At 42.8% G+C, this 72,089-nt stretch overlaps 1 protein-coding gene across 2 annotated transcripts; it reads left to right on the top strand.

Annotated features, from left to right (window-relative positions):
• Positions 1–25,498: 25,498 nt before the first annotated feature.
• ACSL3 (acyl-CoA synthetase long chain family member 3) lies at positions 25,499–50,663 on the top strand (the record flags this gene model as incomplete). Of its 2 annotated transcripts, none has more annotated exons than XM_084248381.1 (14): positions 25,499–25,876; positions 33,113–33,290; positions 33,990–34,099; positions 34,887–35,025; positions 37,058–37,240; positions 37,794–37,963; positions 38,520–38,591; positions 39,781–39,920; positions 41,329–41,501; positions 42,944–43,018; positions 44,082–44,273; positions 44,890–45,004; positions 46,414–46,571; positions 50,506–50,663. In XM_084248381.1, the coding sequence occupies 14 exons, from the start codon at positions 25,499–25,501 to the stop codon at positions 50,661–50,663; spliced, it is 2,241 nt and encodes a 746-aa protein (XP_084104507.1). The 2 variants fall into 2 exon arrangements, with proteins under 2 accessions (XP_084104507.1, XP_084104508.1); XM_084248382.1 differs by having other exon boundaries at positions 37,058–37,208; positions 37,840–37,963.
• Positions 50,664–72,089: the final 21,426 nt, after the last annotated feature.

A 72,089-nucleotide genomic window follows, 5' to 3' on the forward strand; every position in this document is an offset into this window, starting at 1 on the left:
TAGCATTCTTTGAGTTAACCTTGTTTGGCTTTATTATTTTTTTTTTAAAGATTTATTTATTTATACAAGCACTGAGTACAGTCAGAAATGTGGGAGGGTGAGAGAATTCACCAGAGAGAGTGCGTGAGAGCAGAACAGGTAGACTGACGAAGTACACTGCTGAGGGGAAGCAGCAGGCGTTGCAGGAGAGATTTGTGCGCCATGTGGGATGGGGATTGAACCGCTGCTGCAGAGGCTGCGGGCAGCCCAGCGCTCAACCACTGCACCACCAGGGAGGCCCTGTTTGGCTTTATTCTTTATATTTTTTCTTAGTAGATAACTTTGTATATATACTTACAATATTTCAATTTTAATTGCAAAAATAAGTGTGGGGGTAATTCACATGTGTTGGGAAATATTTGTTAATCTGCTTTTGATTTAGCTAGTTCTGTATTTTAGGGCTTAAGACTTTTCCTCTAATATGTGCCTTTTTCCATTGTAGTTTGGGGCATAGGGACATGGACTTCTAGTTAAGATTACATGAATTTGAACCCTGGCTCCATTTGTTCGCTTTGTGACCTTAGCCAGCTTATTTACCGTCTCTGTGCTTCAGTTTCTTATGTACATAGAGATAATTATAGATGACTGTAGACTGTTAACAAGGATTTATGTGCAGTAAAAGCTTGGCACATAGTTAGTGCTCAGTAGTATTAACTGTTTTAATTTTGCTTACAGAGTATGCGGTGTTTTCTTTCCAGGTCTCTCCACTCACTTTTTATTGCCCTCATCTTCTTTGCATGTACAAGTAAACTTCAGGGAATATGTATTATATAATACCTTGTTAATTGAAATTGGGAAGCGGTATTATTGTAAGTAGTAGAAAATGGCAAATTAAGGAGTGTTAACGAGATTTTGTTGTATTTTAGCCTGAACAATTAAAGGTTTATCTTGTGGTTTTAATTTTGGGGAATGTACATGAATGAAACATGTTGAAAGTAGGTTGACAAGGTGTATTTCTTGTAAAGTAAAACTTGTGACTTTTGCAATAAAGCCGTGATGATGATTCAGGTAGCATTTCTAAGAGTGTTATCCTGTATCATAAACTTTTATGTGCTGAGTAGAGAAGGTACTTGCTATCCGTGTGTGTAAAACTCGCTAGGTAAATTTGCGCAGGTTGCTTCATCTTTCTAGCCCTTCCATTTCAATTTTGGTGACATAGAGATTTTACTTCTTACCTCAAAGGGTTGTGGGGGTGGGGGAGACAACAGATTGTAGTTTAAGGCACACAGGTAACCCCCTCTTAGTTGCTTTTCTTCTTTATCTGCCTTCTCTTTTTCCCTCCTTTTTTTTTTCCTTTCCAATTCTCCCTTCTCCCTCTTCTCTTTGTTCTTTAATTGGCATACAAGAGTCTGCACATACTCAGTGTTGACAATCTGATGAATTTGGGCATGCACCCACCTGTGCCCCCGTCTCAGTCTAGGGGCGGATGCATTCAGCAGCTCCTAAAGCTGCATGGTGCTGCTTTGCTTTCTGTTTGGTTTCTCTGTCCCAGAAGTAGTGTTTGGTGATCTGTGACAAGGCGTCCTGAATCTAGCATGTGAGTGATCCCTGCATATCAATAAAAGTTTACATAAAGAGTAATTCCTCAAGGACAAGAGTGTGAAGATGCATGAGATGCGATGATTTCTAAGAGCAACAGAGAGCCCTTGTGTGATCTAGGGCAGCCCGCGGAGGCTCTGATGCACAGAGTGGGACTGAGGTTGGCTTTGAAGAAAGAGTTGAATTTGAGGAAGGTGCTCACAGGGGAGTGTCCAGGGCTGCTGGGCCGTGACTGTCCACAAAGCTGTGCCAGGTCATGTGTGGACGGGTGCCACTGTCCACGCGGCTTGGCCTTTCTGGAGCTGTTTCCTGGTCTGAAATCCTTCCACATTCAACAGTGTCGTGATCTGCTTTTCTGTCAGTGTTTTTTCCCCTCCCTGCCCCTTCCTTTTAGTCAGCTCAGGAGTTTTTGGTATCTGTGCCTTATTTCTGGAGTTTCTTGGGTATTTTCTGTGATAACTTTGTGTATTCATTATGTTGACTAGTTGAAAATCATTGGATTTTGTTTTAGGTACACAGTTGTATTGAGCGTACTTACCCTTTTGGATATTATTTTAGTTGTTAATGGATTTTTCGGCTTTTTGTTGTACAACACTGATGTTTATGCGTTGTAAAACATTCAGATAATTTTGGCTGAAATGATCAAAAATTCCTTTGTATTTTTACTCATTTTACCTTTATTGGGATTGCAGTGATCCTCTTTCTGGACCTTGGCATTGACTTTTTTACTGTAACACTAAAACAAGTTAGGAAAACGTCAGTGTGGAGACTGAGTTGACCTGCTGTTTGGGGGAGAGTGGTGTAGTTGAATTCTCAAAGGTGAAACAGGAGTTGATTTTAGTCCCTTAGAAAACCCAAATTCAACCAGAAAGAATTAAACAGATTTAGTATTAGTTGTAATTCTACTGCATGCACCATTATACATGCAAGCTTTTTTTTTTTTTTTTTTAACATCTTCACAATGAGGATTTCCCTCAGTCATTTTCCATTTGTCACTTTCCAGTTGCTAGTGGGTTAGTCTAAGGATTCTGTTCTCACTTACACTGAAACTAGGGGATGGCTGTTCAGGCAGCACAGCACTGTTCTTAGAAATGCAAAGTGTGTTGTCACTTCCTGAAGGGTGAAAATAATTGCCCTTCTATCCACTGTTAACTTGGTAAGGGCTGTGGGGAGATAGTGGCTGACTAAGGGAGAGGGGGGACCTCAGAGAGGGAGGCTACGTATAAGGAAAGAGATTGGGGTGATAGAGGGGATGATGAAGAAGGCTTGAGCTTTGTGAACACACTGTTGTTTGAATCCCTAAATCTGGTTGTACCTGTTTCTAGCTTTGTGACCATGGCAGATTATTTAACCTCTGAGTGTCAGTTTCTTTGATGTCTGAATGATGCCCATTTTGCAGGGCTTATGTGCTCCAGGATTGGCCTGTGACTAGTCTCTGGGGTGCTGGAAGAAAAGGTTGGGAATTTTACTTCCTTTTTAAATGTGTATGTTTTCTCTGTGAATGGTAGTGTGGTGTGCTAGACCAAGGGTGCACACGCAGTGGTAGAGCAACACACGCTTGGCACCAGCAGCTTTTACCAAATGAAACTTGTGATCCTTGAGGTTCAGAGACTACAGACCTTGTGGGTAAAAAACTGCCCTTATTCTTGGAGGCTTATTAGTTCGGGAGAGAACTCTATAGAGGTGAACTGGGGTTGGGATGGGCTTGAAGAACTTGGTTTGTTATGTCTGGTAAATAAATTGAAGCGTATTGAATTTAGAGAGTGAATCTACAACAAGTTTATGTACAAGTTCAAACATGGTCGTAGTAAAACTGGCAAGTGTAATGATTTGAGTTAATTTGCAAAAGTCCTGCTACATGTTCTTACACCATATCTTGTGTTTGGAGATCGCACACCAGGCACTTAGATGGGACATAATCCAGAAACGTGAATCAGTGATAGGGAATTGCTCTTGAGGCATGGACAGTTAGCCACAGATAACTGAGACTGACTGTAGGTGTGTATACGGTAACACAGGTTCATTTATATTGTGATGCCATAGGATAGGTGTGCTAACTATAGGTGATTAATTAGTTTTGTGTTTGTTATTAATCTCGCACTGGTTAATGAAATAATTGTGTTTTCTATATATGTAGGTATATTTTAAGATATGTGTGTGTTTCTATTCAAGTGAGAGTGGCTGTGCTCAGTGTATTCCTCTGCTAGAAAGGAAGCTCTGTGAGCACAGGGGTGTTTGTGTGTCATTCACTGCGGCACACCCAGTACCCAACATATAAGAAACACTTGTGTTAGTTGAAAGAATTTTTGCATCCCTGCCACCTAGCCCAGTAATGAACATGAGATGTTCAGTAAATGTTTGTTAAATTGAGGTGAAAGATTCGAGATTAACACCAGAAAAATTTTGGAAGGCCAATAACCTGACATCTGAATGACCATATATGCTTATTAGTGGGAGCATGGGAATTCTGGAAAGAGTAGACTTAATGTTGATTAAAAATGCATTTGAATAGCTAGCTGGTTAAATAATATATGCAGATATAATATAAAAATTATGTGATAAAGAAGGTGAGAAAGAAGGATGGATTTGTCTCGGGCCAGGCCAGCTGCTTGCTGTGCTCTCTTCTAACCACCATGGCCTGCTCTGTACCCTTGTCCCTCCTGAGCCTCATGTCTGCTTCTTGGTCACTGCTTCTGGTTCCCTTTCTAGTTGGCTTTATAGCAGCTGCCCTTAATCCTTTTTAATTTTACAACTGAATATACTGTCTTTGAGAGATTCCATAGTTTTGACTGTCTAACAGATAACAGTCCATGATGACTCCAAAGATCTCCATCTCCATTCTGGAGCCCCAGTCCTGTGTTTCTAACACTCTCTCTTCCGGTCACTCCCCTAATCCTGTTTTCCAGCCCTGTGCGTCTGCACTCTGTTAGGTGACTGATCCTCTCCTGCGCTCTGTCACGAGCTCCGCGTTCTTCACGCCAGCAATGTTGACTTTAATTTTTCAGAGATTAACCCTCAAATACCCCTGTATCTTACTGGTCTTACCTTAGAGGATTCATTATGTTCTCCCTCTTTTGTGTGTAGTGCCCAGAACACTGGGCTGCTTCATCTTCCAGTTGGGTGGTGGTTTTAACCACACCTGAGTCCTTTCGGGTTTGTTTCCATGTTGACCTGAGGAATCTGCAAAAACAAATCTGTCAAATGCCCAGCTTAAAAACCTGTTCATCCTATCTGTACCAAGCTTCTAGATTCTAGGCGCATTTTTAATTCCCCTCACATTTCCTGTGTCCCAGCTACTCAGCAACTGTGATTCCTGTCTCTGTGCTCCTTTCCGCCTCTGCTAGACAGGAGTGGAGGGGGGAGGGATCCGCACTGGAGGGATTGATTTAGCTCTCTCAGTGGGAACAAGGAGACTTCACAGAGAGACTGCTCTTGAATCTTGAAGGACTGTTTCACTTTGGTAGTCCTGACTGTGATTGGGCCAACATGTTTTTTGGCCCAATGCAGGCTTCACTTGCCATAGGCTCCTAGATCCCTTGGGCGCTGCTGGGTCCCTTGAGCGCCCACTTTTGCCGTAGTCTACTGGAGTGGAGGTGGGAGCAAGTGGCATCACATGGTTCAAACAGAACCAGTGTTTATCTCTCCAGCGCAAGCGTAGGCTAGGCGGTGGGGGCTGTGCAGGCTGTGATTGTTAGCTCTGAAGATTGTTTTATAGTCAGGAAAAAAGACCTAGAAATAAATCTTTTTGGGAGATGGGAGCTGAGAGAGAGAGGGATGACTTGGTTGGTAGTTTGCTTCAGGCATCTGTTCCTCATCTTCTTAGGACTTGTTTCCAGCCACTGGCTCAGTTCTGGTTTTTTTTGATACTGTTTATTGAATAATCTTTTTTTTTACCCACCGATATGAAGTGCATCCATCATCAAATATAAAAGTTCCATGACTAATCTTAGTTTTAAATTTCTGAATGAGAGCAATTAATTTTTACATCTAATAGGGCAAGTATGCACCTAGTATTCCCCCCCATTTTTATTAACTTCTGCATAAACTTAGGGATCAGTGTATCAAGTAATCATACAAAAATAAGCAAGTAATAAAAAGTCCTAGTAGAATTTCAATCATGATTACATTAACATTAATAATTAATAATTTCAATGATGATTACATTAACATTATAGGTTAATTTTGGTGGAATTTTATTTATCTTTAAATAAAAGACAGGAACCAGTCTCTCTTCCCATATTTGCAGGTCTTTTTGTGTCTATCAGTAGCATATACACATGTGTTTAAATGAGGTGTTGTACACATAAAATATTTTAAAGTTGCTTTTACTATTGTGACTAAGATCTTTTCCTGTTTCACACTTTTCTAACTGGTTACCACTAGTGTATAGGAAAACTCAGTTTTTGTCATTTACTTAATAAGGAGATACCTTACAGAATTCTCCTTATGGCTGAATATTTTTCAGGCAATTCGTTTGCATTTTTGTTTGTTTGTTTGGTCAGCCAGTTATCTGCAAACGGTGATGGTTTTTCCCTCCTTTTCATACACCTCTTTTTTTTCCATCATTTTTTTCCATCAATGAATTGCCTAGAAAGCATTGCTGTCCCAAAGAAATGTAGTGGGGGCCACAAATATGAGCTAGAGATGTAATTTTAAACTTATTGTAGGTATATTAAATAAAGTAAAAAGAAGGATTTACTTAATATATCCAAAATGTTATTTAAAAATAATCAGTATGAAAATTTAATAGGATGTTTTACATTTTTTTCTGTTTTAAAAAAAAGAAGCAGGCCCCAAATGGAGTCAGTGGTGCCAAGCTCATGTCTCCAAACTAAGATTTTGTGTCTAACTTAGTTACAGTCTCAGCCTCTCCTCAGACTGGCATCCTGGTGGCAGGTAGCAGTGGGCAGAGCAGTGGGTTCTGATGGAATCCTGCTGATGAGACTGCTCGCCTTCCCTCGTTTTCTCCTTGCTTGACACCATCTTTTCTTGTGCCACCATATTTCTGACTCTAATAACCTTCCATTTTGTACAACTCCTTGCAGCACCCTTTCTCAGTAACTAGACGTCCATTTAGGCCTTGTTTAATAAATTAGATCTTTAAATTTACTTGATTCAATTTTGTTTTTAACAACATCAAATTTTGCAGTTTTGTGTAATTTACAGTTTGCATCTCAGTTTGGACAAGGCACGTCTCAGAGGCCTTCTGTAGCTGCAGGTTGCTAGAGTGTGTAACAGTGTCCAGGGATTATGTCGAGGGCAGGCCCCTTTGACCAGCTCCTGACTTTAATGAAATTACCTTCGAGTGTGACCTTTGCTGTTGGTTTTGATAAATAACTTTTATTAAGTTAAATAAGTTTGCACCGAGACATTCTTTGAAGACTTAACTGACCACACACTGTACTCGGTGTACTTTACTTTAGTTGGTGTGCAAAATACTGCCATCTGCTCAAAACTGGCTACCAAGTGTTTAGTGATGAAGACAGAACTGTCTAACTCAGAGTTTGGGAGAAAAGCAGAACCAGGGGGGCGGGGGCATCCAGAGTAATGATGGGGTGCTGTGACCCTCACTGTTTTGAGAAACCTAACCAGGCGGTGATTGATAAGTGAACACTGCTGGGGGGGTGGGGCAGAACTGATGGGACACTGAGGTAACCAGCTCCAAATAGGGGAGGACCTGCTGGATCACCTTGAACGAAAACACAAAGCAAGAGAAAAACCTTTTGATGTAGAAAGTTTGAAAACTGAGATTTACCGACATGTTCACACTTGCCCTTCTTGCTTGTGAATATGGAGTGACAGTGATGTCCTGTGGTATTCTCCAACTTGTTATCAACTGGATCTGAAATATATTATAGACATTCTGTATGAGAATGATGTTACTACTATTGGGTTGGTATAAAATTCTTCTCTGAAAACTCAGTGATGTGGACGTGGCTGATGTGGCTTACTTTGAGAAAAATGTTAAAAACGAGTCTTTGTTCCACTCAAAAAAAAAAATGGTTCCACTCAAAAAATTGACTATGTTAAACTTCAATCAACTATATTGATGGAAAACTACCTACGTTTTCCATGCAGGATTCACAGGTTGGTATGCTGTCATGGTGGCTGTGACAGTAGCAGTTATTGCTGGAATCGTTGTGCGGGGTATGTCAGAAAGGACAGATGCCAAAGTATGAGAAGGGTGAGATGCAGAAGGAACTCAGCGCTTAGAGACTGTAATTTGAAGACTGACTTCAAGAAAGGAATTAGCACATGAATTCACACATTTATGAGTAGTGGAAAAAGATTTTTAAGGACTGCTTTTTTATTCATTAACATTGTATATTTCTAATATACAGTTAACCTACATTTAAGTATGAACAGCTTAAAATTATCAATCTTAAAATTTTACCACCAGTGTCATATATATGCAGATCTGCTGTAAGACCCAGAACTTGGATTATTTTTGTTGAAACTGTGCCTAACATTGGAGAGCTGCATTCAGTATGCTTCCACAGTGGAGTTTGAATGACTGTCCTCAACCTTTTGCAATTGAAAGCTGCCTTTCTATTTACTTTGCACCTTATATCTACACTTTTTAAAATGAATTATGAACTTAAACATTGTAATTACTGAAACCAAAGTTTAAAGTTTTGATTCTGAGTGAGAAGTTCCTTTTAAAGTTAATAATTGAGGGCCTCCCCGGTGGCGCAGCGGTTGAGTGCTGGGTTGCGAGGCTGCCCGCGGCCTCTGCGGCGCCGGTTCGATCCCCGGCTGCTCCCCGGCTACCAGAGAGGAGGGTCCCACATGGCGCGCAGACCTCTCCTGCCGCCCGCTGCTCCCCTCAGCAGTGTACTCCGGTCCTTCTGCTTGCTCTGCTCCCAGCTCTGGCTCTGGCGAATTCTCTCACCCTCCCGCTCTTCTGACTGTACCCAGTGCATATATAAACAAAAAAACAAACAAATAAATAAATAAAACATGCCTCTATTAAAAAAAAAGTTAATAATTGAGGTTATTTTTCTTTAACTCTTGAGAAATAACATTTACTGACATTGACATGTTCACACTTCTCGCTTGTGAATGTCGAGTGACAGCAGTGTCCTGTGGTATTCTTCATAACAGTAGCATCCTTGCTCTTTGTTTTCACTCTTGGCACTTAGTTCATAAGTCCTGTAGAATTTCTTAAGAGATGGGAGTGTCTTTTGTTATTCCAAAATGAGCGCCTATGGATCACTTTGGAGCTTATGCTAAAGAAGTGACTTAGGATGGGTTCCTTTGGTAACCTTAGAGTGGCACTGGTCCCCATAAAGACCAGTGCTTAACTGGTTATAACTTTCAGTCCCACCAGCTGACCCTCCAGTAAAGGGGAGGGGGCGGGGTGGGCAGTGCAGATTGAAGTCTGTAAAAACTCATGGACAGCTGAAATTGAATAAGCTTCTGGGTGGGTAGAAGCACACTCCCAGGTGCTGGGAAGGCAGTACACCTGGAGAGGGCGTGGAAGCTGTGTCCCCACACCCCTCACCTTATTACCCTGTGCATCTTTTCCACTGGCTATTCCTGAGTGTCTCCTTTATGATAAACCTGAGAATAAAAATAGGTTTCCAAGTTCTGTGACCTGTTCTAGCAAATTATTGGACCTGAGGAGGGGTCTTGTAGGAGCCCCTTATTTATAGCTGGCTGGAGACTTGCACTTAGTGTTTGAGGTGGGAAACAGTCTTGTGGGACCCTAGCCCTTAAGCTGTGGCATCTGCGCACACTCTGGGTGGTGCTGGTGTTGGAACTGATTGCTGGTGTTGGGAAGTGCCCAAAGTCCTGACAGTGAACCATCTTGTGGAGTGAGCTCTGCTTTATTATGGTGTCACTTTCTTTTTTTTTAAACATTATTGGGTTAGATGTACTGATGTTTTAGGATTTTTTCCTCATATTAGCTGGAGAGGTTATTCTATGTGTTATATCAGGTTTTGGAATCAACATTTTACTACCTCTTGCAAAATAGATTATGAAATTTAGACCAGTTATAGCTTTATTTAAAAAAAATTGTAGAGTTTGTATCAAAGGAATATAACTGACCCTTGAATAACTTGGGCTTGAACTTCTCAGGCCCACTTATACATGTATTTTTCCCTAACAAATATTATCAATTCATGAATCATTCTTGTTGTAAATAGATAACCTTTTTTCCCCACATATTTTCACTTTTGATGTCTAGTGTTAGTAATATACATGCAACACCTACTGTATTTTGTATCATGAGGCAGTATTGGTGTGGGTACTGACAGACACATCTTGTCAACAGAAGACATGAATTTATTATTGGTACAGTACAGAGTAGTAAATGTTTTCTTTTCCTTATGATTTTAACAATTTTGTTTCTCTAAATTGTTTTATGGTAAGAGTACAGTATAATCATACATATAGCATACAAAATATGTATTGATCAACTGTATATGTTATTGGTAAGGCTTCTTATCAACAGCAAGATATTACACTTAAGCTTTGGGGAGGGAAAAGTTACTCTCAGATTTTTGGCTGGATGGAGGATTGCATCCTAACCGTATTGTTCAAGGGTAGGCTGTATATACACGATAGAGGACTTTTTAAGGGAATTTCTTGGCAGACTGTATTTGTAGAATATACATTTTCCTAAGTTCTTGCATGTCTGAAAATTCTTTGTTCTGTCTATAATTGATCAGAAATTTAGCTGAGAGTAGAATTCTAGATTAAATCATTTTCAAAACGTGGAAGGCAGTGTTCATAGCCTTCTATCTTCCAGCACTGGTGAGATTTCAGATGCCAATATATGATTCTAATTTCTTTGCTGGAAGGGTGATTACACATCTTGGTGTTTCTGGAACAGCCCCCAACTTAAATCTTATAACAATAGCACCTGCTTTTACTCTGAAAAGTATCCTTGTGTGCTGCTCAGTCACAGACTTGCTGTATTTGTAGGTGACTTGGGTTTTGGTTTGGAAGCTTTTAAGATATTCTTTACACCTGGTGTTGAGTATTCAGAGACTGTGGCTAGATGTTAGTTGTTTTCTCCCCCAATCATCTGCTCAATATTTATAGACCCTTTCAATTTGTAGTGTCCCATCAGCTTTGTGATATTGAAGTAAGTTTCAGTAATTTCTGCCTCTTCATTCTTTTTGTTCTCTCTTATTGGAATTTCTTTTAGTGGAACTTGTATGTTTGGGATTAATTTGATGCCTCTGCAAAGACACTTTCCCCAAATATGGTAACAGAAGGTTTCAGGAATTAGGGCCTGGTACTTCTGGGGCCTACTCAACCTACTAAAAGTACTTAAGAGTTTTCTGAAATTCCACTTTGCTTTTGGAAACACTTTATTGTCTGCAGTTCCCTTTCTTCTTGTCTACCTGGCCAAAAATGCCATGGATCAACACAATTCATAGTCACCTGTCCCTGACCTTCACTTTCCCCCTGACTTAGTACAGTCATGCCCATCTCCAGGTCAGAATGAGTGTCTCTGCCACCAGAACAGCAACTTTCCGAGTTCTGTGGTTTCATTTCCAGAATGAGAAGCCTTGGGTCTGGACCTGAATAGGCATTTGAGAATTAATGGAAGATGTTCAACATTTATTGAGGACCAATTAAATGCTAGAACCTGTCATATTGGACCATTTAATTACCAGAGCAAAACAGAGTAAAGTCTGTCAGCACATGTGCCAAAATGTCTCCAGGGTCAGTTTCTCAGGAGGAATTTGCCAGGTCAGAGGGATTTACGTTTCCCGCTTTGGCTAGACGCTGCCAAATTGCTCTCCAGAGTGGCTGCGCTTCCCCAGCAGTGCCAAGAGCTGTCTTTTTCTTATATTCTTGCTAAATAATACTTGACATTTTTATGGGGATTGGTACTATGAGTGAATTTTTTTTCATTTAAAAAATTGGTGGAAATGATGTTTTAATTTCCTTGGCATTGGTGAGTTTGACCATTTTTTAATAATAGTTAATGGATATTTGGATTTTTTTTTCTATGAACATATGTAGCCTTTATTTTTTATTTCTTGTCTTATTTGTAGAAATTCTGATTGTGGATATGACGTGTTTATATGGTGCTGTTCTCATTTACATATGAGGAAACTGGCCAAAGAAATACTAAATTAATAAGATTTTCTTTCTCCTTAGTAGATAGAAGAATGGATAGATGAATGAACTTGTATAGGGTCATTTGATAAAAAGAAACAAAGCAGGCATTTTGGATCTAGATATATTTGGTTTTAAGAGCTATGTTTTAGTTTATCTGACTGCCTTACAGATAATGAGGGAATTCATAATGAGGCAGTGGTATGCTGAATTTTTATTCAAAATATTTAACTGTTCTACTTAATAGCTTTGTGAGCTTGGGCTGATGTTAATATATACATTTTTTTAAATGATCAAAATGACAGCTAACCACTCTGCTTTACAAATGAGAAAATCACTGCGATGATGTATACATGTTGTATACACAGTGAAACTGTGTATAAATCTTAGTAATTCTTGACCATCATCATAGTGAGTAGAATAACTCAAAATCTTTTTTTTTTTTTTTTTAAGATTTATTTATTTACTTATACAAGCACTGGGTACAGTCAGAAGCGCGGGAGGGCGAGAGAATTCACCAGATCCAGAGCAGGGAGCAGAGCAGGCAGAAGGACCGAAGTACACTGCTGAGGGGAGCAGCGGGCGGCAGGAGAGGTCTGCGCGTCATGTGGGACCCTCCTCCGGTGGCCGCGGAGCAGCCAGGGATCGAACCGGTGCTGCAGAGGCTGGGGGCAGCTTCACAACCCAGCGCTCAACCACTGCACCACCGGGGAGGCCCTCTATTTTTTTTTTTTTTAAAAGAGCAGTTTCAGTTCAGGTTTATAGCAAAGTGGACCAGAAGGTACTGAAGATTTCCCACATACCCCTCCTCACACCTCCTCTACATTTGCACAGCCTGCCCTGCTATTTGCACCCCTCACCAGAGTAATACATTCTTACAATTATTGAGCTTACCTTGCTTGATGCATAGTTAAGAGTCCTTAGTTTACGTTAGGGTTCAGTCTTGGTATTGTATATTCCATGGGTTTTGACAAAAATGTAATGATGTTTATTTACCATTACCGTGTCATACAGAGCAGTTACACAGACCTAGAAATCCTCTGGACTCTGCTTATTGAGTCCCACCTTTCTCTGTCACTCTTTGTCTCAGTAGTTTTGCCTTTTCCAACATGTCGTTGGTTGAGATCATAGAGTAAGCAGCCTTTTCGGATTGACTTCTTCACTTACTGATATGCACCTTGTATTTTATTAAATCTGACACCCCTGAGTGTGAAGGAACATTCTGGTATGTAAAAAAGTCCCTTTGGCTACTTTTTTGGGTGGGCCTTGGGCTTCACACATTTATACACTTTAGGGCACACCACTTGGCAGTTTCATTTTCTGGAGCACTTGACTCTTGTTCTTTCAGCTCTGTGGACCGAGAGGCAAGAGGTCAGGATGAATATATGAAACAGATTTTGCCTAAAGCAGGAAAGCTGGTGCGTGTGTGTGCACACGACACCTGGGTAAATTTGAAGCTGAGGGATCTCCTTTACTTGACCAGAAACTTAACCCAGTGCTTGGTGCTTCCCCTCTTCATTGGATTAGTCTGTCCAGCACCAACACGTTATCAGACTGCGCGCATTGTCTCTAGGTTGTATGCTGAAACACATTTTTGTTAAGACAGTACGTTCATGTAACTCAAAATGTAAAGGAAATAAAGACTTTTTCCCTTCTCCCTGTGGTACTGTTAATTTGTCTGCAATGGAGACAATCTGATCTAATTAGAAAATATTAGAATAATTATAATGGACCTTAGAAATCTTTGTTTTTCTAAAGTTGGGAACTTTTTCCCTACCCTTACCGTGCCCCCCCCCCAAAAAAAAATAAAAGGTGGAGGGTAAGTACCTTCCTTAGAGGCAGAGATGGGCTCTTAGACCACTGAAATCTTCATTGTTTGTAGGCTGTCAGTACTGAATTGAGAACCCCAGGCGTCAGTAGAATATAGTTTTAAAATTGATCTAGTTGAACTCCGTCAGCATTAATGGTGGGCAAATTCAGAGACCTGGACAAGGTCTCATAGTTACTGGTGGCAGAGCATTAGTGTACGTTTGTATGCAGGTGTGCTTAACTGTTCTGTAGCAAGCTGGAAAAGGTATACGTTTTCTTGCCTGATTTTTCTATTTCCTATTTGATGTTTGCCAAGACCCAGCATTTTTTTTTTTTTTTAAAGAACATCTGGCTCAGACTTTTTCCAGAAAAGGGGAATAAAAGTAGATTTACAAAACAGTATTAATCAGAGTCAGAGAAGTCAAGGAACTATGTTTGTGTTTCAAGAAGAATGAGATCCCATTCGTACTTCATTGTAGCAAAAGAACTGAAAAGGTCTGAAAATTACCATGGGTAACTGAATATTATTATGTAAAGTTAGTTGGCTTTGTCAGTTGCTTTTCAAATTTTAATTTAAATTAAAATGGCAAAGACTCTCGCTGAATTTTCCTCCCTTTCTTTTCTCCCTTCCTTCCAATTTAGGCCTTTTAGTCCAAAATTTCATTTTCTGAGGTTAGAATAAATACAAGCTTAATAGTCTTCTTGAAAAGAAAAGGACCAAATTACTATATCCTCATTGTGCTCCCAGTTGTGAATTGAAAATTCATCTAATGCAGATGGTAATATGACTGAGTCTTCTAATAACATCTTTAATTGACTTTGTGGCCCAGTGTTTTTTAACTTTTTTATTTGTTGTATTAAGGAAGTACTTACATGGACTAATGGTCTTGATTTCCAGCTGTACGGTCTAAGTTCATTCTGAGCTGAGATCTTCAAAGTTGTTAAAGAGTGTGTTAATATTTGGGGTTTTGGAAAGGAAGTATCACCATATTATGCAGTGCTGAAACAGCGTAATAGATTAGCTTGTGTACTGATATTTGTGAGAATTTAAAAAAACTTTCCTACATTTGGTTGTAGGTTTTGGGGGAGTTAAGGGCAGCGGTTGCCACAGTCAGTGAATATTTTTAAACTGTTCTCCTGAACCAGACATGTATTTTTCATATTTTTGCTATGGGTTTAAGCCTTGGGAAGCGGAGAAGCCAACATGTAATGTAAGCAGCCGGTAATCCTTGAGTTTAGGGAGTGTGAGAGAATTGAATGGTTTGGTTGGGCTTTTGGACACCATCTGTTTGAAATTGGATTTTTATGACAATTAAAGGAGATAATATAAAGCCCCCTCTACAGTGCTGGCTTGCTTGGTTCTCAGCATTATTTCTCGTTTATTGAAAGCTTGCTGAAAAATCTCCAGGCACGTCATATTAGCAGGTGCAGACTTCCTGAATCCACTGCTGCGCAGTCCATTTATTTATACTGCATTAGAGGCGAAATGCCAAAGTGTGTTCTGTTTTTTGACCGCGGATAGCAGCTGTTGTATAGTATTGATACTTGTTTGGGTGTTGTAGGCTTCAAGGAAAATTCGGAGGAGAAAAGAACTGGTGCAGATTTACTCAAGCCCCTCTTTCCTGGGGGTATTTCCCTCTGCTCCCAGTGCATTCGAGGGTTTCCAAGTGCCGGGATGGGTGTGGAGCACGGTGCTCTTGCTATGAGAGCATATTTAGGCGTTGATCTCTGCTCCCTAGGGCCCCCTTAAAGGTCGTACACCCTGAGCCTGACCCCATTTCTGCTGTGCTGTCTCCTGAACCTAAGAGGTTGTTGAAGTTTCTCTCTCCGCATAGGTATAATCAGACACAAGCAAGTAGAGCCATTTAATAAGTAGATTGGTATTAACATGACCCCGTGGCAATGTGCTGCCCAGTTCCATCTCCTCCAGCCCCACAAGTTGAGGCATGACCTGTCACTAAAACACATGTTGTGTCTGAAAACTTTTCAGGTGAGGATTTGCACTTCCCCCCCCTTCATTTAATGAAGAATGGGGAGTTAATATAGGTTGTATGACTATCTTACCAAAAATGCTACTTAGTAACAATGCAAAAAAAGATACTATCTGCACATTAGAATTCTGTCTCCCCCTGAAGTGGCTCATTTGAGGGTGATTTTGGAAGCTGCGTTCAGACTGTGACTTTATGTACAGTCTTTTCATAACCTCGACTTCTGCCTTCAGTTTTCTGACCGCACCAAATCCTGTTTGCATTTCTTCCTCCTTTCTCTCCCTCTCAGTATGCTTTCATTCCTTAAATATTTCAGCAGTGGGTTTCCTGTGACTTTACTGCTATCCTGCCATGATTTTTAGTGGTTTCAGTACCTTTCTAATAGTGTGGCCTTTCAGTTCCTAGACTTCCTGCCCTTAAATTATTGCATATTTCTGCCTGCCTATCTATCCTTTTCTCCATTTCTTTCACCTAGACTTCCCTTGAAAACTAACTTCGTGCCCTCCATGATCTCAGTGTCAAGCATTCTGCCCAGCCTATCATCTCCAGTGGTTGCAGCTTACTACTCCCTTTTGGTACCTCAACCCCAGCAATTCTCTAACTCAACTCAGGATCTCATTTCATTGATTTTTGTCTCCTTTCACAAGCCCCTTCTCTCTTTATGGCCTCCCTTCCTTGGTCAACTTTAAAATTCCCTATTCGGTAATCATAATCACTCCCTTGGAAATAGCCTTAGTTCCCTTTTCCTTCCTCCTCCCCCTGTTTTGTATTGATGCTTGCCTGAAAAAAGCCCATCCTTGGTTAATCCAGCTCCCTGCCCAGTTGATGTCTGTGTTCCACCCTGAACTTGTTTGCAAAGCACGCACCAGCGTGATTGTCTCACTTTGTGTCTACACCCCTAACTTTACGTGGGTCTTTTGATCCTACTCTGTGGCCCTCCTCTGTTCATTTTGCTGTTCTCCAAGATGTTTATTTCATGCTTTCTTCTTAATTTTGTAATGCTCATTTTGTGCTTCCCTCTCACCCCTTGACTCTGCTTCCTGTTACTTTGAGAAAATAGAAGCCTCCAGAAGAGTGTTCTGTCCATCCAGGTCCATCTGTGTCCTGTTCCTAACTAAGGCCAACCCCTTCTGCTTGGGTACTGCCGCTCACCCTTTTGCCTAAAGGGCATGACTTGTCTGCCCTTTGCTTTTTACCGGGTCTTAGCTCTCAGTATGCAGACAGACTCTCCTATCACTTCCTTTAAAAGCAGGATCTGCAGTGTCCTGGCCTATTCCCATTTCTCTATTACTCTGTTAGAGCTCCCCTCCTATTTCTTCTTTTTTTTTTTTTTTAACTTTGCACTTGGGCTTTGATCCTTACTTGGGTTTTGTTCAAGGTCCATTGTGACCTTCACATTGTCAAATCCATTACTTAAAGAATGTAGATTATATTAAGAGCATTGGAGTCTTAGGAGCTTTTTGTCCTTTGCTCCATTTTTCTAATTGAAGAAGCAGTCACTGCTCCCCCTTCTATGACCTAGAAAAATGTAGTTTGGGGGTGGGTGTCATCTGGGTGTAGGCTTATCAGTGAACATGTTTTGTCTAAGAATCTCATCTTTACTCTGAGTAGAAGTGAGGTCTTCTGCTTTTTTGTCTGTCCTCTTAAGTCCCTGAACCCATCATGTCTGTTTCCTAACCCTAGAATAAATATTCCTGGTTCGCTCCATTGTTCTTTAGAATTGACAACCATGTAAATTCTCTTTATGTTTATTATTAAATTTTGGTCTTTTCTCCTAATCTGTCTGTTTCTCCTAATCTGTCAGCCTTAGAAGAACCTGAATGGGGTGAAGGAAATTTAAGTATATTCACATTGTTGTGTAACCATCACTGTTGTCCGCCTTGAGAATTTTCCTGTCATTGTAGCTCTATAGTCACCTCCATTTCTCGTTAAGCCCCTGGCAACGACCATTCTACGTTCGTTGCAATGAATCTACCTAGTTTTAGGCATCCTGCACATGTGGAATTGTACCGAATTTGCCTAATTTCACCTAATGTAAAATGTTTTCAAGGTTGGTGCGTGTTGTAGGGTATACATTGTTCTTTGTAAGGACATTAGTTAATAATAATTCTATTGTGTGGCTCTACCACATTTTGTTTATTGATTCATCTGGTGGTAGGCATTTGGATTGTTTCCATCTTTTTGCTGTTAGGAATAATCTTGCTATAAACTTTGTTGTACAAATATGTCAGTCCCTGCTTTCAGTTCTTTGGAAACATACCCAGAAGTAGAATTGTTGGGTGATTGGTAATTGGATCATGTAACTAATCAGTGTAATTTTTTGAGGAGCCAGCACACATTCCATAGCAGCTGCATCACTCAACATTCCCACCAGTGGTGCACACACACCTCTGGTTGCTGTGTCTGCATCTCTGCTTTGCTGCTTGTTTATGTTTATTGCCAGTAGCCATCTTAGTGGGTGTGACCTCTCCTCTCATGCTTACTTGCTGGCCTTCTCCTCCCTCAGTGTTCTGAGTGCTGACTTCCCCAGGGTTGGCTGGTGCACCTCTTCTCCCTGGGCTACCCCAGCCAGTCTTTTGAGTGTAAATGGCACCAACGTGATGGAAACTCTGAACATTTCCTCTCACGCCACTGAACTATTCTTTCCCCAAACCTCTCCTGCAGTGCTGTCTGTCCCTTTCTCGGTAAATGATGAATCAGATTTTTTCTCCAATGTCTGGAACCAAAACCTTTTTAAAAAATGACGTGCAGGGGCATAGGGGGAGATTTCTCCATCCCTCTGGGTTCTTGTGCCAGAGGAGTGAACACATTAATATTAGATATAGTATTAGTAGAAAAAGACCAAATTTAGTTCCATATGAGAATTTTCATGGTTGTACATTCCAGAGTGAAATTGGATGGGCCAGGGCTTATATCCTGAGCTAAAGAACAGGATAGAGATGAGGGACATCACGGAGCGAGGAGAGACTCACATGACGAGGAGGGGATGACTTCATGTGACAAGACCCTGCCTGTGATGCTTGCCCCGCTACAAGATTCCTTTCTCCAATAAGCTTATTTCTGGAGCCTGCCCTGCATCTGGGCAGTCTTCATATTCTTAACGCAATAGTGACACTTCCTCGAGATCCCTGGGCCTCAGTTGAGCTAGCTCCCTATGTCCACGCCATGTATTGGAAAAAGCCTATCTGGACATTTTGGGCGGCCCATCCTACACTCTCTTGACTCTTTCTCTCTCACTGTACATGTGGCTGTACCTTCAAACTAGAGTCAGATTCGGGTTATTTCTCACTGCCTCCATCTAGACTCTGGTCAAAGCCACTCTTACATTCTGCCCCTGCAAAGGCTCCCAATGGTCTCTTTGCTCCTGAGCAGTCAGAATCCTCCTCACCTGTCAGTTCTCATGGTGATCTGCCCGTGGTGGTGGTCTGCCCGGCCCGCAGGGTCCGGCTCTGCCCTCATTCTGTCCACACAGCCATCTCATCTCCTTCCACTGTCCCGGCTCCTCCCTGGGAGCAGCCTGGATGCTCATGCTCTTCTAGACATCCACACAGCTCCCTTTCGTGCCCTCCGGTGTCTGAGATGCCTTTTCTTAGGAGGGCCGCCCTCCTTCCTCAGCACTGATGCCTCTTAACATGTGGTTTGGTGTTTGTTTTTCCTCCCCCCAGTACCTCTCTGTACTTGGTTATCTGTTCGTGGTCTGTTTACCTCTGACGTTTCGTTCACGATTGTGCCTCCCTTTAGACCAGTGCTTGGTATGAAGTCTGTTGAGTAAATGTTTGGGAAATGAGTGAATGTTTGAATTTGTTGACCTCACACAAAGAGCAGCAAGTCACTTCGCCAATGAGTTTATTTGGAAATAACAAAAAGGCATTTTGGGAAGTGCAGACTCCCCCAAACAAAAGCCAGCATCCTCTTCTCTAGCCTTTGGAGGGGTGCTGCTGAACGCCCTCCGCCCTCCTGCCAAGCAGAGCAGCTGGGAGGTACCAGGTGTGTGGGGACCTGTCCTGTGCTCATTGCCCGTGGGCATCTCTCTCCTCCCTTGGGACTGCATTGCAGTGGCTTCTGTATGTGAATTTTCACAAATCTTTGTTCACGTCTGCATAATATGCACTGGCTTTTCTGGAGACTAGAGTTCTAAATTCGGGATCACCAAGGATTTGTGTTTCAGTACTGCCGATTACTGCATTAACCCTGGGATTGCATTATATGTTTGTGGGACTGGTGATGAAAACTGGCATGGTGTCATTTTTTTCTTGACTCCAAGTTGAGGGGGAATGTTACTGTGTTTATTAGCCATCCGTATTTTCTCTTTTGGCTTTTCTGCACATAATCTTTGCCTAGTTTTCCTTTGTGTTGCTTGATTTATAAAAATTTTATAGGTGTTCTTTGTATATTTTGTATGCAGAAATGTTAAATCCTAAAAATCCATGTAGAAAAATGAAACTAAGAATTGATAAAGTTTTGAAAAATATAAAGAGGGTCTTGAAGATACTTAAAGCAGTAGTTCTTGAACATTAGTGTGCATAGAAATCACATAGTAGCTGTTTAAAGATAAGTCTGTCATTAAAAGGTTCCATTTATAGATATGGGGGAGGTGAGGGGAAGGAGGAGGCGGCTGTTTTAAGTATTTGCTGAGCTAACTCTGATGTGGTTGGGTCCTTGGATCACAGTTGCTATAAATCTGCTGTATTTGTAGCGTTGTGTGTGAGCAAAGCAATAAGCACAACCAGGAACAGAATAGTGTCTAGAAACAGAAGTGTCCAGCTGTGACTAAGTTATTTTATTTAAGTTTATTGAAGATTGTATTTTAGTTAATTGCAAAAAGGTGGCTTGTTTAATGAATGATTCATTTCAAGTCTAGGGGAAAGTTAGCTCTTGCCCTAAACAATGTAAAAAAATAAGCTTTAATCTCAATTAAAGATCTACATCTAGAAATTATGCAAATACTAAAATATAGGAGACCATTGGCCTAACCCTGGCTGGGTGACATCTTCTTAATCTGGATCTGAATCCTGGGTACTGTGAAGGAAAAGATAAACAGATATAGTTGTCCATGTTTACACTCTGAAAGTGATGCTCATTCTAAGATGTGGCAACATAATAAAGTACCTGAGACTGGCTTCCTAGCACTCTTGATTTCCCATAACCACTTCAGTAAATAGTGTGCAATTGGCCAAAAGCTTGTGTTTGTGTTTGTGTTTGTGTCCCCTTGTTTTTCTAAGACCTTTTCGAAAAGGTAAATGTCCTAATAGCACTTGGCTGGCCCATGCAAGCTGCACCGATGGTACCAAGCTCTCACCCCATGATTCCCCTCACCACCCCTGGCTTTCGTAACACCGCTCTCTCCAAATTCTCCCACTTTATTTCTTTTCATGGAACTTTCCTCCTCTCTGTCTTGATCTTGCAGTTTTCCTGCATGTTCTCTTTGGACAGCCTGCTCTTTTATCGCATTATGGCTCCATAGCGTGTGCTCTTGCTCCTACTTCTGACCTTCTTAAGTTCCATGGTTTATAGGTTTGGTGACTCACAGGCATCTTAATCCCATTATCTTCAAGAACACTCACCTCCTTCCCCCCCCCCACCACCACCCCACACACCAACTACTTCACCTCATGTGTTTCTCGGTGGAAGGCACCAAAACCATTTCCCCTCCTTTTACTGCCACTGCTCTGATTCGTACTTTATTCTGTTCAGAATTCAGATACAGAAACACCACCCTCATTATATTATGGAGCTAGAATTCAGCTGTTGGGAAGGACTGGAAGAACAGCTGCTACAGTTGCCACCTTCTGGGACACCAGGAGCCGGAAATCCATGCCACTGGTTCCGTGTCACACTGCTCTACCCTACTGGTCTGGGAGTGAGGATTACTGCTGACATCTTTGATCTAATTTCCTTGTCTCCGGTTTCTGCTGCCTTCAGGTTATCCTTTGCATATAGTTATTTTCTAAAGCTGTGTACACAGGAATGCAAACCAGATTCCTTCACCAGTATTAAAGGCCACAACTCTTGGACTTGAACAAAACCCTGCTTCTCATCTCTTCACCTCTCTTCCCCCACTGTGCTCTCCCCCACTCTGCTTTTCTGGGTGACTGCTTTCTTGACCACCTGCTGCTTTGGTTCTTATTCAAACTATGTAGAAACTCTCCCCTCTCCTCCCTTTTCCCAGGCTTTAAGATAATAAATTGCTTTTTGGTTTCAGAAGAGTTCAAGAAAATGTAAGAGCCAGCTTCTGCATTTCTGTTCTTAAAGTACTATTTATACTCAGTGATTGATACTTAAAGCTTTATATTGTTAGCACTTCCATTTTGAGTTAACTTTTGTGTAGAAGAAAAGGATCCATTTTCATAATATCACATGTAGATATCCAACAGTTAAGTCCATTCTTTACCTGTTGAATTCTTCTGCCATTTTGTAAATCACTTGTCCAGAATACAAGGGCTGATTTCTGGACTCTCAGTTCTGTCATGTTGATTTGTAAGTTGGTCCTCTTGTTAATGAAGGTGCCCTAGCCAGACCACCTCAAGATTCTCAGGACACCTGTCCTCAGGCCGCCTTGCTCAGGCAGGTAGTATTTTTTGAGCTAAGAGAATGAAATCTTTTGAGGTGAGGAGAAGCTTGTCCTTGCCTGAATCCCTCACCTTTCCCTAATCTTAAGAAGAAATTGTCCTGTCCTCAGCTTCTGGCCCTTTTCTTCTTAGAAGAAACAGTCCCTGCTTCCCCTTTTATGACCTAGAATATAGTTTGGAGGCAGGGGTGTATCCAGTTGTAGGCTTATCGGTGAACATGTCCTTTCAGTTCCACTCTCAGAACAAAGATAAGGCGCCCTTTTCTGCCAAGTAAGGTCCCATCATCCCCCGATCCCTAGCACTCAGGTCACTATACACAGGGTAACATTCCAGGTCTGCTCCATTGTTTTAAGAATTGACAACCATGTGAATTCTCCATACGCATGCTGTCAAATTTTGGCCTTTTTACCTACTAATCTGTCTTAAGAAAATTTATTTGCCCAGTTTTAGAAGAATCCAGATAGGGTGGGGGAGTCTCACCCTGAACCCTGATACTAGTGCCACACTGTATTATGATCTCTTTGCAGTAAGTTTTACAATCAAGATGTATGAGCCCTTCAGATTTATTATTCTTTTTCAAGATTGTCTTGCCTGTTCTGGCTCCTCTTAGTTTTCATGTGAATTTTGGAATTGGCTTAAAATTTTCCTTATAAAGCAGCAGAGGCTTTGATAAGGTTTTCTTGAATCTGTTCTTCAATTTTGGGAATGTTGTCATTTTAACAATACTGTCTTCATAAACACAATGGTTTTTTATTCATTTAGGTTTAATATCTTTAAACAGTGTGGTTTTCATAATAGTACAAGTTTTGCACTTGTTATGTCCTAGATATAATTGTTTTCTTAACTTTATTTTCTTATTATCCATTGCTAGTATGTAGAAATACAGTTGAGTTTTGTATGTTCACTTACCTCCTATAAACTTTGCTGAACTTTGTTATTTCTATTAGGTTTTTAGTGGTTTCCTTAGGAGTATTTTCTTCATATAAAGTTAGGTATCACTTGTGGGGTACAGAGGGAGTTTTTAAAGTCACAGTATCTTAAATACAAGCATGTAAAATTTTAGAGAGTATTTGATGAAGTAACACCAGTCTCCTGTGTTATCAAGCTGCCACTGTTCTTTGCAGCTCTGGTGTCCTGGAAGTGGTGGGACCGTTTGTTTTCATTGTGCAGATTTTCTGCACGGGAACTAACTAGTGCTTTACCATACACTGTCAGAAAGTGGCTTGCGTGGGGATCAGTTAGGAGCTTCTGCCTCTTACCAGCTGTCTGACAAATATGGAGGTGTTCCTTATCTTGCAGATTCCAAAGTTGGGCTTGTAGCTTTTTAAGCACGGTCTCCTTTAGTTCTTTGAACATATTCGTAATAGCTGCTTTGCTATCTGTGACACGTGGACTCTCAAGGGCAGTTTCTGTTGTCTGCTTCCTCCCTGTGTTTGGGCCGTACTTTCCTGTCTGTTTTCACGCTTCATGATTTTTTTGTTGTAAGCTTGACATTTCGGACAATATATTTACAGCAGTTCTGAATACTGATTATCGCTTCCCCTTTCCAGGTTTCTTGTATTGTTTGCTTATTTGTTTTAGTGAGGTTTATCTTTCTCTTGTGCCCAGCTTCTGAGTTGCTTCTCAGAGGGCACAGCCCTAGGATACCCACTGTCACCACTGTCAGGGTGCCCTCTTCTGGAAATTGGTAGTGTTTTAGGATGGCCTCTCTGACCTCCAAGTTAAACTTCTGCCTCTATTGATTGGTATCACGCTCACACTTCCTACTGGCAACTGGCTGATTGCTTTGTTTTAGACGAAGCCCTGGACCATAAATCATCCCTTGGTTTGATCCAATTAAAACCAGTTAAATTAGATGGTCTTTGTAGAGATTGTGTTTGAGGCCAGACTTTGAACAGCTCCATCCATCCTCCTCCTTAAGCACCTCGTTGGTCTGCTCTTTCACCTGATGCTGCCCTGGAACTACCAGTCTCATCTTAATTGCCACCACTAAAGTGTCTGGTGTTTTGGACAGTACCATTAGACTTGATCTTCCTTGCTTCCTTTTCCACATGAAGTCAGTTGGACCTCTTAGGGGTGCTAGGGGGCTCTCTGTTTTTATAGCCCGCTTCTCCAGCCTGTGTGGAACCAGTGCCAGTTGCTCCAGAGCCTGTAGTAGGACTGCAACTTGTTCTTTGCTCTGTGAGTGGGGTGCTGGGCTGTTGCTGTAGCCGCTCGTCTTCCCTTTCTGTTCACCTCATGAGTGAGCCCAGTTGGTGCCCAATGTGTTCTCTTTACATGTCTGCGGCAGACCAGCATGTAAGTGGGGGCTGGCTGAAAGGGGGTTCCTCAGAACTCTTGACCATGCTTGTCTGGAATAGAAATTACACAATATGGAGCCGGAGGTAGGAGGTGAGAAATGGAGGTAGGAACTAGAAATCCTAGTCCTGGATTTGGACCTGAGTAATTAGTTGTTTGCTTTAGATGTTGAGTAATAATATCTATAAAAATGATATCTTACTTCCTTACCATGTAAAAGTGGTTTCGTCTGCCTGGCATGGGTAGGCACATGGTGCACTCTCTCTTCCCTGTGAGCCCCTGCTCAGATGCCACTGGCCGGAGAGGACCTTGTGGCCTGCCCATACCTCAGAGCGCCTCTCCAGCCTTGCCGGTCACTTTTCCGCAGTGGGGTTCATTGTCCCTCAGAGGACTCACTACTGCCTGGCATTCATACATGTGTGTCTGTCTCCCCCTTCCAGTGAATGTGTAGGCTACACGAGAAAGGGGACTTGACGCCTTTGTTCACTTGTGTTCCCTGTGCACAGCAGAGTGCCTAGTGCAGTAGGCTCTGCCCATTGAGTAGTATCTAACACATACAGTAGATTCTCAACAAAGAGGAGAATGCAAAGCATAAAATGACCAAACTTTGCTGCTTCTTACTTCATAGTTTAGCCTATCTACATTGAAAAATATCTAGAATTATTGTGGGAAGTAAACGTATCTTTGCATTCCAACCCCAGCTGCTCGTTGCTGCCTTTCGTGTGAAAGCCCCACTGGGAGTGAGTGTGCAGTGTGCTGGAGGGCGGCTGCAGGGCCGGGCGATGTCTGCCAGGTGCTGAAGAACGGGAGATGGTACTTCGTGGACTCCATACTTTTGTAGGTCTTTCCTGATTTGCTCCCTCTTTGCCACTAGAAGTCTTTGAGGATACTTGGGTCGGTTGTTGAGCCACCTGTTTACAGGTTTCCACAGGTGTGGAAAGTTTTCTGTGTTAATTTCATTATTAGTAGATCCGGTACAAATCTCTTACATATATCAGGAATGGGCAGGAAGGACATTGTTGGGGCAGTATACTAGCTAGTGGTTTGGAGGGGGAAAACTGCCTGTTTAATATAAAGAATTAAAAATATATATTTAAAAATGATTTTGCGCTAACATCTGTCTTTTCCTTCCTTCTAGATCCTTACGGAATCTGTTCCTTCTACTTTTGAGCACTTATGAGTAACCACGTATCTTCAAAACCATCCACCATGAAGCTAAAACAGACCATCAACCCCATTCTTTTATATTTCATACATTTTATAATATCTCTTTATACTATTTTAACATACATTCCATATTATTTTTTGTTTGAGTCAAGACAAGAAAAATCAAATCAAATTAAAGCAAAGCCTGTAAATTCAAACCCTGAGTCAGCATACAGATCTGTCAACTGTTTGGATGGCTTGGCCTCATCATTATACCCTGGATGTGATACCCTGGATAAAGTTTTTATGTATGCAAAGAACAAATTTAAGGACAAAAGACTTTTGGGGACCCGTGAAGTTTTAAATGAAGAAGATGAAGTACAACCAAATGGGAAAATTTTTAAAAAGGTGAGGTGACTTCCATTGCTTTTGCGTTCCCTCTGAATAAAATGTGCTTTCAGAAGTGGTGGCAAGGGACCAGCATGGCCTGCTTCTGCTGGACGCTGATGTTGCAGAAGCAGCAGCTGGGAAGGTGGCCAGGCTGTCCTCTGGTCTCTCATGTTCCCAGCACTGACGGGTTACTTTTCACAAGAGAATGCCCCGCTTGGGCAGGGCATCTGTGGCTTAATGCCTGCCAGGACTTGGAATAAAATGTCTAGGGCTGTTTTGTGTCTGAAACCAAGTTCCCTGATAGTACTAGAAACACTGTATGTGCTTCAGATTGCTCTGGGTTTGGGGTGCGACCTGTTTCTGTTTTTAATGAGCTCTTGATGCCTTGATACAAGGGTTATTGCCATTGTGTGGTTTTTTTTTTTAAGAATTTCTTTTCACAAATGTAGACTGCCATTGCTCATTTGAAAGTGGCATAAGATGTCCTTAGAGGCAGACTGCCCTAGAAGTTAGGAGCCTGGACTAAAGGTTGACTGTGGATTTGAGTCTCAGCCATGTCACTTAACTGGCTGTGTGACTTCGGGAAAGCTACTTAACAAGTTAGCCTCAGTTTCTTTATTTGTAATATGGAAGTGATGATCTTTGCTGACATTTACTGGCATTTCTTATGAGCCAGGCTGCTTTCAGAGCTCACATACCTCAGCTTATTTAGGACACACAGTAGCCCTGTAAGTTAGGGTTCCCATCCCTGCTTTGTGGGTGATAGCACCCTGGAGCCAGTTAACTAGGTGACTTACCCAAGGACATGGCCAACAAGTGGTGAAGCCAGTACTAGACCCCGGGGCACTCTCCTAAACTAATCCCAGCTTTCATGGAGTTGTTGAGAAGACTGAGAGTGACACACACATGCACACGCGTACACACACACACACACACACACAGAGTGTGACTATCCTGTCCTCACCCTGGTATCTGTAAATTCATTGATTATTCAACAAAGAAATTTGGACTCGAGCTAGAAGTTGGGAAAAATTAGAGGGTGTGAAAACAAATGTTTTTAGTAACTTTCTATGTGAACTACATTACTATTAAGTCTACTTACTATTGATGTTTGGCATCAAATTGGCATCTGTGATTAAACTTTTTTCGGAAGTCTTTATGTAATCTGTGCTGTAGCAAGAATGTCTTCCCTCCTGCTTTCTTGTTCACACCCACTCCTTGCAGCAGTAGCAGCATCTGCTCTGATAGGACAATGAGAAGGGACCCTTGTACATCTGGCGCCCCGATGTAGGGGCAGGGCTGCCTTCTGCTCCGAGCCCTACTAAGAGCCGAGCATGGGTTTGATGATGGCCATCTTCAGTTCCTTATGTGATAGTGATCTTTATTGGGGGAGGAAGCTAATGATGTAGCAGTTTCTAAAAGTTTCCTCCCTGTATTGGGAAGTGAGGGGTGTGCTTTGGGGATATACCCTAGAATGTGTCTGATACAGTTGAAACAAAGATACCAACAAGACCTTTGTTTCAAATGAATGAACTGTGAATCTTTGTCCTCATCTTTTCTTAAAGGTATGTTTTGAGATCCCAAGGGAAGAGAGGTGGAAGAAAACGGTGGTGGTGATCTCCTTGAGTGTTGCCACCAGATTGTAGCCATCAGCTTCATGGAGACTGGGCTTTCCTCGCCCAGCACAAAGGGGGAAACAGAGGGTAGAGAGACACGCTGTTCCCCTTATTTCAAGTTCCACGAGGTTTTCTTGAGCCTGGCAGAGCACAGCCCCTGGAATGTGTGTCACTGCCTCCTAATTCCAGCTTTCCCAGGAGCTGCCCTGGGTGGGTGGGTTTCCGAAATGGAGAGCAGTGTGAGGCTAGAAAGAGAGCAGCGAGCAAAAATAATTTCACAGTAGGACAGGAAAGAGTACGGGTTGGCTCACACATTTAGTGATCTAACTACCAGACACAGATTTTTTCCCTTATAATTTTACACACGCTAGAAGAATATAGGAGGGGCTGTGTAATCATTGTGATTGAGTGTACTATGACACCCTTGTAAATTGATCCACAAAGATAATAGAAAATACTCATTTCTGTCCTCATTAAGTGATCAGCTTTTTTTTTTTTTTTTTTGCTCAATACCTGTTTTGTGTTACTTGTTACTCCACAGTCACTTTTTAAAATTCTCTTCGCGAATTCATGAAATTCTCATACGAAGTTTGTTACGTAAGTTTTCTAGCTCACTGGGACATCCATATCATATTTGACATAGAGGGAAAACAGTGATTACCCTCTGGGCCCAGGTTTGTCATTTGGTTATGATGTTATTTCCCCTATCAGAATAGTGGTGTGTCCGCCCCCCTCCCCCCCTCGTTCCTCTCCGGTCATCCTGTTCGTTAGAGCTGCCGCTGTGTACAGATGACTCAAGCCCCAAACTCAGAGTCTGATTATTGCCTCTTAGAGTACCCCACTCGCCCCTTTTAAGTCTAATCCTTCCACTCGCATGTAGCAGTGGGATGGGCCCTTTGCAGGGTGACTTAGGCCACCGTGCCAACCACTGAATAACACCCCATCCTCTTCTCTAGCGCCCTTCTGAGGCCTGGCTTCTAATCCGACCTCTCAACAGCTGGGCGATTTTGAGCAAGTTATCATAGTCTCTCTGTGCCCCCCATTCTCCTTTGAAAACTAGAGACAGTAATAGTAACATCAAAGAGTTAATGTCAGTGCTTAATAACTGAATCCTGTGGACCTGGCACATTTTACAACATGGAATGCGTGTCACTGCCTCCAGCGACACCAGTAAAGGGTAGCTGCCTGCATCACTGCCTGTCACCAGTCACCTGCATCTCTCGATTATTTTCACTCTCTGACTTCTAGACAATTTGTTTATAATGATCTTCATCCACAGAGAGCAGTATTAAATGAAGCCAGCTGTCCACTGTTGAAGAAGGCAGGAAAGTACATATGCTTAGTATTTCTATGCTACGTGGCTAAAGAAAAAAGTCTTAGTTCTTAGAGAGCCTGGACTCTGAGCTACTTGTAAACAATCTTTGTTAAGACTCATTCTTCGGGGTCCTAAATGGCTAAGTACTTGTGCTTTTGTCTTACAATGTCTTCTGAATGTCATCTCTACTTATTTTTATAGTTTTCCTTTGAGATAAGAGGCCCTCATTATCAGCATCATCAAAGCATCTAATTTCATGTTCCTAAACAAAATTAGGGCTTTTTTTGGGGGGGGTTATGGTTTACAATGTTGTGCTCCCCACTTTATTCTCTTCCCTTTTGCTCCCCTTTTAGTAACTTCAGTTCTACAGTTAGATTTCTGGGGTGTTACTGATTTGGTGTTTTAGGACCCTTTGTTTCTTTGTATTCCACTTACAAGTGATACCATCCACTATTTGTTTTTCTCCTTCTGACTTATCTCAGTTAGCCATAATCCCCTCCTGTTCTATCTATGTGTATCATTTTTCACAGCTGAGTAGTATTGCACTATATATCTACACACACACACACACACACACACACACACACACCACATCTTCCTGACCCCCCTCCTCTGTCTAGGGGCACTTAGGTTGTTTCCATAACCTGGTGTTTGTAAACAGCACTGAAGTGAACATACCAGGGTATATATCTTCTCAAAATAGTGTCATAAAATATTAAGTTCCCATGTCCCAGATAATGATGGTGCATGATAATGCTGATGTTTATACATGTGTATATCACACCTGTTACAGAATAAAAATATAGCTAATTCAGTGTGACAGAAGAACTTGGCTGTGGGGATCGTCTTAACCCTTCCCTTGAGTTTACAGATGAGAAACCACTCAGAGACTCCATGGTTGTCGTGCACAGAGCCACGCCGGTCGTTCATTTTCCTGGCTCCCGATCAGGAAAATTGAACAGTTTATGTCTCACATAATTGAACTAGACAAATTGAACTGTTGATATTTATGTATCACATAATTCATGGTTGGCAAGGGAGTATTCTTGATTGAATGGTGATCACAACAAAAGTAGATATGGGAGTTACATGTTCAGGTGGCCTTTTTTTTTTTTTTTTTTTTAAAGTAAACTTTTAAAAATGAGGTTGCTAGAGAGGAGAAGTTGAAAGGGCCTCTCAAGGCCCAGGGTGAACTGATGTTGTGATAAAATACACTGTCAGTTCCATACATTGCTGAGCACCTTTCGTGAATGTGCCAGGTTCTGTTCTGGGCAGCAGGGAGACAATAATGAATAAAACAGGTTATTTTTCCATAATTCTTAAAGATTTATATGGAAGGGAGACAATAAAGAATAAGTTAACAGATTTAATAACTACTGTGAAGAAATAAAGCAGATTGGCCATCAGGGGTAACCTCTGAGTAGGTTTTAGTTAAGTGGAGACCAAAATGACAAGGAGGAGCCAACTTCGCAAAGACCTGTAATTTGCACATGAACCCTCCGTACAGTGGAGCAGGATAGTGCAGTGGCTGTCGGACAGGACCAGCCCACTGGGTGAGGCACATAGAATGCAGAATTCTACAACCTTGGGGCTTGGAGAGTGACTGAGCTTGCCTCATTTTCATTCTGCCCTGGCCTCCCCTCTTGGAAGGATGAAAGGACAATGTTCTATTTATAGGAAGAGAGTCCAGGAAAGAGGGTTTGAGATGGGTAGAGAGGCTGACAATGTCTAGGTCCGTCAGGTATTTGTAGCCAGAATAAAAGTTTTTGGAATCCATTCTTTTTTTTTTTTGAGATTTCCCATATTTTATTATTATTTTTTTTTGTTTGTCAACTATCTTTATTTTTTTTTTTTTATAAATTTTATTGTTATATTCCCCATACAATTGCAGCCCCCCATTCTGACCCCAATCCCTCCCCTCCCGCCCCCGCCCCCCTAAAAGTGTCTCTGGTTCATAGTTTTTTGTTGATTTTGATTTTCACTTTCTTATAGGAATCCATTCTTAACTTGAAAGGAAAAAGAATGCAGAGTACTAAGCAGAAGAGTAACCTGATTTAAAAACTTGCTATTGTAGGCTTTGTAGGGGATGGAGGTGGAGACAAGTCAGCCAGTTGGCATGCATTAGGTCAGGGAGAGATGGGCTGCGATGACTGGAGTGGAGTGGAAGGAGATAGCTGGACTTGGGGAGTATCGATTAGACATCTTTGTTGAATAATCGGGTCACTTGGGGGTATCAGGACTGGTGATGGAAACTCAGGAGACTCTTGAAATCCTTTGTGGGTTTGGCTTTTGTCAGGAACTCTTCAACTGTTGCTATGCACGAGGGGCTGCAGAGTATGGATTCCGAGGTATGCAGGTATTACATTGGTGATGTTTAATTTCTGATTTCTCAGTGAAGCGTAAAATGGGAGGGAGGAGAAGGTATTTGAGTAGAAAGTAAGTTTCAAGTAGCTATTTTAAGAAAGAGAAAGTGAACATCCCAGGGAAGTGTCTTGGGATTGCTCGGTAGTGAGATCTCTGATCTGGATCTAACAGTGTTAGATCCTCAGTGTAGACAGGGAATAAATACATGTCTGATCACAGGTTGAACTAACCATAGGATTAGTACCTTTTTCTAGCAAAAGTCAGATAAAATTATAGGGTAGAAGGTTGAGTGGCTTAAAGAATTAATCAAATTTAGATTCTGATTATACTTGAATTAAACTCATGATTTGCTCTAGTTGCCACATGGTGGCACCGACATGGGTTTGATCTTTGGAGTATACCCCCAGTAATCCCTTTTCCAGAATATATAGATTCTCTGAAATTTATAAAGATCATCACTTGGCTTCTACAATTCTAGGCCATAACTGATGTTTATTTTTGAGTGTAAAATTCTTAATAATTATAATCCAGTTCCTACACTTTCCGTCCAAATTGTCATCTGTCTTCTCACCCCCACAGAGCTCCTTTTGAAGTCATTGGAGCTCCCGTGCTGAGCATTTCGTGGGGGTGCAGAGCAAGGTGAGAGTTTGGGTCCACTAAAGTTAAATAAAAATTTTAAATATAGTTGCTTTTTTCCATCAAATTAGGAATGTATTTAAGTTCATTCTGGAACAGGACACTAGAGGGCACTATTTACCTTTTTCAATTTTTATCAACTTTTTATTTCTGCAGGTCTCTTAAATGTTGCAATTCTTGAAAATGAATATGGTTAGATGGTTTTAAGACGTGAGAGATGTATTAATGACAGCCATGTCACTGTATTTTTACAGTGGGGAGGAGCTTTTCATCCATTTTTTTATGTAATCAGGGATTTATGGTCTGATCTAAGTTAGAGAAAATTCCTAAAGCAAAAATATGCTAACCAGCTTTAAACAAGGGGTATTAGTAATGTTGACTTGCTGTTACCTACACTTCTGGTAAACACAGATTAAAATGTTGAAAGCATTTGAGGTTTCAGCAGAGGGTTTTTGATTATATAACTAGTCCCCCTCAAACTAGAGATTAGTTTACTTTGCTTATTCAGAATTAGATACAGTGGTTCAGAGTGAAAAGCCATAACTCTGTCTCTTAGTTTGAATCTGCCAACATTTGCTTGTGAACCACTGTAGCTTTTGATATGGAAATCTAGGAATTCGTAAGCAGGTGGAACCATTTTGGTATCAGTAGAACTTGGTGTTGGCATAAATTTCAAATAAATCATTAAATAAATTGTTTTTTTATATGAATTTGCCAAATGTTCATTTTTGGCCAGAATGTTGATCTTTAGGATCCCATCAAACCCTGAATATTTTTCAAAATAACCCCCTCTCCTCCACTGAAAACTAAAGACCTAGCTCTAGCTAGCGCGTGGGTTAAAGTCTCAGCACAATCAAGCTGTCAGCAGCCACTGCAACATGAGTTCGGTCCCTGGCAAAGGAACTGACCTACATGGCGCAGCAGACCTCTCCTATCTTGCCCGCTGCTGCTCTCAGTGGTGTATTTCAGTAGATCTGCCTGTTCTGCTTCCCACTTCATCTCTGGTGAATCCTCTCACCCCCTGCACCTCTGGTCTGCACCCCTGTTCTTGGATGCATACACAAATAATAATAAATCTTAAAAAAATAAAAATAAAGACCTAGCATGGTATGAAAATTGTCACAGGAAATATTGCAAAACAGCTAATTTTCAAAATAGATTCTTTTACTTAAAACTCACTTTCTAGCTTTTTGTTAGAAAAAAATAATCTAATTATGAAAACATGACTTTCTGGTTTGTCATAAAATTTTGAACACATTCTGATAATTTCTAAATTATTTTGGTCGTATTCAAAGCCAGTGGTATGCTTTTCTGTTTTATCAGGTTATTCTTGGCCACTATAATTGGCTTTCCTACGAAGATGTCTTCATTAGAGCTTCTGATTTTGGAAATGGCTTACAGATGTTGGGTCAGAAACCAAAGACCAACATTGCCATCTTCTGTGAAACCAGGGCTGAATGGATGATCGCAGCACAGGCGTGCTTTATGTACAATTTCCAGCGTACGTAAGCTTATTTTCTGCAAGAGGGGAATTACGTCACTATGGGAGAAGGTGGTACTGATGTTTTACTGTATTTTATTCTTAAGAGATTAAAATTCTGATGTTGATTTTTCACTTTGCATCCAATTAGAAAGCTCTTTGCTGCAATATAAAATGATGGTCTATCTTGGAAAATTAACCAGTTGTGGAAAATTGTGCAGTAAGAGGGTTTGAAGCTCTTAATAGTGGACTTCTTGGGTCTGGGGAGCTAGTCCCCCACCCAGTGGTAGCAGTACTGCCACTTGTTCATGCTCGTTTCCTAGCATGTGATGCTTTGGACCTGATAGTCAATGTTTATCTTACTGGTGCTTGTTCTTTTTCATATTTTAGTACTAAGTAGTCAATAACCAATATATTGACATTTTAGAAATCAGTTACAATTCTTTCCAGCGAGACAGTTCCAGATTAACATCTGTAGGTGAAACAAAGTATAAATTAAAATAAAAAGCAACCCTTTGTTTATACTATGGAAGTCTCAGGGTGGCGGGGTGGGGGCTTGGAGTTAGGGAGGTTGAGGAGCACAGTGTGGGATGCAGCCTAGCCGCAGACTGGGTCCGAGGCTCAGGCCCTGTCCCCTCACTGTGGCCTGCACAGGCTGCTTTACACTCTGTGCTTCCCTGGGGTGTTCTGCTTTCTGACTTGCCCTCCTGCCTTCCGCAGTGGTCACGCTATATGCTACTCTTGGAGGCCCAGCAATTGTTCATGGACTAAATGAAACGGAGGTCACCAACATTATCACTAGCAAAGAACTCCTGCAGACGAAGCTGAAGGTGAGGACCGTGCTCCATCAGTACCTGTCTCTTCAGACATCGCAGCTTCACGAGCTCTGTTACTGATACTGTGTAATCTTTCAGGAATATCATACTTTATTGATCTTTCAGGAATATCATACTTTATTGTCCTCTCGAGAAGAAAAAGTGGATCTCACAAGTAGTGCAGAGTTACAAATTGTTATTCCCATGTCTGGGGATTGTAGCAACACTTTCTTTACTGTACTCATCCATGTTCTGGCCTATAATCTTATAATTTGAAGGATTATTTTTATATAATTCATAAATTTTACACTGGGTTGTGAGTTTCCAGAACTCATTAAAGGGGCAAATGGGAGACTCTGAAACTACAAGAAAAGGAGTTTCTTTAGTCTCCATACAACTCCTGTGAAAACAGCCATCTCTGGGCTTTTTTTTTTTAAAAAAAAATGCAAGAGTATAAGTGAATTCCCGCCCCTTTTCCACATATCCAGTTGACCTCTTAAAGCTTGAGGAACTTCTGGCTGCCCTGGATGGCTCAGACAGCCTGTGCTTCCACGCCCGTCTCTTACCAAAGGCACCTATGCATTCGATGCAGCTCATGCTGTCAAACTGCAGTTTGAATTTCAGACCAATATTTTTCCTTCTGGAAAAAAACCTGCAGTATTTATCCACATCATCTCCCCATTGCTGTTTTTGAGGCAGGATGTCACTTTACTAATTGCCCGACTATTGTGAACTCCTTCTCTTGGGCTGGGTTTGTGTTGAGCCGTTTCCTGAAGCACGTGATGAACCTTGTGTGTTCCAGGACATAGTTTCCTTAGTACCTCGTCTGCGACACATCATCACCGTGGACGGGAAGCCGCCCGCCTGGTCCGAGTTCCCCAAGGGTGTCATCGTGCACACCATGGCTGCCGTGCAGGCCCTGGGGGCGAAGGCCAGCGTGGGTAAGTCCCTTTTCCCCGACTTGTGCATGTCCTGCAGTGACTGTATGCTCCAGAATTATTGCAACACTTGACCCGAAAGCTAGGTCTAGTGATCAGTCAGTTTCCCAGACCATCACTTTGGAAACTGAGGTCTCTGTAGACGCACTTTCATCTACCCTTTAGAGAAAGGCTGAAGAAAAATACAAACAGTAATTGATGAACATTATAACAGCAGTGCTTAGTTGAAATGAATGTGAAATTCTTTTACATTATGTAATTTCCACTTTTCTTTTTCTGGTAGTTTTGGATGGTTTAAAGTTTGTTGTTGTTTTTTTAAAGATTCATTTTAAAAAATGTAGAGGAATAGGGGTGTAGGTAGAGGTATAGGGGGTGAGAGGATTCACTAGACATAGTGGGGAATAGAACAGGGGGATCTACTGAGATACACCGCTCAGGGGAGCAGAGGGCAAGACAGGAGAGGTCTGCTGCGCCAGGTAGGTTTATAAATCCTGTCATTACCACACAGCCGCAGTGGCACAACCTAGGTCTTGCCTTTTTCTCGCTGCTTCCACTCTACCTTCTTCACATGGCATCTTTGTATCTCCACACGGCCAGGCCTGGTGACTGTAGGTGTGTCAGAGATATTGGTGAGTGCTCTGGTCTGTGGGGAGGTTCCAAAGCTGCTAGTTAGATGCTGGGACTGTGTTTTCTTTGTAGTGGGAAATGCAGTGCCCCTTGGCAACAGGCACTGCCGCCCTTGGTTTTGAATATGAGATTCAGAAAGTACAGCTTGGCTAGATTTGAATAGAAAAATAGGGGAATTCCCTCACAGAGGAGGAGTGGTGCCTCCAAAGTCTGCTAAGGACTGGTCATACGGGGAGGAAGGGAACACAGTGTGGCTCTGGAAGGGCAGGAGGGAAGGAGCGAATGTTTCTGAGAAGCAGTTGTCAGTGGGGCCAGGTGTACTGGAGGAGTTGGATGACACGGGATGGTAAAAGCACCACCAGATTTGGCAAATGTCACCTTAGATTAGTCTCTACTGGAGGTGGACAGCAGTGCCATGAGCTGAAGGAGTAAATGACACATTAGTGAGCAAAGACTTGAATGAAAACAGACTGGGCAGGAGAGAAACGGTTCACTTGGGAACATGTTTTAAAAGTCTTTGTGTTGTCCCCTGCACGCCCCCCTCCATCCCAGCTTCTTTCGAAGTCCACAGTTAAGGTAGTTCTAAGAGTTAAGGTAGTTCTAAGATTAAGTCAGGCAGATCGGTGGGAGTGTCCACGACCCATTTCTCTGTGTCTCCCATCATGCTCCCTCTGGAGGACCAGGCTGCTATCCTTATGCTTGTGCATGTGGAGGCCACTGTCTAACCCGGAATTCTGAGTGTGACCAAGTTAACTTCAGCGCCCTGAAGCAGAGAACATTTTTTAACAAGCCACCATACGCTCCTAGTTGAATTGCTAGAAAGGAGCCTTTCATCCCTCCCTCCTTTCTCCTTGTCTTGTTAGGTAGCCACATAGCAATCCAAGTGATCCCTATCATAGGTGACGAGAAGACCCTGTTCCACCCCGGGGTGAAGTCCAAAGTCCTTGGCACTGCCTGAGGACATGCTGTGTCCTGGCTGCTACTTCTTTGTTTTCTGCTCATCCCACCGCACACTTCTGATTGGTCTTTACATATGCCAAGATGTTTGTACCTCAGAGTCTTCACACTTGCTTATTTTCTCCTTGAAACTATCTCCAAGTTCCAGGGTTCTCACAGATCCATTTCACTTTATTCAGATCTTCACAAATATGTCAACTGTAAGAAAGGCCCTTCCTGATTTTTCTATCTAAATAAGTAGCATCTGCTATCATCTCAGCCTGCCTTACTTTCATTTTTCTTCATAGATTTATGCCTGTCTTATCGCCATTGAATATACATTCTTTAGATATGTTTTCGTGGTCTCTACAATTAACAGTTGTTGAATTAACAGGTAAATGATTATGAAAAAATGGTAATATGATTGAATTCCTCAGTTTTGGTGTATGTTTTTACTTTACTTTCAATACAGAAGAGAGACCTCATAGCAAACCTGCGCCCTTGGATATTGCAGTCATTATGTATACAAGTGGCTCCACAGGGCTTCCGAAGGGGGTCATGATCTCTCACAGTAACCTTGTTGCTGGCATAACTGGGATGGCGGAAAGGATTCCAGGCCTGGGGTATGTCTTTCTAAATAAAGTGGAGTGGTCCAGTATTCATATCTTTCTTTATCTTAACATTTGTAATTTAGAAGAGTGTGGTTAAATTACTCCTTTAGGATCTGTTTATAGTAGGCATTTCCTTCAAAAAGGGACATTAAAATTAATTACAAATTTTTATAGTTCTGAGGTTCAAAGTACAGCTATAGGCATTATTAATAATTAATTTTTACTCTGAAAGGGCAAACTTAAACTGATTTATATCCCTTTATTTTAACCAGTTGGTGTGTTGCCTTTGTAGTTATTTTTATACATAAGTATGTTACAACCCAGGCAAACAAATACTATATCCAATAAATACTTCTTGTGGATCTGTATTCACAATCTTGGTTTTTCTTTCATTTGTATCGGTGGCAGCAGGCAGAGTGCGCTGGATGGCGGGTGTAGTGGGAGTGCCCTGGAGATGGGGCAGGTTCTCATGGCCCTTTTGCCGAACTTGGGACAGTTTTGATACCCTGTGCCCAGAAATAGCTCACGGACACCTCCCCGGCCCCAGCAGGGCCCGTCCTCGTGTGTCTAGCTTGCTCCTACCGCGGCTGCTGTCAGCAGAGACCGCGCCTGACCTGCTCCTTCAATCTCCCTTTTCTTCTAGAGAGGATGACGTCTACATTGGATATTTGCCTCTGGCCCATGTTTTAGAATTAAGTGCTGAGCTTGTCTGTCTTTCTCATGGATGCCGCATTGGCTATTCTTCACCACAGACTCTAGCAGATCAGGTAAATTAAATGTCTGACTTGATACTGAAAGATTATAATTAACACAATTTTTCCACCAGTATAACCATAATAATGTAAGCATGATGTTTTGAACTTCAAATAAGCACAGGCCTTTTAAAAATATGTTTTAGAGTATAATTGAAATGATGTGTTTTTTTTTTTTTTAAAAAAGATTTATTTATTTATTTATTTATGCAAGCACTGGGTACAGTCAGAAATGCGGGAGGGTGAGAGAATTCACCAGAGGCAGAGCGGGGAGCAGAGCAGGCAGAAGGACCGAAGTACACTGCTGAGGAGAGCAGCGGGTGGCAGGAGAGGTCTGCGCGCCATGTGGGACCCTCCTCCAGTGGCCGGGGAGTGGCTGCGGAGCAGCTGGGGAGCAGCCGGGGAGCAGCCGGGGATCGAACCGGCACTGCAGAAGCTGCGGGCAGCTTCGCAACCCAGTGCTCAACCGCTGCGCCACCGGGGAGGCCCTGAAATGATGTGTTTTGATCTAAGAATTTCATTGAATTTAAAAAAATGTGACTTTTATACAGATCCCCTTTTCTCTCTACAGTCTTCAAAAATAAAAAAAGGCAGCAAAGGGGACACATCCGTGTTGAAGCCAACATTGATGGCAGCTGTTCCGGTAAGAACTCATGATTCTACGTCGGGAGCTAATTCATTATTCCGGCTGCTGTGGATTCCAGGGTTTGGCGGAAGGGTGTTGTTGAGAAGGTGTTTGCAGGACGATTCCTTATTTCTTATTGCCTCAGCCACTACGGTATTCATTGAGACTTGTTTTAGCCCTATTTTTTTCCTTACGAAAACATCTGGTTTTAGCTTCCATATGACATTATCAGCTCTTCTCCCTAAATAGCTTCTTGTTCAAATCATTTTCATATCTCTTTGCTTATTAGCACAAACCTGAAGCCTAGCAGGAGAGAAGGAGGAAGATTTGAGATCACCTCCTTCCAATAGGCAGGTGGTCTAATTACCTCTGACATGCTCAGGGACAGTGGCCTAAAATTCAAAAAAAGTGACAGAGAAGTTGGTGCAGCCTTGAATTTCTGAGAATGCTATGTACCCTAATGGAATAGTGAGCCAGGGAGAGGCCTGAGACATGGTCCCTAGAAACAGACTAGCAGCAGTTGTCTGTCTGCTTAGCGTCAACCTGGTGTGCTTTCTGACTTTGTTTGAAAGTGTTGGGAATTATTAGATGTTTAAGTGCTCACATCTAAGTCTGCTTACATAGTTATTTCAAAGTCAAGTTTATATCTAGTTTTGGAGCTTATATAAGTATATAGTTTCCTAAGTAGTAGTTGACTTGGACTTCTTAGTTCACCTAGTCATTACATTATATTTAAAATTGTAGAGACAAGACTATTTTAGGTATACTTGCATAGTTTTGTAAGTATACTTTATGCTAATAGGCCTAGCAAGCAAAATGATGTGAAGACAAGGTTGATTTTCTGTGTGCAAGGAAATTCTCCTCCCCCCCCCCCAAAGAATGTAGTATTCTATATTTTTTATAAGATGAAGTTAGGAGAATTAAAAGAAATTTTTCATGTAGTAGGTCGTTTAGTGAGTTTAGGTTTTAGTTCGGAGTAAGGTAAAGAAGCAAAACAATATAAACAATAACTTATTAAGTATCTAAATGTATTTCTGCCATTAAAAATTGTTTTCATGGAACCTAATTTATAATCTAATTGTGGCTGTTTTAAGTTTGTTCCAGACAGAATGTTTTTTTTTTTAAAAATTCCTCAATATTGACAGAAATATTAAGATATTAATATGTAAAGCAACTAATGTCATTATTGACTTATATTAACATCTAGGAAATCATGGATCGGATCTACAAAAATGTCATGAATAAAGTGAATGAAATGAGTAGTTTCCAACGCAATCTGTTTGTTCTGGCCTATAATTACAAAATGGAGCAGATTTCAAAAGGACGTAGCACTCCACTTTGTGACCGGTGAGTCTCCCCCTCTCCTTGATAATAATGTTGTTGTTGTTCATTTTAACAAGTCAGAGATGGGATCCTAAATAACCATCTAGGTTAACAATATTAGCAATTAAAAAAAATTGTCCCCCCCCCCATACAATGTTGCTGTATTTAATAGTGTGTGTAAATTTTCTGTGGACCCTTAATGTGATTTCAGTTACCTTGAGAAATAGTTTTTCTTTGCTTTTAAATTTGTTTCAGTATGAATATAAAATGGCAACTAGTATCATTAGGTGTTTAGTGTTGATGTGTCAGAAGACCATTTTTACCACAGACCTGTTTGTTGTTGGTGGGCTTTTATTGTAATGGTAACAGTAAATAGATTTAATTATAAAATGGTCTAGAAATTAGAAAAAGTGATACTGCTCTTTTTTACTGATTGCCATTTAGTCTTTACCTTTTCCAAAATTACTATTTTTTTTTTAAAGATTTATTTATTTATTTATACAAGCTCTGGGTACAGTCAGAAGCGGAGGAGGGTGAGAGAATTCACCAGAGCCAGAGCGGGGAACAGAACAGGCAGACTGACTAAATACACTGCTGAGGGGAGCAGCGGGCGCGGCAGGAAAAGTCTGTCACGCCATGTGGGACCCTCACTGGCAGCCAGGGATTGAACCGGTGCTGCAGAGGCTGCGGGCAGCTTCGCAGCCCTCTCAACTGCTGCACCACTAGGGGAGGCCCTCCAAAATTATTTTTAAAAAACACCCCTCTTTGATGAATGTAGTAAGCAATCTTTTTTAATTAGCCTTTTAAGAAACATTTCAGTGACATGTATGAATTGTTTTTTTAATTGACCGGAGACTTTCTCCAGTCTCATCAAATAGTTGGCATACACCACTGGACAGTTTAAGGTATACAACATGATGGTTCAACTTACATATATTGTGTCAGATATTTTTAAACAATAAATACTTCAAAACTTTGTTAGTGAAGTTTTAAAAATTATATTAGATTGCTTTATACAAATATGTATACTTTTCTAGTGAAGTAAGCTAAGGCAAACATTAATTTGCTTCTAACTTTTTCAGATAAAATAGGTTATTTGTTATTAATATAACATGAATTGTATAAATTTTAATGGCATGAAATAATTTTTTGGAAAAACTAAGCAGGGCTTATCATTACTATACAAAATTAGATACTTTAATGCTGGTATTACTTGAATACTTAAGAGAAAATCATGAATTCTTTACTTGGTTAACCTTCTAGAAATTAAGATTTAAGTAGTGGGGTCAAGAGACTTGCTTGAAATGACTATGTGCTTTGGCTGAATCACTTAATATCAAAATCTTACCAAATTGGGAGATTAGGCTAAAATATTTGAAAAAGCCCATTCAACTTTAAAATCTTATGATGCTCTGATTAATTTTTTTTTTAGCTTTATTTTCCGGAAAGTTCGAAGCTTGCTAGGTGGAAACACTCGACTTCTGTTGTGTGGTGGTGCTCCACTTTCTGCAACCACGCAGCGGTTCATGAATATCTGTTTTTGCTGTTCCGTTGGACAGGGATATGGACTCACGGAATCTTCTGGAGCTGGAACAATTACAGAAGGTAGAGTTGTCCACAAAGCAGAGGCCAGGGCCCTATTCAGGCACTTTTGGGAAATGGGTTATTTTCTGCAAATACAGTAGAACAGTAGTTAAGGTGTTTATGTAGCAGAATAATGGTCAATTCCAAGCCTGGGATCATTGGCAGCAGTTTTTAGAATATATCAGGTGCATTAGTAGTGCATGTAAAGGAGCTTTTCATATTGCGCTGTGGTGTGTAATATTTAAAAGTTGGCATTCTGGGAAAGAAGCTTTAACAATACACATGAATTACAGATGTACTGTGTACATCTATGTTCTCATCAGTTATTTTCTTTTATGCAAAAAAAACATGTTTTGTATTATTTTGATTTGTGTTTAAGGCTCTTTCAGAAATGTTTATGGGGTTCTGGGCAAGTGAAGAGAGACTAGATTGCCATCTAGAGATCATGATGCCCATCATGGGGCTTGGTCACAGGGCATCTCTTTCCCAGGTGAACCCTGTAAGTGTCCCATGTGCCCTTTGTGGGGGAAGTTACTCTGCTTCCATTGCTAGAAAAAGTGGTGCTTCTGCTTTGTGCTTTGTAGATACTGATGAGATACTGAACCTCATAAATCTTAACTTTCCCCCGTTTATCTTGCCTTCTTATGCAGGCTTACCTTTTAACTGCTTCAGTGCTTTCCTGTTTCTAATTAACAAGATTTCTAAGTCTTGTTTTGCAGTAATTTCTTACGTTTTTAAGATTCAAATTGAATGTCTGATTAGTCAGAATTTATTACAAATAAAAGTCTGCAAAGTACTAAATATTGTGTATTTATTTTTGACATTTGAATGATCTTGAAAAGAAAACAATGCAACAGACATTTAAATAGTGATGGTTTCTTTTCCCAGCTCCTTGAAAGTTAAGCATCTTAATATATTCAGCCTGGACCCCGATTGCCTGAATTTAGATGGGGTGTGCTAGCATGAGCTGATGTGAGGAGGGCTGCCATGCGGGGAAGGGTTGGAGAGGTCGTGTGCACCACAATGCTGTGGGGCTGGTGGAGGGAAGAGGCATGAACACTGCGCCTTCAGCTTGTAGGAATTGGCTGCACGCTCCCTCGCTCCCCTGCCAGGAAGCCGCTTTAAATGAGTGATTTGGGCCTTCCTGGAAGAAAGTGTTGGGTGATGGTTTTGGGGGACCCAGCTAATAGGACCGCTTTTGTGGCTGTGCTGAAAATGTAGGCCCCTTATTGCTGGAGTTTCCACCCTTATCTGGAAGATGTCTGGATTTTTAAATGCCAGTGACCAATTCTGATTAAATAAACAGCCAAACAGCTTGTAGTTCACTCACTTGTGAAACCTGCTTCTGGGATTCTCTGGAGATATCTATACTTTGGGATAAATTGTCATTTTTGGTAACTTAGAAAAATGAAACAGTTTATTACATACTGTAATCATGTACTTTTTTTTCATTTGTCTCTTAGTGTGGGACTACAATACCGGCAGAGTGGGAGCACCATTAGTTTGCTGTGAAATCAAATTAAAGAACTGGGAGGAAGGTAATAACCTCTTTTAACCATAGAGCATTATGTTTTATAATGTTAAACTTTAAAATTAGTGTGATCCTTCATTTCATAAATTTAGACTTTTGGAGTCATTTATTTTAAAATACAGAGTTGCCACAGGTGCTCACTTTGGTCCTTTATAATAGAAATATTTTATCTAGAATTATATAAATTATGAATTTTGCTTGTTTCATTCTGAAAAATTTTAATTGTTTTTATTTTGCTCATTTTTGTGTTACATAAATGCAAGTAAGAATTATGACAAAAACATGGAATATGCTGAGTAAATAATGTCAAATTAGGAAAAACAGTTACTTTTTTAGATGCAAAATCATGAAATTTATTTTATAAAGCTGAAGATTTTTATGTGTTTTTAATTTTTTTCTTTTCCTGAAGGCTTCAACCCAGAATTTTCAGAGGGAAATTTTTACTGTAATTCTATAAAAATCTGTTGTTTGTACCATTTAAATTCTAATACTTTTAAAAGATTTCATTTGTTTTTAGTACCCTGTATATAGTTTCTATGATTTGCTTGGATTTACTTTCATACAAAGTAAAGATTAAGATTCTAAGGTTTGGCTGTCATTTTTCAGCTATCTTTTAGCAGAGTTGGTGAAGGTGTTTAATAAATTTACAGTTGGAGTCATTTTGAAATTATCTGTAAGGAATAATCTTATATAGTAGTAATTTTCTTTTAAACAAAGATTTGTTATTTTATTAAATGCATAATTTAATGTTTATCAGTATATTGTATGATCTTTAAGAATTTATAGATTCTTTAAAGGTGACATCTTTGTGTTTCTAAAAATTGTGCATCAAATAGAAGATGTTTGATATTTGAGTGTAGGTTTTTTTCTTGGAATAAGTACATATGGATAAGCAAACAAAATTTTGTACTAGTTTAGTAAGGATAAGATTCATTCATAGTGTCTGCTGTGTTTCCTTTGGGAAACTGATTAAAGTCAGTTGTCCTTATTTAGCAACTAAGAGTTTGAAATTTATTGTTTATAGGCATGAAAGCAATAGAATTAACTTTTCAAAATTCTGTGTTTCTTAGGTGGATACTTTAATACTGATAAACCACACCCTAGGGGTGAAATTCTTATTGGTGGCCAAAATGTGACAATGGGATATTACAAAAATGAAGCAAAAACAAAAACTGATTTCTTTGAAGATGAAAATGGACAGAGGTGGCTCTGTACGGGAGATATTGGAGAGTTTGACCCTGATGGTTGTTTAAAGATTATTGGTAAAGCATTTAATATTATTTGAAAGTAGATGTTTCTGAAAGTTGCACAGAAGAGATACTGTGTATTTAGAGAAGCTATTTAATAATGTGAAAGTATCTTACACACCACTTCTTGTGATCACTAAACATGGCCTCACGGCTCCTCTTTCCTGCCTCAATCCCTTTGGTGGTTTCTGGGAGCTCAGTCAGGAAGACCTGTCCCCTTCTTCCCGGCCAAGGCCAACTGCAGTTGGGCTTCTTCCCTCCCGTTCAGGGTGCAGTAATTCCAGCGCTCAAAACTCTGGCCTTTGCCAGTGCCCTTCCGTTTAGGTTTCCCTCAAGACTCAGGTCAGGCCTCACCTCGGGAATTCTTCCCAGATTAGAAGTTTGGCGAGTCTCAGCCCTACCCTGTTTTGGAGTTTCTCCTCATGCGTCTCTCCAGAGAGAACGTGAGTGTTCAGGTGGCTGCGAGTACATCCTCACCTTCCTGGTGGTGTTGCCAGAAACACACTTGTTCAACAGAACATGAAGCTCTGATGAGGAGGCCCATTAGTCAGAAGCTAATTTTGTGTAAGAATGTGATGGTGTTATTAATATTATCCTCCATATGTGCCCCTGCCACCTTTGTTTTGAACAGATCGTAAAAAGGACCTTGTAAAACTACAGGCTGGAGAATATGTTTCTCTTGGAAAAGTAGAGGCAGCTTTGAAGAATCTCTCACTAATAGATAACATCTGTGCTTATGCAAACAGGTAAGAAAGTGGAAATCCTGCTTTTACTGAAACGTGGTGTGCAGTAGGCATGTCCTATATTCAGCTTCTTGGTAAAATCACAGCAGGAACTCTTCTAGTCCGTCGTCTCTGGGAGTGGCCTCTTCTCATTATACTACTGGCAGATTCCTTCCTTCTCCCCCTCCTTCCCCTACTTCATGCCCTGTGTTCTCTCTCACTGCAGTGTCCTGTGTGGTGGGGAGATAAGAAAATAAATCCTCTACTGCCGCTTTGGTACCACTGCCCACCTGTCCCTCTGCACAGGGAAGCCTTGCAGGGCCAGGCCAGAGGGAAGAAGAGTAAGAAGGAAGTTGGGGTGTAGGGGTTAGTCAGCAGCACCCCGTTCAGTTCTTACTACTGTAGTCCTGGGATGCTATCCAGGACTGAGGGCCTCTGCCTTAAGTTCACCCATGACGATATAGAGGCAACTGGGAAAAAGAGTTTAATGTTAAAATCCGAGAAATGTCTTCTTTGGAAAAGTGTTAAAATTTCAGATTCTGCTCTGATTACATTTTTCCACAATAGCATCATTGCATGTGGTAGTTATTCTCCAGTGTTAATGATCAGATCATTTGTGGTCAGCCTTGGAACCTTACTACAAGCAGTGGGCATGATTGTTCAGGAAAACCAAATCTGGTATCAGAACCAATTTAGAAACCGACTTTAGGTACAATCCAAGTTAAAGCTGTGCCACTATGATTTATAAATGATTCTGGATTTTAATCGTTCTTCTCTTCCTCATGCTGCTGCGGTTTCTTCAGGTTGCTGCCCCTCAGCAGGGACACACCAAGTTCCTCTGTCAACATGAATTCTCATGATAACAAAAGAAAAACATATTCACCAAAAAAAAAAAAATAATAATAATTTTTTTGGTGTGCTGCCAGGTTTCTTTATCTACAGATTCTAATTTACATTAACTTTTATTTTTTGTTTAAGTGGTTGCTGTGAATTACGGATTTTTTCCAAAGGTGAATCTTGTAGTATTTGTCATTTCTTTTAAAAAGTTATTTGGGGGGGCCTCCCCTGGTGGCGCAGCAGTTGAGCGCTGGGTTGTGAGGCTGCCCACAGCCTCTGCAGTGCCAGTTCGATCCCCGGCCACCGGCGAGGGTCCTACAAAAAAAAAAAAAGTTATTTGGCACTATTAATAACAGCTATACGTAGTTGAAATTTATTCTGAAATGTTAGATTAAGGTTTATCTGGCAATGAACTCTGCCAAAGCCTTGTAATGTATTATAAATCAGATAGTAAAACCAACCAGTACTAAATATACCTCATTATTTCTACAACAGTAAAGAGTGCGGATTATTAAAGTAATAAGTGTAGTCATAACTGCTGCTCACATGGCACAGCCACCTAGTTCCTTAGCTCAGTTATCCTTTCTGTATTTCAGTTACCATTCCTATGTCATTGGATTTGTTGTGCCAAATCAGAAGGAACTAACAGAATTAGCACGAAAGAAAGGACTTAAAGGGACTTGGGAAGAGCTGTGTAACAGTTGTGAAATGGAAGAAGAGGTACTTAAAGTGCTTTCTGAAGCTGCTATTTCAGGTGAGTGAGGTTAACCTGTAACACTGTGTCATTTCCTACTTAGAAACCAATATTTCCTCACCATTATCTGTCTTTTATTCAAGTCTCTGCCGATCACGCAAGTTACCCATTCCCAACAGACTGAGCTACCAGTTCAGAGTGTTCTCGTTGCCACAGCCTCTGTTTTGTCCTTTCCTCTACCTGTCCCTGTTGTTCCAAGGCCCCGCTCAGCTTCCCGGTCACCCCTGCCACAGCGAACTGCACAGGACTCTTTGGAACAGTCCACATTGTTAATGACCTTGTAATAGCTGGTTGTACTGATGTTTCATGTTCCCTTCTCTTTGTGGGAGGGGGCAGTAAGACTAGTTTAATATTTTTGGTTTAGTTAAAAATAGCTGTGTTTTGAGCCATCAACATTAAATATAGGCGAGAGTGCATTTTTAATCTCATTGTATATGTTATTCAAGATTATGAAAAATAGAAAATTGCATTTAGTCAGATGGAATCGTTGTTAGGACCCTTTATTTCAGCATTAATTCTGTTCGATGTTAAGTCAGCTTAAAGATAGTTTTCAACATTTTTTGTAACTTAAAACCTTGGACTGATACTAAATGGAGTTAATAGTCATTAGAAATCTACATAATTTCTAAGTAAGTGAGAATAAGGTAACATTGGTAGTTAATCATAATTTTAAGTTTACATGTTTTTTGCATCCTATTTAAAATTTTTATTTTTTAAAATAATTATTTTTTTAAGTTAAAATGTATTTTAACTTTTATTGAGCAAGAATTTATGTATGACACAGCAAAATAGTACTGCTGTTACTGTAATCAGTTTTAGAATATTGTCATCACCCCAGAAGAAATTCTGTGTTCATTTAGCAGTCACCCTCATTGCGGCCCAAACTTCCTAGCCCTTGGTAGCCACTAATCTACTTTCTGTTTTTGCAACTTTGTCTATGAGGAGAATCATATATGTCATAGAGTGTTAACAATTCTTCATTCCCTCTTATGGCCCAATAATATTTCATCCTATAGATGTATATTGCATTTTGTTTCATTAATTGATGGCCGTCTGGGTTGTTTTCACTTTTGACTGTCACAAATAATGCTACTGTGGACATGTGTGCACTTGTTTGTGGGGGGCATACCTGTGCCTCATGGGCAGATACCTGGGAGTGGAATTGCTGGCCTGGGGTTGACTTGATGTTGAGCCTCTTGAGTATCTTTTCTTCCAAATATTTTTCAAACTATTTCTAACATCGTGGCACCATTTTACATCCCTGCTGTGCTTGAGTGCTGCAGTTTCCCCACACCCTTGACAACTCTTGATTCCGGCCCGCCCAGTGGTGGTAAAATGGTTTTGGTTTACATCTCCTGGCGGTGTAATGCCGAGCATGTACTTACTGGCCTCTGTGTCGTCTTTAGGAAATGTCTGTTTCTATCCTTTCCCCAATTTTTATTTGCAGTAATATGCCTCTTTATTGTTGGGTTGTATGAGTCCCCCCCCCCCCCAAGATTGATTGATTTATTTATTTATACAAGCACTGGGTACAGTCAGAAGCGCGGGAGGGTGAGAGAATTCACCAGAGCCAGAGCAGGGAGCAGAGCAGGCAGAAGGACCAAAGTACACTGCTGAGGGGAGCAGCGGGCAGCAGGAGAAGTCTGCGCACCATGTGGGACCCTCTCCTGGCAGCCAGGGACCGAACTGGTGCTGCAGAGCTTCGCAGCCCAGCGCTCAACCGCTGCGCCACTGGGGAGGCCCTTGTATGAGTTCTTGATCAGTAACATGTAAGATAGTAGTTAGCTATGTGGTCTTTAAATATGTTTTCCCATTCTGTGGGTTATAGTTTTCCCTTTTTGGTGGTGTCCATTGAAGCACAACAGTTTTTGTTTTGATAAGATACAATTTTTTTTTCCTTTGTTGCCACGTCTGAGAAACCATGGCCTAAACCACAGGTCACAAAGATAATTCTCCTGTGTTTTTTTCCTACGAGTTTTATGGTTTTAGCTTTATATTTTTGTCCTTAATCCATCTGGAGTTAATTTTTACATGTGATATGAAGAAGAAATCCAGCTTCATAGTTAAGCAAAATCATTACCAGTCAGGTTTACGCAGAAGGAGAATCAGTAGATTACATAGATTATATGTACTAAGAGAATTCTTGTAAGGCGCTGGTTTATGTGATAATTGGGGACTAGCTGGGTGCTGTTGGAAATCCTTAGGGCAGACAGTTAAACAGATTGGACTGGAATGTAGGCATGAGCCAGAACTGCTGTCCACAGACATTGTTTGTTCATTCAGTTCTGCTCTTATGGCCTTTAAACTGACTGAACCAAGCCCTGTTCAGATTACCTAGGGTAATTTTCCTTAGTGAAGTAAATTGATTACAGATTTATATTTACGAAATAACACTTACATTTACCAAAGCAGCCCCTAGATTAATATTTAATTGAATGATTGGGAACTCCAGCTTTGCTCAGTTGATGCATAAAACTGACCATGACAGCCTAGTCCTTGTCAACTTGGCACCATGGCCATATCCTTCAGCCAGTCAGTTTCCAAGTACAGGGAATCATACAGACCCCAGCTAATGTGACACAGCGGTCCTGTGTACAACTGAAAACCCATTAAGCTTTTTCCAGAAGAGCATGCAAACCCCTTGAGTGATTTCTCTCTTTTGATCTCCTGTAACTTGAATACTGTGACATAAAGTTAACTTAGTACATATTATGACAGATAAGAGAGTAAGAGGGAAGAAAACAAAAATACTTGCTTCACAGCATGGGCTGCCTCCCGATGTCCCTGTCAGTGGAGGGCTCATACAGGCCTGGGTCTTTGTAAACGGCCAAGCCATGCGGTCAGCTGCACTGTCCAGGGGTGTGGAATTATACCTCACAGTGTTCACACAGTGACGAATTCACCCAGTGACTTCTTTCTCAGACTGTCTGTGATCTGAGTTACAGCGCTTGTTTCTCCAACTGGTTTATCTGTTGCCATTTTCCTAAAACACGGGTGCAGGTGAAATCACAACAAACACCATTTTGCGTTACATCGCAGAGCCAGCAGTGCCGAGGAGCGCTTGGAATTTGAACCCTTCTGTGGTTCTCCGCGCTGGCACTTTAGCCTCTCCCTGTCTCGCTGATGCCGACCCCTGCCCTTTGGCAGCCTGTGGTCGGGGCCTCACAGCTCCGGTCGTGGTGGGTTTTCTCTGTGGAAACCACTCCTGAAATCATCATCTCTGTGCTTATTTTTACAAGTTAGAGTTAACTTGTCTCTCTTTCTCCCAGGGCACTTTACCTTTCGGCACTTCACACATACGCACCTGCTTATGGCCAGGGCGGCTGCGTGTTAGATTATGCGCGCTTGAGTGCAGAAACGATTCTGTTTTGTGTTTTTCAAAGAATGTTTAGAAAAGCACCTCCATGGTAGCTTTTTTTTTTTTTTCAATAAATATTCATGAATTGAATGATGGAAAAGTAAATCAGTCTTCCTGCGGAAACTTGTTTTTTCAAAGCCACACCCTCTCTCCTGACCCCCCGTACCTCTGTACCCTGGCAGGTGGTGTGGGGGACACTAGAGTGGGCGAGCATTCTGTTCTCGCGTGGCTCCGAGTGACTGTCCCGGTTCAGTGACAAAAGCTCTCCTTAAATTTGATTAGTTTATGAAGTGATTATGCTCTTTATGTAATAAATTCACAGAAACTCAGAGGCGCACCCTAGCCGCTGTGGTGTGCTGCTTGGCTGCGTCTTGCGCCCCACCCATCCTCATGCGTGTGTGTGCCTGGTACACAAAACAAACTTGTTTTTTTTTTTTTTTTTAAAAACCTAACAATATAGTGTAAGTATGCTATTATAAGTTATTAAATGTTAGGCTATTTGCTGCCAACTGTATAAGTGTACATTTTCATGTATGTGCATTTACTATTTTTTTTTTTCTCCCCTCACCATCTCAGCAAGCCTGGAAAAGTTTGAAATTCCAGTAAAAATTCGTTTGAGCCCTGAACCGTGGACCCCTGAAACTGGTCTAGTGACGGATGCCTTCAAGCTGAAACGCAAAGAGCTTAAAACGCATTACCAGGCGGACATTGAGCGAATGTATGGAAGAAAATAATACCCTCTTCCAGCTTCAGTTTGCTACAGGGAGCTCAGATCAAATAGGAAAATACTTGAAATGCATGTCTCAGACTGTGAGGCAAACTCCATTCCTCATATTAAATATAAACTGTTATTTCTCATGGCATCACCATTTTTAACTGACAGGATTAGTAAAATACTAAGACAGCAAACTTGTGTCTGTCTCTTCTTTCCTCCCTCCTCCAGTTGACTTCACCATCTACGACTGCACTTGTCAGCATGACGACTCCTGAATCATTTGGGGTACAGTGATTTTAAAACCTCAAGTTTTTAAACATGATTTATATGTTCTGTATAATGTTCGGTTTATAACTTTTTAAAGTTTGGATGTATAGAGGGATAAATAGGACTATAAGAATTGGTTATTTGGGGGGTTTTTTACTTACAGTATTTAAAAATGAAAGGGTATGGATGTGAAATTATGTAAATTTCAAATGCTTATAAATCAAATCATTGTTGAACAAAAGATTTGTTGCTGTGTAATTATTGTCTTGTATGCATTTGAGAGAAATAAATATACCCGTACTTATGTTTTAAGAAGTGGAGACCTTGTGAATATATACATGATAGCGTCTTGTTTATTTATTCTTAGAAAAGATGAAGTTTGATTGATGCTGCATGAAACAAGATAGAAGTAGAGGGTGATGGCTTCATAGTACAAAAGAAGGCACGAGTGTGGCGCAGGAAGAAAAGTAGTCCCCAGCGGCTTATCCTCAGGACATCCAGCTGTCTAGTTAGCTCTTGAAACCAGGGTAATACCCAGACTTAAGTGGAAACAATTCTGAAAGCCAAGGTAGGATTTTAAAAGCAAAGGATAGAAAGTGATTATTGCAGTAACCATTTGTACAGAGTTGTCTATGCTTATGGCACATTAATCGTGGGAAAATTATTCTGTCTCACTCCCCTACTCTTAGCCCAGTTGTTTAGTCATAGATCTCATTCCAGATTGGGATTTTCCTTTGATGGTTTGCACTATGGGGGTGTGTTTGTGTGTGTGTTTGTGTGCCATTGTCATTGTCTGTTGGTAGGTAGCGTATACACGAAGCACCTTGCTCTTTTCTACCCTCTCCTGTCTTACACTAGCAAACGAGCTAATTCAGAATGCTTCTGGTCATAGCATTCGTGCTGAGATACGTGAGACTTGAATTGACTTTATAATGATGAGATAAGCTTTAATTTGTAGGTTTTTATGTCCGTATGGAAGTTGCTAGAGATTCTAAGAACACTGCTGGTGTGACACTAAAACCTCGTGCGTGATGTGTGACTTGAGTGTTACCAGGAGTGAATCCCACCACGGAAGGTGTGGCCACATTCCGCCTTTAAAAAATCACAGGTGTCCCGTTTCCATGTCATGTTATTTTCTTGATTCTCAGGACCTTTAGGCATCAAGAGGCAAAACAAAAAGACCAACAAACACGAAAAGATGAGAATGTTGTTCTCATTAGATGGAGGAAGAGCTGAGGACCCAGAGCAGTAATTTGGTCATCTGACAAACGAATTTGGAGATGGTGCAATATGGTGTCTGGTTTTGAACTTCTGTATTCTTGTATGTTTGTATTATGTTTTGAATGCTTTTCTGTTTGTCAAAGTTTATAATTTTTGGAAAAATGGAATTGAACGGGAACTATCAGGATGTGACTTAAAAATGAAAATCAGGTTAGATGGAGAGACTTGTTTTTGGAATAATGGTTTGCTTTCAAATGTTTTAAAAAAATTGTATTTTGTAAAATTCAAGATTTAATGCTTCGAAGGAGAGATTAACACGCGTGACCAGAGTAGTGTCAGGTGAACACGTAGTTTATTACTGATTCAGAATTAAAGTAGCTTTTAGAAACATCTAATAAGGCTGATGTAAGCTAGCCATTTTTCTCACTTTTTATAATTTCAATCCTAAAATATCAGATACCACAGCACAACATGAGATTAAAAATAAGTTGAATCCTTATTCAAGCAAATGACTGTTTAACCTGAACCACCTTTGTCACTTGAAAAAGCCTGTCTTTTTTTTTTTTTTTTAAGATTTATTTATTTATACAAACACTGGGTACAGTCAGAAGCACGGGAGGGTGAGAGAATTCACTGAGCCAGAGCAGGCAGAAGGACCGAAGTACACTGCTGAGGGGAGCAGCGGGCGGCAGGAGAGGTCTGCGCGCCATGTGGGACCCTCCTCCGGTGGCCGGGGAGCAACTGGGGATCGAACTGGCGCTGCAGAGGCTGCGGGCAGCTTCGCAACCCAGTGCTCAACCACTGAGCCACCGGGGAGGCCCGAAAAAGCCTGTCTTTTAATAATACCCTTTGGAAAAGAAGTTGGTAGATTTAAAAAAAAAAAATACCCAGCAGCTATGAATCTATTGTAAGAAATACTGCTTTAACCAGGAGATATTGGGGAGGAAACTAGGAACTCCAAAGTAAATTGCAAAAGCCAGTATACACATTTGAAAACAGACTATAGCTCCTAAAAGAATGGTTGGTACGAATGATTATTCTCTGGAAATCAGCTGTTGAGGAATTCTTGATCATTCTTAAGTTAGCAATACACACAGCTCCTCAGCCAGCTCCTCTCCCCCAGCCCAACCCCTGCTGGGGCCGGTAGCTTAAACTGCATTTGAAATTCTTACAACAGAACAGAGTGGCGTTTCTAAGTACTAGGTTTTTTAAGTAATGGATTTGATAACCATCATCTCTAACGCTTTTTTTTTTTTCTGCATTGACTGAAAAGACTAACCTGGAATAACTTTGCTGCTGAAAATACACAAGGTTTTGTAGTTTGTAAACAATCAGTTCCTGTGATATGACATTTTTTTTTTTTAAGAAGAATAGAACGTGTGAGTTCTTTTGTAAGAAAATGACGCACATGTGATATTTTAAGGGGGGGGATCCACTTTTAAACAGCACATCTTGGACCACACTGAAATGCAACTTACCCTTTCTATCCTTTCTATACTTAGCATTGGTTATTTGCTGTCTTCAATGTATCCTTGCTGACTGCTGCTTTCTGCCTGAAGAAGCTACATAACTACATGGCATGGACTATTTATTTGTAACTTGACATGAGTTTGAAGAATAAAGATGTTTTTAAAAAGTTTTCTGATAGTAAGCGCTTAATATTTTGTTTTTTAAAAAAGAAAAACTTCATAAAGTCAAACTGACATTCCTGAAATACTTGTTGAACCAGAGTTTGGGGGAATAGTCTTTCTTGACCTGGCAATCCATTGAAGGGTTTTTTTTTTTTTTTTCCCAAAAATTGTTCTGAATTGGCAAATTTTCCTAAGATTTTACTCTGTCCTAACCTTTCTCAAGTTCCTTTCCATTTCTCTTGGTCTTGACCACAGAGAAGCTATGTTGACAGCATTGTAAATGTTGATGAAATGAAGAACACTTAGAATATCTACATAGCATGAAGTTGTGAGTAGAGATGATGCAAAAATGAAGTAGGCATTAAAATAGGTGGGGTAGGAGCATGGCAGATGGCCCATTGGGTCCCAGGGTTGGGGGAGGAAGAAATCCATCCTGGGTTCCATCCTTGGTTGCTACCTCAGCAACTCACCCCTCCTTCCCCTTATTTGACTAGGGGATGCTTGTTTCTGGCAGACTGGGAGTCTGTTGTAGGCCTCTGTATGCAAGCTTGCAACAAACCTTAACCGTCAGGCAGCTCCAGTGTGCTTTTTCACATCAGCTTGGATAATTGTGCCTCCTTTCTCATGAACTCATGTTTATTTTAAACATTGGTCGCATAAACTTAGACTGAGGTAGGTCCACACTGTGATGAAATGGAGTCTTTTGGAAATGCCTTATAAAACATTAGGGACTTACACATGTATTGCCAGATTTAGGGGAGAGAGTATGTTACCATCACTCTGGTCCCTTCTCCACAAACTTGTCTCATCCTCGTCTAGTCAGTGCCCCGGGGCAGCAAGGACACATCCATCTGTGTCAGTGACGCCAGTCCCGGTGGCATAAGATGGTGCATGGTCCCCTAGTAGGTATTTGAAAACTTTTTGAGAACATTAAAACGTTAAAAATATTACGACAATCCCATGTGAGTTCAAGATGTGTGAGTCTGCATTTAACGCAACATGTATTCTAGGCCAGTTCAGACTCACAGAATGCGTCACAAACCCCATCAACGTCAGCATTTACTGGTCCCTTTGATCACGGTTGACTTTGGTGGGATTCATTCAGAAGGGGATAGGTTCTTCGGGAAGAATAGTTAGTCTGTGTAAGGGCTGCGTTACTTCAAAAACGAGGTCTCAGAGGGAAGCCTTTTCTGCCTGAGGTGCTTTTATAGAAACAAAGTTCCCACCTAGTAAGGTTTTTTATTTTTAATTTTTGATGCTGCAAGTCTTTCCACTCAGTGTATTTACAGCTTTTCTCTCTGAAATGTTCTCTCTCCTGGGAGAGAGGGATGCGGTATGGGCTTCACAGAACTCCAGCGAGTTCTTTTATGTGTGCTCTGAGCAAGCTACAAGGGTTGGTTCCCACAATGAGCACATTTGTCCACATTTGGACACTGGGTTCTCCAGTCTTATAAATTTTTGGTGTGGACTACAGGATGCATATGGTAAAGATTTCCCCTCACTCTTCACATTCATAGTATTTTTTTTTTTTAACTCACAGAAACTCTGACTTGTTGAATGGAGGGGCAGGGGAAGCGTTCCCTGGCGCCTCTATCCATCTTTTATAATCATGACTTCATACCTGTGTGGTTTTCCACAAGTTAAGGTTATGGTTTCCACACGTGAAGGTCTCAGGGCCTCTACAATCTGAACTTGCTGACACATTTATGGAGGACTCTGGAAAGCTTTGTTTTATGTGGTTTACACCGAGTGATATTTGTAAATCAGCCTTTCTAAGGTGCGCTTGACTGGGAAGCACGTAGCATTTGAAGATCATTCACTTGGGTTTTCCTTCATGCCCATCCATCGCCCTAGTGATACAAACAGAAGTAAGAGGCTGGGGAGGGGTCCACAGGGAGGGAGGTGTGTCCCCCCCCGCAACTTTCCTTTGTGGGGAAGGGTGGGATGTAGCTGTTAGGACACAGCAGGGGCAGACTTGTTCTGTGATATTGCAAATCCCAGATTCGTCATCAAAATAAGAATGAAAACCAACTGCTGTGGCGCTCCAGTATCGTGAGGCCCAGCTTCAGTGTTTTATTCATAAGCTGGAGCCCCAGTGCCCTCCCTAGACGGGGTGCTCACCAACCAACCCCATGCTCTCCCTCTGCAGCTCTCAGTGTCTGGAACCAGGGTCAGAAGGATGTGGAAGACCACGGGCCTGGAGGAGACCAGAGAACGGCTCTAACTGGGGCCTGGCTGGACGGGCTTCAGCCTGGGTTGGAAAGGAAAGGGAGGGGCTCCTGCAGAAATAGCCAGCCCTAGCCGCCCCGTAATGGGCTGCCCGGCCTCCTGACGCCCCGGCCACCCACGATGGGCAGGCTGCCTCCCCGCCACAGGCCTGGGTCCCTTCTTGGCTGGCGCTTCACCTACCACAGCTCTGGTGCTGACACTATCCTCACCTGCTCTCCCGGCTTGAGGGAATCCTGCTGCCAGGGACGGCAGTGAGTCCTCTGAGTAAGAGATTGACACACGTGGGGAGTAAGTGCTATTCTGGAGCTGTGGTCACAGGACCCGCGAGTCTGGCTTAAACCTGTCCAACTGCTCAACAGCTTGTCTTATTTTGGAAAGCAAGCTGTGTCAGAGGCTGAAAAATGCACCTCTCACCGCCCCATAATTTCACTTCTAGGAATCTGAGACATTACCCAAGAGCTGTGGGTTGTGACGCCTTGCACAAAGACCTCCATTTTGAAGTTGTTTGTAGTAACCATAACAAAAACTCGCCGCTCCAGTAGAGAAATACTATCTAACAGTCACTCAATGGGCGACCTTTAATACGACTTTTAGATCACGCGGCTTATTTCATAATATGAATCGTCTGGGGGTAATTCAATAGGTACAGCGGGCCATAGAAGGGCTGGTGTGTGCCTGTGTGTGTGTGTCTGCTCCTGTGTGTGCGTGTTGCATGTACATTGCACGTAGAAAAGTCAGGAAGGAGATGTGCCATCATGGCAGCAGCTCCTGAATTTTGGACAACTTACTTTTCTCTTTACTAAATATTTTTTATAAGGGTGTTATTGCTATGCTAAAAATCCAAGCTTATGAGAATCGCTTACAGCTCTTTTTCTGGCAAATTAATAATTCTTAAAAAAAAAAAAAAACTCTTCATGCCTCATGTTTTGGTAAAGAAATGACCAGAAAACTCTTTTATTTCCAAATCTCATTGTGTATATACATAAATTTCCCAGGGCTGCTGTGACAAAGTACCATAAACTGAGTGGCTTTAGGCAACACAAATTTACTGTCTTACAGGCCTGGAAGCGCGAACTCCAAAATCAGAGTGTGGCCGGGCCAGGCGTCTTGTGAACCCCACAGGGGACCCCGCCTTGCCCCTCGGTTGTCTGCCGCCATCTTTCCTTGCATTGGAGATGGCTCTTTCCATCCCTCTGCCCTTGCCTGACATTCTTCCCATGTCTTCACTCGGCTTCCCTCTGTGTGCGCTTTGTATGGTTTTTCCTTTTTATAAGGACACAATCAAATTGTTTTAGGAGCCACCTGAATGACTCATCTTAATCTGGGGCTCTAGGAGTTAGGACTTCAATATATTTTGGGGGGGATGGGAGTGGAGACCCAATGACAATCCAACTCATAACTGTATCTATGTTTTGAATGCTTTCTTTAATGAGGCTCTTGCTTGTCAATCTTGTTCTGTTAATTCTATCTTTATAATGTGGAATTTAGGTGCCTTTTATCTTGCATTAAAATAATCTCTGGCAATTTCTTCCCTGTACTGTATGGCTTTATTTTCAAGTTTTTTTTTTTTTTTAAGATTTATTTATTTATGCATACAAGAGCTGGGGTACAGGCCAGAGATGTGGGGGGTAAGAGGATTCACCAGAGACAGAGGGGGGGAACAGAACAGGCAGACTGACTGAAATACACTGCTGGGGGGAGCAGCGGGCGAGTCAGGAGAGGTCTGCTGCGCCGTGTGTGTTGCTCCCTGGCAGCCCAGGGATCAAACTTGTGCTGCAGTGACTGTGGATTGCTTCACAGTGCTGTGCTTAACCCCTTGCGCCACCAGGGAGGCCCCTTCCTGCCTGTTTTAATGTAGAACTTTATTGGTATCAGGTCAAATGGTATTTCCCCCAAGATTATCCATTTTAAAAAGTGTAGATAATTTTAAAATAAGAAACGGGAAATTCAGAAAGATGTTTTCTCTCTGTCTTTTTCCCGAAAGTTGCTCAGTCCCCCTTGGCTTTATTTTTGGCTGGTTTTCCAGTTCTTGTTCTTGGCCAGGGGTTGTCCCTTCCGCCCCAGGGCCAGCGGTGCCCCTGCATGATGAGGCAGTGGCACGAATGTCCTTTAAAGACCAGGCGTGCACCTCCAATACTGTCATGATATACTTTTAGAACAACTTTTACTTGAAAGCACTTTCAGATATAAAAATGTCACAAAATGTATCTGTTTCATGAATTTATGCGTATTATAACTTCTAGCAATTCAGAAGTAGAGACTAAAAATGAGAATCCTCTCTGCATACCCAAATCATAAAGAATATGTTATGGGCTGAATTAATTGCCTCCCCATCCAAGTTCCTATATGGAAGTCCAAACCCCCAGTACTCAGAATAAGCCACATTTGAAGAGAGGGTCTTCAAAGAGTCATTAAATGAGGTGGACAGGCGAGGCCCCAATCCTACACTGCTGAGGGGAGCAGCGGGCAAGACAGGAGAGGTCTGCCGTGCCATGTGGGTAGCTCCCTAGCTGGGGATCGAACTTGTGCTGTAGTGGCTACATGCGGATAGCTTCATAGTGCTGAGACTTAACCCCTAGCACCACCAGGGAGGCCCACCTTGCGAACCTTTTTGCGCTTGTGTGGAAACTTGTGTGTGGAACAGCTCCCTCATCCTGACATGGCTGCATGGAAACAGCACAGTTGTGAGCTCCCCAGTTGTTATTTTTTTGTGTTTTTTTTTGTTTTTTTTTTTTTTTTTAGCATTTAGTACATTATTTTCATCATATAATGCTTTGGGTGCTATAAAAGCCAGTTTCTAGTTGAGATTTTTAAAAAATAATTTATTTATATTTTACATCTCTGTTCATTTTTTTGTTTGCTTTCTTTTTTCAAGTGTAGTCCCCATAGAATTTTTACCACCAATTCACCTGTGCACCATCACCATAGTCCCTAGAGCTCTTCTCACCCTTGTTTTTTTTTAATAAATTTTATTTTTATTTTGTGTGGAATGTACAGCTCTTGAGTCCTAGGGTAAGCTTGAATTCCTGAATGTGGGTGCATTAGTGCATCTTTGTACCCCCAAGTCCAACGTAAGATGTCTGTCTTCTAGGAGAGTCTCAGTAAGTGTTTGCTGTAGTGTTTTCATCAACCAGCCTTTCATCCGGGCTGCAATGCAGGTAACAAGGGGAAAGACGGTGGTGCTGGGACCCAGGCCCCCCACCCCAACCCGGTCCTTCTGTGGCCCTCACCTTCTTAGGTTTTGTCATGTATGTCTTCTCTTCCAACCCCCTCCTTCTCCCTCCCTTCAGCCTCCCTCCTACCTTTTCTTCCTGCTGAAAAATAATAATTTCATATGCCTTTGAGTCACTGGTGAAATTGCTCTGTTCTACCCTTTCCCAGGAATGCACTGATAATGAATAAAACAGAAATGAATTCAGTGCCATTAATCAAGCGGAAGCTGATCCAGCATTTGATGTTGGACTTAAAGGCAGTTTCGCCTTTGTGTGTCTCGCCTCCCTCCTCCGCAGAACTTACAGGAAGCCGCAGGGGCTGAGCGGGGATAACTGATGCTGCTGCTGCCACTGTCTGCCCACACCCCCTCCCCTGTGAATCACCAGCCACAGGGGGCTGAAGTCCGAGCTCCCCAGCTTCCTGTCTCCCCAGAGGGGCACAGATCCAGAGCCTTCTTCTCCACTCCCTGACATCTGGCAGATGGAAAATGCCACAGGCGGAGGGGGCATGGGGCACAGACTCCCCCCACAAGAGCCTCACCACCACCGCTCACCTGCATACCTTGATGTCCAGGCTGGTGATGGATTTGGGAAGGAGAGTGTGTGTTTGGATGACACTATTAGTAACAGGCTTTGCTTTTTGAATTTTATTATGGGTCTCTCACGTTACCCCCTGCAAGTCCTTTCTGCATTTTCTTTTGCTTTAAAGATACAGAAAAATGACGTCAGATTGATTAGAAAAACCTCTTGAGAAGCCTCACTCTCTAAGACACTCACACTTCTCATGCTAGTATTTCTGGAAGAACAGTAGTCCTAATAGTTAATACTAAGAATTTCCAAGTATTTGATGCATGTTAATTCGCCTTCATCCCTATGGGATCACCACAGAAATGCTTGTTCTTATTCCCCCTATACAGGCGAGGATGCGAGGCTCCCAGGTTAAGTGAGCGGCAGAGCCGGGCAGAAGGAAGCCGGCTACAAACTACTTTGTGGATTCTGATGTCCCAGACTGCAGAGCATGGGGATTAATGCTGCAGGTCTTTCTGAGCTGCCCCGCTGGTCCTGAGGCCTGACCGGCCGTATAACTCCAAACCCCAGTGCCTGCTCCCCATGGAGTCTCCCGTCCTAGCTACATGGGGCCTCCCTGGGGTCCGAGCAGGCCACTGATCTCTGCCCTGAACATTAATGAAATGACCCCCTGGGGGATGGTTACCAGTGTGCTGCACCCAGCCAGGTGCTTTGTCTGCCCAGGTGGCATGAACCTGTGTGCAAAGGGGCAGATGGCGCATCTCAGAGGGAGTTTTGTGAACTTCGACTTGGCTGAGGGTAGGCGAGTTAATCATCCTGTTCCTTACATTTCTAGTTGGTTTGCATATGGAAATTGCAGCCACATTTTCCCTTTAAATTTTCCATTCAATAGTTTCCTTTTCCTTTTTTAAAAATAGCTCGATTGAGGTGTAATTTATATGCCATAAAATCCATCCATTCTAAGTGTGTAATTCAATGATGTTTGATTTATGGAGTTGGGCAACCTCCACCACAATCCAGTTTTAGAACATTTCCTTGACCCCCCCCCACCAAAACAGGTCTCACTCCCGATTACAGTCACTCAGGGGCCTTCTTTGGCTCCCTCCTGCCCATTGCCTGGGGCTTTTTAATGTTTTCTCAGGGAGGGGGGCCGGGTTTGTGTGATGGACTCCATCCTTCTCCTGAGGGCTCCAGCTGCCCCCCACCCCCATCACAGCAGCTGCCCAGGTCTGGGTGCCCTTACTGGGGAGCCTCTCCCCTGGCCGCTGTAGCCAGCACCCCCTGACATGGGGGTGCTCACACTCACTGAAGCCCCAGCAAGATCCTTCCTTCTCAAGGGGGACCTTTTCACCTTAATAGGGAGGATCTGGAAGAAAAGAGAGCTGGCGTGTCCTTGCCACCACCGGCAGCCTTTTCTGGGACCAGGAGGCCCTGCGGCCCACATCTGTCCCTGGATGCGGTCGGGGTGCGGCTGCTTCCAAGGCTCTTCCTGACTCAAGAGGCTACATCAGCATCTTCTTAGGCGCCTTCTTCAAGCTTCAGGGACACCGAACCGGCCTGCCTCACTGCTGTTAGATGAAGTGCTGCTGAGACACAAGCAGACCCTGACTTCCCCTCAGGACACACAGGCCGTACCCCAAAGTAGCCCCAGACTCCTCCTCTCTGCGCCATGTTTGCAGAGCACCCCGATGACACAGCCGTATGCAGGGCAGGAGACCTGAGAGACGCTCACCAGGAGCTGGTCTCCCCCAGCTGAGCGGGGTGCATGGCTGGGCCTCTGCTGTCACCAAGTGCTCTGTGCATAGTCAGCCTTCACCTTCTGTTTGGTTCCTTCACACATTAGGGTACATGCCCCCCGCACCTCCCAGGCTGAGGGGACTTGAGGCTCAGAGGTGTTAGGTAAACCTGACGTGGTCACACAGCAGAGACAACTCAAGGAGTCTCATGCCATACTGGTGAGATTCAGGAGGCCAGGCATGACTCGGTGTCCAGCACCAGGGGACCGCGAGAACGTGGGACTATTGTGCAGTTTTAAGATTCGTCTATTAACACACATTCAGCTGAGCATCTGTTGCAGTTGGAAGGCCTGGACTAAACAGAGCTTATAAACATGCTGAGGCCAGACCAGCGGGAGAAGTGCTGGGGGCCGGTGCTCTCGTGGGCGATGCGTTTTAGCAGCACTTGCAGCGGTGTGGAGATGGGACACAGGGTAGGCACAAAGAGGGATGCTGAGGGGGGACAAAGGTGTGCTGCTGAGGAGTGCAGTCAGTTCAACTCTCTCCACCTTTAGCACGTTTTTTTTAAAGATTCGTTTTATTTATTTATGCATACAAAAACTGGGGTCTACGTCAGAGGTGTGGGGAGGTGAAAAGATTCAGCAGAGACAGAGTGGGGAGCAGAACAGACAGATCTCCTGAGATATACTGCTGAGGGGAGCAGCGGGCGAGTCAGGAGAGGTCTGCTGCGCCATGTGGGTAGCTCCCTGGCCAGGGATCGAACTCATGTTGCAGTGGCTGTGGATAGCTTCATAGGTTATGTCTTAACCCCTTGTGCCATCAGGGAGGCCCTACCACCTTTAACACATTTTAACAAAAGTGCTGCTGATGGTGTTTCCCTAAAGCCAGGAGCACATGCAGCTGTCCGTGTTAGAAAGCATGCAGGGGTCTGTGTTACCAGAAAAAAAAAGCACAGCTAAGTATGTATGAAAATGTAATGAAAACGGATGACTGGGCCTCCTTGGTGCTGCAGTGGTCAAAGTCTCAGTGCTATGAAACTGTCTGCAGCCACTGCAGCACAAGTTCAATCCCCTGCCAGCCAGGGAGCTTCCCACATAGCACAGCAGACCTCTCCTGTCTTGCCTGCTGTTCCTTTCAGGAGTGTATTTCAGTAGATCTGCCTGTTCTGCTCCCCACTCTGTCTCTGGTGAATCCTCTCACCCCCCTGCATCCTCTGGCTTACACCCCAGTTCTTCTATGCATAAATAAAATAAATCTTAAAAAAAATGGACTATCATTTTCTGATAGAGCTTTCTGGATTTTCCACATTTGGGAGAATGAATGAACTTTTTGTGTGTGCACTTAGGAAATAGGGAGCAGAGTGCTAATCTAGACAATTCCTCCTCTGATACTATCTAGCTTCCTTTCCTGTCTGAGCCCCATTACTGTCCAGCTGTCGCTGGACTGGTGTTTAAACACAGACTGGGCCCTAATAATTGACCACAGCCCTGTGTGGTCTTTGCAATTCTTAGGTCAATATTTTCCCACCTGCACCTTAAAAAAATATACACCTTGAGAGAATTTCAGTCTTGCAGAAAAGTTGCAAAATTAGTAAAAGAATTCTAATATGCCTTTCATTCAACTTCTCCAAATATTAGCCTTTTACCATATTTGTTTTTTCGTTCTCCCAATTTTTTTCCCTGAACTGTTGGAGAGTAAATTGCAGACATGCTAATCTTTTATGCCTAAATATCTCATAGTGCTAGTTTCTAAAAAACCACATTCCTATGGTGGGGGAGGGGCACTGCTTCTAGACCTTCCCTGGGGAAAGCATTAGTATGTATACATATTGACGCAGACATCTATAATCCTCTCTGTCATCTTATCTATCTTCCTTCCTCCTACTTTCCTTCCTTCCATCATCAGTCCATCTGCCTGCCCATCCACCCACCCACCCACCTACACATCCATTCCTGAGTGGTATTTTCTTGGAGCATTTTAAGCAATCACTTGCGTTAAACACTGGCCTGAGGGTGCTTCTGGAAAACATAACCCGAGACATCTGACCTTTATTTCCTCCCTTCTCATTCACTCTGGCTCTAGCCCCAACACCCCAATGCAGCAGCTGTTTCACAGAGCCCCGCCCCGGACACTCGCTTGCCACATCCAATGCACACAGCTTGGTCTCCTCTTCCTTGACTTCACAGCACATCTGATGCCACAGACACGAGCTTCTTGAAGTATAACTGCTCTCTGGTGACAGTCCCTTGCTTTTGCCTTCTATTTCTAGGTCTTTGCTCAGCTTCCCTTGTGTAGGCATGCCCCTCTCCTGCCAGTCATTTCAACAGAGGGCTTACGTCAGGCTCAGTCTTAAGCCCTCCCCTATTCTCGGTGACCTCACTCAAGACCAAAACTTCATTGCCACAATTGCAGGTAACCCAAACATCATTGTCTCCGGCTCTTTCTTTCTCAACCCAGGGCCTGTGTTTGCTGGACATCTCCACTTGGATGTTTCAAAAGTGTCTTCCAATTAAATCCACAATGATCTGTCCCAAGAAGCAAGCTTGGTCCAATTGCGTTCTGTTCAATCTTAGTGAATGCAACCATGGATCCATAGCTTTGACCTGGGCGCATCTTGAACTCCTCCCGTGCCCTTACTTCCAGTAGCCAATAGGCACCAACAACTGTTATTGTGCCTTCTAAGTATTTCTAGAGTGATCCATTTTGTCCCTCTCCTTCACTGCTATTGTAGTCTAGTCTGTCTTCAATTGTTACCTCACTTGTGGTTTTTCTGTATTCATTATTTTTACCCTTCATCAACTTTTCCCATTCTGCTGCCAGGGTGATCATTCCAAAACTTAAATCCAATTAAGTCTTGAAAAATAGTTTTATTTGGATACAATTTACATGGCAATTTACCCATTAAAATATAAAATTCATGATTTTTAGTATGTTCAGAGTTGTGCAAAAATCACCATAATCTAATTTTAGGAAAATTTCCATTACCCTAAAAAGAAACCCCATACTCATTAGCAATCACTTCCCACTACCCCACAGCCCCATCCCTAGGCAATCACTAATCTGTGTCTGTGGCTTTGCCTTTTCTGAGATTTCATATAAATATAATCTTATAATATGTGGTATTTTGGGACTGTTTTTTTCCACTTAGATTAATGTTTTCAACATCCACCCATGTTGCAGCAAATCTCAATACTATATTCCTTATTAAGGACTGAATAGTCTTCCTTTGCATGGATATGGCACATTTTGTTTATTCACTCATCACTTGATAACAAAAAAAGACCTTCCATATTAGACAGGTGCCCAGCAATATCCTGTGCTTTTTTGGTCTTATCTTTTAAAAAAAATCAATTAAAATAATGTGATGCCTAGAAGAAAAGACAGGAAATATTTTTCAATCAGACTTTGGTCAAATATATACATTGCGGATGGGTAAGGATGGCAAAGCACTGGGTGTTGTTGCGCAGTTTAGACTTTGGTGTTATGAGGGCATGGATGCCCATCAGGGGGTGAGAACATACCCGTCTGGCAGGAGGGGCAAAGAGAAGCAGGGGAAAGCCACGGTGGGCTTATTTTCACTCCTGGCCCTCACTAAGATGCAGGTAAATCTCCTTAGATTCTCACCCTTTCCTTTATCAAGTTAACTTCACTTGTCCTTCAAATTCTAGCTCAGTGTCATTTGCTCAGGGAAGCTGCATGGTGCATCCGTACCCCCTCGTGGGGCTGCTCATGCCACAATTTGACACTTGGTGTATACTTTTTTTAAAGATTGATTGATTTATTTATACAAGCTCGGGTACAGTCAGAAGCGCGGGAGGGTTAGAGAATTCACCAGAGCCAGAACGGGGAGCAGAACAGGCAGACTGACGAAATACACCGCTGAGGGGCGCAGCAGGCGTGGCAGGAGAGGTCTGCGCACCATGTGGGACCCTCGCCGGTGGCCAGGGAACAACCTGGTGTTGCAGAGGCTGAGGGCAGCTTCGCAGCCCAGCGCTCAACCGCTGCACCACGGGTGAGGCCCACTTGGTGTATACTTTTTAATCTAACACCCTTCTTGATTCCAGAGCTGGACCATGTCTGCTTTTTGTCCTCCCTTTGTGACTCTGGCATCTACAAACTGTCCTGCACATAGTGGGCGCTCAGTGTTTGCTAAGTGAATTGTTGCATGACTGGATAAGTCCTGACGCCGACTTCATAATTAAATCTCTAACTGCAGCCAGTTTGACTAAAGGTCTTCCCATCTTTACGTGACAGAAGTACAAAGATCATGACGACTATTCTAGCTAAAACGTGACATAAATATGAGCAATAGACAGGCACGACCTCTCCAAAGGCCACACCAGCTGCCAAACAAGGATTGAAGTGCCCGGAGGTGACTTCTCCAAGGAGGATGAATCAGGAGGCTTACTGAAAGTGAACTCAGCAGGACTGAGAACAGTTTCCCACGGAGCAAGACACCCCACTAAGCTAAACCACTGGGGGTGAAAAGCTGTGCATATCTCAGGGACAGGAGCACAAAGTTTGGCTTTGCAAAGCTCACCGCTGGCTGTGGACAGGGCATGACTGTAAATCCCACCCCCCTCGAATCCCCCAAACTGGGACACAGGAGGATAAAACAGAGAAGATACCGTGCCCTCTCCAACCCCCCACCACCCCGTTGAGTTTTAGGGAATAGGAGGAGATAAAGGTAGGTGCGCCCCGACCAGAGGGTGAGCGGCCCCCTGAACTCCGAGGCTTCCTTCCTCTGGCTTTCCACACCCGGACTGGAAACGTCTTCCCGGCAGGTAGGTTTTGGAGCAATAGAGGCCGCCTGCGGAGCAGCCCCTCGGGGGTCCCCAGCTCTCGGATGCGAAGCACATGGGGGGACAGCTATCTGGTGGGTGGTTCCTCACGGGACTAGATGTCCTTCCTGCCCCGGGGACCGGGCGCATCACCTCGTGTAGCCTCTGGGGATCTGAGGAGCGGCGGGCACTGGGTGCTTCTCCACCCGTTGGGCTCCCCTCAGTTCACGGCTTGCCCTTAACGCTGCCCCCCACGTCTCCGGTTGGGATCCTCGAAGCAGGTGAAGAGCAGAGGATCTGTATGTGGGTGACAGATGAAGGCGCTGCAGGGTCCCCAGGAGAGAGAAGCAGGAGAAAAGGCCCCGGCTCTAGCTAAGGGCACTTCCTCTGCACCCCGAGGGGCCACGTCCAATGGGCGGGGCTGTTGGGCCTCCAGGAGCCCGAAGTTGCACCGTCAGCTCCCAGCGCCCCTGGACGCAGACACCTGCCCCAAGCACGGGCCTCTGCAGAAGTGCCCCGAGCTCAGGGTACAGGAGGCGGGATGGGGTACCCAGAAGTGGCCCTCTACCCCTCTTCCAGGGCAGGCATTAAGGCGAAAGGACAAGGGGGGACACGTTCCTCTTGGCCACGGGCAAGGCTTGGCGCCTCATTTCTCACCCCCCTGCCACCGCCGCCCACCCAGCTCCTTCATGGCAACCGCAGCCACAGCGGGAGGCCCTTTTCTAAGCCCTCCAGGGGCTGCTCTTTGCCTTAATGACACCTTAGAACTCAAAGAACCTCAACTTTAGTTGAGGCCTTTTGAAATCTACCTGCAACTTCCCCGTCTGGTCATAGAGCCTCCTTCTGCCCTGGGGTCTCTCTGCCCAGTAAGATGAGTGGGTGATGGACTGGGGGCTGGAGGACACCTGCGCCATCCTGCCCCAGCGCCACCCAGCGTGGGTGCAGCCACCTCCCTCCTGGTCTGAGACACGGGAGCTCGCTGTGAGCCCCCCTGGCTGCAGCGGAAAGGGTTTGTCACGAGTCCCGAGATGCTAGGACGATGCTGGCTGAACCTGGACCCAGGCAGTTGGCATGGATACGGGCCAGGCTCCATCCTGGTCTTCCTGGCTCTCTATTTGGGGTTCCCTGCTTCTTCCCAGTGGTCTCGTGCTGCAAGGCTGAACGGAACCCCTTTCCCTGCTGACATCTTTCTTAGCTACCTGAGCCTGCCTGCTCTAGCCCACCACCGACTCCTCATTTCTTTCTTAATCGCCTTACTATTTCCCTCTGCCCCCAGGTCCTCTGTTTTTCTTCATCTAGAAGTTCTGTGAATCTGCTGTTGGCTCCATGGGTGGGTCTTCCAGGCTGCTTATCTCTTCTCTCACCTTTTTATCTTTTATGTTTTGGACCTCCGTTGGGGGAAGTCACCTGGATTTTATTTTCCAACTCTGTTTTCAATCATTTCAACATCTTCAATAGCTCTTATTTTGGTCTATGATTTTTTCCTTTCTTTACATAGCAACCTGGTTTGTTTTTTTTTTTTTAATGAGTGCTATGACTAATTTTTCTTTATGTTGCAGTATCTCCTTTTTAAAAGACTATCTTCCAGTGACTGTCCCTCCTGGTGTCTATTCCCATTGAAAGCTGCAGCAATAAAAAGGTCCTATATGGGGGTGGTGGGACCTGTCAGCTGTCAGCTTTGCCAATGGGAGGTTGAGGGCACCCTAAATGCCAGAATACGGAGGTGTGAGCCACCCGCGGGGCCGCTCTGCTGTCTTGAGGAAATGCTCTATGATTCCTCTGGGGGTGGGGTGGGGGGCTGTCTGGCTTGCCGGTGTTGCAGTGAGTGCAGGCGGCGGAGCTGATGTTCCTGCTCACCCCTGCCTCTCCCCCTCCACCCTCTGCTCAGTCTGACTTCGGAACCCCCCCACCCCTCACCCCTGCCCCACCCTACCCCTCAGAGGTAGGCAGAGCAGATGGGCCTAGTCCAGGCTGGTCACCCCTTCTGCGCAGACTCCAGGTGGGGGTCTCCCCAAACTTCACTTTCACCGCCTGTCATCCGTCTGTCTTGCAGTTACTGACTTTTCAGCAATTGCCCCTCCGGCTGGTTTTCTTTACTGCAGTGGGTTTACGCCTTTAAATGTTCTTTCCACCTGAATTTCAGTGAGAACCCAGGATGGGGAAGGAGTTGAACCCATATTCTCCCTTCTGTTTGGAACTGAAATTCCTGCTTCCTTTACTGTGTATCTAATGAACTATCCCAGTTAGGACAGTTTCCTGCATGTGGGGCTAGCAGATACAATGGAGAAGAGAGGAGGTGTTATGTTTTAGTCTTTATTTCATGGAGACTTTTAGGTGGTAGAGGCTCAGTTCATGTTTATCCACTGAGTTGGTTTTAATCTTAAATGTCATTTTACAGATTCATACATTGATTTTTAGAAAGTTTATAAAAATTATCAATATTTACAAAATGCTTCCATCTTTGATTCACATTTTTGTATGTCTTCCTGCATGTCCTCCACATCTCCACACCTCTGAGAAAATTGGGTCTCCATTTTATGGTCTTTTATATTTTCAGTCTTGACCATGAACTTCTACAGGATTTGAGAGAAATGAGAAACGATGGTCATTGCCGACGTGGAGAGATTCATATTCTGTGAGTTTTCTCCAGTGTCAGAGTCCTCTTAGCTTGTTTTCCTCCCAGGTGAAAGCATCACTTAGGCATCTCATCCTCCCTTATCTCTTGCATTTTTTTAGCTCCCTAGGTAGACTGGGTTCTACTCCCTTGTGATTTCCAGAATTTTCTGAGTTAGGGGGTACCGTGCGTGCCCCCTCTCCTAGGACTGTGACCATGGGGGCATGCTTGTATACCCTCCCACTCACCCTCGTGTACACTCTGAACATTTTCCCTCTGAAAACCGAATTGGTGGCTTATCCAAATAAAACTCATCGAGCAGCGTGACATGGTCCTGAGACGGTGTAGGCCACACTTTTGGCCAACGGCTGTGACTTGTAACTGTCATTCCCATGAGGGCCAGCTTACTCATCTGCTACTGCATGACATTTTCCTGGTCTTGGAATGTTCCCTTTCAATGAAAATTGGAGGGAAAATAGTCAGTTTTTCTACATTGTAAGTGGGGTGGGGGGGCAGGGAGAAGTACATCATGGAGACTTTTCTCATCACACTACAGAAGAGAAGGAACCTGCCTGCGGTGGTCTCCCAGGGGAGACAGCTTGTCCAGGACGATGAGGGAATCAACTCAGGAGCAAAGCTGGAGGATTCCTTTCTGCTTTGTGCTGGGAATGTGGAAAAATTCACTGTAATTTTTTGGTGTGTGCTTCAGGAATCAATAAAACTACCCCAATTAATTCACATTTTTTCAAGACATTTTTTTGCATAGAGTAAAATTTTAAAAAGACAAAATTCAAGATCTTTAGAATTAGATAACATAGTAGAGGGAACATTGATTTTAGGGCTAAGGAAGACATGACTTTGAATAGTAACTTGGCGCCATTTTCTTTATTATTCATCTGTCTATCCAGCCCTTATTGTGATGCTATAGAAATACTTATAAAACATAAAATTTAAAATTTACCACTTTAGCCATTTTAGGTGTATAATGCAGTGGTATTAAGTACATTAACAGTGTTTTGCCACCATTACCACTGTCCATTTAGAGAAACTTTTCAACATCCCAAACTGAAACTCATGAATCACTAGCTCTTCAATCCTCTCTCCTCCCAATTCCTAGTCACCTCTATTTGATTTTCAGTCTCTATTAAGTGACTCTGCCTAGTCTAGGAGCCTCAAACAAGTAGAATCACACCATATTTGTCTTTCCTTGTCTGCCTTATTCCTACCTGCATAGTATCTTCAAGTTCATCCTCATAGCACGTGCAAGGGTTCCACTCCTTGCAGAGACCAAGTCCAGAACATAGGATCCACTTATCATTTATCATTTGTTCATTTATCATTTGTTGATAGATCTTAGCATTATTGCCACCTTTGGGATACAGTGGATAATACCCTTTGGACATTGGTGAGCAAATATTTGTTAGAATTCCTGCTTTCACTTCTTTTGGGCCTCATACCCCAAGGTAGAACTACCAGGCCATCAGGAAATCCATGCTTAACTTTTTGAGGAACCACCAGACCCTTCCACAGCTTTTGCATCATTGCACAGATGAGGAAAGTGAGGCTCAGAGAGGTTAAGTGACTAGCCCAAGGTAACAGAGCTGCCTCTGAAGAACATTATTAAGATTAAATTATTAAATACATTCGCAAGGTGCTCATTCCCATAAATAGGCTCTCAATAAATATTTATTCTCTTTCCTTCCCCTCTGAATAATTCAGGTATGTTGGCGTAAAGTTTGAGTTTACTTAAGATCCCACTTTCATTTTCATTATAGGTATCACAAAAAACAAAACAAAACAAACACAATCCACAACCCTCCTAACTTTGGCTGATGTGTTACAAGAACCTCCGGGTACCTCCAAAGGGCACCCTCTTCTCAGTCAGCTCAGGTGCTATTTCCTGGTTCCATGTACCTGAGACAGGTATGTGGCATTGCAGTGTGGTTGGGTAAGAGTCGCCCAGTCTCCTGTCTGAACAGGCTTGGGGTCCTGCCTGTTCATCCCACTCAACAGCTTGGCCTGCCTGCCTGAGCACAGGTGCCTGGCCCAGACAGAGGGCGCCGTGTCCTGACAGTGACTGTCTCCCACTTTCCTGCAGGGGCCAGGCTGAGGGCCCCGCCACGCAGTTGGCAGATGCCAATGAAAGTGGGATGGATCAAGGAGCAGGTAACCCACCCGCCACACCTGTGCATACGTTGCCCAGCCCAGAACATGCTGTGACGCTGCCCCAGCCCATGGACCTTCCTCAAAACCTCACCTTGCTCCCTTTGGGGCTCCAGACTGGACGTTCTCTCCCCCAGGCCCGTCTCCCTTGTGCTGGAGTGCAAGTCCCTAATGAAATCTTGCCTGGTTTGATTGATACTCTGATGAGTTCTTTCTCCTAGAAGCCCCCCAAACTCCCCTTTTGGAGGTCAGTAGCAACTCTTTTTATGATTTTTTTCCCAGGAAGACTTTAGTGGTTGCAGTTAATACAATTTAGGGTCCTTGAAAAGGAGAGACTTGCTCTGTAAGTGGTTTCAATGTAGAATTTCACAAATGCAGATCACCTGCCCCTTCTCGCCGCACTCCCAAATGCACAGGTGGGCCAGGGGCCCCTGCTGGGGTGAGGGGCACTTTGGGAGCCCAGTGGGGCTGAGTGTGCATCTGTGCGCCCTGCCGGCCTTCCTCTGTCACAGGCCCTGGTCTCTGCTGTCTCCTTTGGACCCACCCTTCCAGGAGACAAGCGGCCTTTCTCTTCTCCCTGGCTCTGTAACACAGCCTGGCCTGCAGCCCACTGAGCTTAGGATGATGGGAATGAAGCGTCCCCTCCCGGGAGTAGTTGCACCTGCCACCTGAGCCCTGGCAGAGGGGCTGGAGGCCTGGAACAGAGCCCCTGCCGGCGCGTGGGTCTGGATTTTGGGGACTGATGGCGGGCCCACCCGCACCCTGCCGGGGACATGGGTGCTGGGGTGTTAAATCCTCATCTTCCTCCCGGGCCTCCTGGCTTGGGGGCAGAATTGGATGCAGCTAAGTGAAGAGCAGTTTGGAGGAAGTCATAACCCCGAGGCCTTCATTCTCTCGGAATTTCCTGAGAATCACCAACCTGAGACGGTGCCAGCCACGGAGAGTTCGGGGGACAAGAACCAGGTAGGAGGGGCAGGGTTCCCCTCTGCAACCGGGGGGGAGAGAGTCAAACTAGCTGCGCGCAGGCCGGGCCTCCGGGGGCTGCGGTTCCCAGCACGGCCGC

The sequence above is a fragment of the Talpa europaea genome (genome assembly GCF_964194135.1).
Source record: "Talpa europaea genome assembly, chromosome: 1".
Taxonomy (NCBI): domain Eukaryota; kingdom Metazoa; phylum Chordata; class Mammalia; order Eulipotyphla; family Talpidae; genus Talpa; species Talpa europaea.